The sequence below is a fragment of the Oryctolagus cuniculus genome, chromosome 3 (genome assembly GCF_051225735.1).
Source record: "Oryctolagus cuniculus isolate XC-2025 breed Fujian yellow rabbit chromosome 3, ASM5122573v1, whole genome shotgun sequence".
Taxonomy (NCBI): Eukaryota; Metazoa; Chordata; class Mammalia; order Lagomorpha; family Leporidae; genus Oryctolagus; species Oryctolagus cuniculus.
In genome coordinates, this window is record NC_142869.1 from 163,858,171 (window position 1) to 163,919,118 (window position 60,948).

The 60,948-nt window shown below is 50.8% G+C and overlaps 4 protein-coding genes across 4 annotated transcripts; 2 read left to right on the forward strand and 2 right to left on the reverse strand.

Moving 5' to 3' along the window:
- Positions 1–16,857: 16,857 nt before the first annotated feature.
- Positions 16,858–20,019, reverse strand: GCC1 (GRIP and coiled-coil domain containing 1). Its single transcript, NM_001171279.1, has 2 exons — positions 18,988–20,019; positions 16,858–18,153 (listed from the first exon to the last, which is right to left on the reverse strand). The coding sequence occupies exons 1-2, from the start codon at positions 20,017–20,019 to the stop codon at positions 16,858–16,860; spliced, it is 2,328 nt and encodes a 775-aa protein (NP_001164750.1).
- Positions 20,020–24,936: 4,917 nt separating this feature from the next.
- On the forward strand, positions 24,937–27,863 carry ARF5 (ARF GTPase 5). Its single transcript, XM_002712085.6, has 6 exons — positions 24,937–25,135; positions 25,665–25,745; positions 26,095–26,204; positions 26,680–26,751; positions 27,138–27,263; positions 27,358–27,863. The coding sequence occupies exons 1-6, from the start codon at positions 25,069–25,071 to the stop codon at positions 27,442–27,444; spliced, it is 543 nt and encodes a 180-aa protein (XP_002712131.1). The 5' UTR covers positions 24,937–25,068; the 3' UTR covers positions 27,445–27,863.
- A 3,110-nt stretch (positions 27,864–30,973) lies between these two features.
- Positions 30,974–38,242, forward strand: FSCN3 (fascin actin-bundling protein 3). The gene is made up of 6 exons (NM_001171280.1): positions 30,974–31,117; positions 32,070–32,766; positions 33,453–33,571; positions 36,019–36,178; positions 37,548–37,718; positions 38,037–38,242. Exons 1-6 carry the CDS (start codon positions 30,974–30,976, stop codon positions 38,240–38,242), a joined length of 1,497 nt encoding a protein of 498 aa, NP_001164751.1.
- A 6,681-nt stretch (positions 38,243–44,923) lies between these two features.
- Positions 44,924–49,504, reverse strand: PAX4 (paired box 4). The gene is made up of 10 exons (XM_008258399.4): positions 49,492–49,504; positions 49,002–49,132; positions 48,558–48,773; positions 48,162–48,237; positions 47,140–47,265; positions 46,835–46,917; positions 46,430–46,499; positions 45,883–45,938; positions 45,572–45,713; positions 44,924–45,063 (listed from the first exon to the last, which is right to left on the reverse strand). Exons 1-10 carry the CDS (start codon positions 49,502–49,504, stop codon positions 44,924–44,926), a joined length of 1,053 nt encoding a protein of 350 aa, XP_008256621.4.
- Between the last annotated feature and the right edge of the window lie 11,444 nt (positions 49,505–60,948).

Consider the following 60,948-nt stretch of genomic DNA (forward strand, 5'->3'; position numbering starts at 1 on the left):
TCTTTTTTTTTTATTTATTTATTTGATAGGCAGGGCGACAGAAAGGGAGACAGAAAGGAGGAGGGAGCTGCTTTGGAAGCACAGCAGCCGGAACTCACCAGTGCTCATATGGGATGCCAGCACTACAGGCGGCTTAATCCTCTGCACCACAACGCCAGCCCCAACCAAGTTTATCCTTGAGCCAACTTCCTGAACAACCTCACCTAATGCCCATTGTCTTCACAAATTCAACATATCCGAACGCAGAATATCCAAAATTCATCTCAGTATAGTCAAAATCTTCCCCCAAAATGTGCTTTTCCTTCTTTGGCCCTTATTTTAGGCGAAATAAAATTTACAGGGCTGAAACTCCTTTGTCTGTGGAGTTATCTGACACCTCCCCTGCTGGCTTCCTACTCCTCTTCTGGTTGTCCCTTATCTGTATCTATGTGACACATTTAACCTCAGTGAAACTTGAAAAGGTCCATCCCAGGGTTCTCACTATAGAAGAAAGGAAATACAAAAACCCTGTGTGGCCTGGCGCTGAGGCGTAGTGGGTTGGGCCCCTGCCTGTGGTGCCAGCATCCCATGTGGCAATGGTTCAGGTCCCAGATGCGCCACTTCCAATCCAGCTCCCTTATAATGTGCCTGGGAAGGTGGCAGAGGATGGCCCAGGTGCGTGGGCCCCTGCAATCATGTGGGAGGCCCAGAGAAGGCTCCTGGCTCCTGGCTTCAGATCAGCCCAGCTCTGGACATTGCACCCATTTAGGGAGTTAACCAGCAGATGGAAGAACTCTCTCTCTCCCCCTTCTCTGTCAGTAATTCCACTTCTCAAATAAACAAATGAAAAAAAAAAAATTTGGTCATGGGTGGAACTGGAGGTCCTACTGTAAACTCCCCATCCCTAAAACGTGTATGTGTATGCATACCTACGTGTACACACAAGCACATATATTGCATATATACACAAATATTTCCTAGTTCTGCCCGCAGCCTCTCAATATGTCACAGGCTCTGGGGCTCAAGCCGCCTAGGCAGAGCTGGCTTGGGGAACATCTGCCTCTCTGTGGACCGGACAGGCTGGCAGGGCAGAGCAGTACTTCCGCACCCAGTGACTGTGGGAGCCTCGTGTGCTGAGACTGCAGGGACTCAGTGGCTGTGTGAGAGGGTGCAGGGTGTAGCTAGGTCTCTGGACAAGCACTGGATACACACACTCAGAGCTCCTTAGTTGCCTGCGGTGGGTCACTGCAACAGGAACCATGCTCAGAGTAAGGACTGTGCAGATCATTTATGTGGTTCATACAGTGGCACAGATGAGTGTTGAACCCACTGGGGGCTAACATGTGGGCAGTGCTCACCTTGGAGGAGAGGAGACAAGAGTTGGATCACACCAAGAGAGGTACACATTCCACTGCTTCTGTTAAGAAGAGGCAATCTACCCTGCCCAACTGGGGTGTTACCCTGGATACTCGCTCCACCCTGAAGCACTAACCAGAGCTCCTTGGCCTCACCCCGCACACACCTCTTGGTATTCACTGAAAGTGCAGACATTCCTCTAAGCCACAGAAGCATACATCAAAGATAAAAGTTTTCAGAGTGAATAACCAATAAGTAACTCCACAAATGTCTAAAAATAAAGCAGAAATTCAAGAAACAAGAATAAGCAAGACATCCTGACCTCTCCAAAGGAACACAATAACATTACAAATATTAGAATGTGAAGAAAAGGGATCAATGAAATGCAAGAAATAGAATTCAAAAGATTAGTCATAGGATTACTTAAAAGCAATTAGAAGCAAAATCCACAAACTAAGGAAAAACACACACAACAAAAATGAAAAATTTTCCCATGAAATTGAGATTTTAAAGAGAAATCAGTGAAATAATAGTAATGAAGAATTCAATAGACCAATTAAAAAAAAAAGCGGTGGAAAGCCTTAATAACAGAATTGGTGAGGCACAAGGAAGAATATCCAAGCAAGAAGACGAATCTTTGAAAATCTTTGAGAACAACAAAAACAACAAAAGAAATTAGAAAACTCAAAAACAGTGTTAGATTTATGGGATACCATCAAATAACCCAACATATGGGTCTTAGGAGTTCCTGAAGGTGTGGAGAGAGAATGGACTAGAAGGCCTATTTAGTGAACAAATTTCAGAAAATTTCCCTAATTTGGAGGAAGAAAGGGATGTCCAAGTACAGGAAGCACATAGAACTCCTAATAGACAGGACCAGGAAAGAATTTCACCACAACACACTGTAGTCAAACTTTCAACAGTGAAATATAAAGAAAAGATTCTAAAATGTGCACAAGAGAAATGCCAGATTACTTTCTGAGGATCTCCAATTAGACTCCCAGCTGACTTCTTATCAGAAACACTACAGGCTAGGAGAGAATGACAAGACATAGTCCAAGTCTTAAGACAAAAAACCTGTCAACCCTGCAAAGCTCTCATTTATGAATGAAGGTGAAATAAACACCTTCCATAGCAAGCAGAAATTGAAAGAATTTGTCACCACTCATCCAGCCTTATAAAAGATGCTTAAGGATGTGCTACACACAGAAACACAGAAAGATAGTCATCATTATTGAAGAATGTGAAGGCAGAAAATCTCACAGTAAAGTACAAAAGAAATCTAAAGTAAACAACAGGAATAGTTATGGAAACATGGCAAGGCCAAGTCGTTGCTTATCAATAGTCATCTTGAATGTAAATGGCCTCAACTCTCCAGTTAAAAGATACAAAATGGCCAAATGGATTAAAAAAACAAAACCCATCTATTTGCTGCCTACAAGAAACACATCTCACCAACAAAGATACCTGGAGACTGAAAGTGAAAGGATGGAAAAATATATTCCATGCTAACAGAAACCAAATAAGGGCTGTTGTAGCCACCCTAATATCAGACAAAATAGACTTTAACACAAGAACCAATCAGGAGCCGGTGCCATGGCTCACTTGGTTAATCCTCTGCCTGTGGCGCTGGCATCCCATATGGGTGCTGGGTTCTAGTCCTGGTTGCTCCTCCTCTAGTCCAGTTCTCTGCTGTGGCCCAGGAGTCCAGTGGAGGATGGCCCAAGTGCTTGGGCCCCTGCACCCGCGTGGGAGACCAAGAGGAAGTACCTGGCACCTGGCTTTGGATCAGCGTAGCTCCAGCCATAGCAGTCATTTGGAGGGTGAACCAATGAAAGGAAGACCTTTCTCTCTGTCTCTCTCTCTCTCTTACTGTCTAACTCTACCTGTCAAATTAAAAAAATATCAAAAACTCAAGAATCTCTAGAACATATGCAAACACAAGGAGACTGAACAATATCCTCCTGAATGAACAGTGGGTCATGGAAGAAATCAAAAAAGAAATAAAAAAATTTCTGGAAATGAATGAAGATAATATATCATATCAAAACTTACTGGATACAGCAAAAGAAGTTATTAAGAGGGAAATTTATAGCAACTGAGGCCTACAAATTGGAAAGGTACCAAATAAATAAACTATCAATGCATCTCAAGGACCTAGAAAAACAACAAATCAAACCCCAAATTAATAGGAGGGAAGAAATAATTAGAGAAGAAATAAACAAAATTGAAGCCAAAAAAACAACACAAAAGATCAGTGAAATGAAGAGCTAGTTTTCTAAAAAAAAAATAAATAAACACTATTGATATACCATTGGCCCAACTAACCAAAAAAAGGAGGAAGAAGACCCAAATAATAAAATCAGAGATGAAAAAGAAAATGTAACAACAGATTCACAGGAAAAAAAAAAAGAACAATCAAAAATTAATACAAAGAGCTATATGCCAACAAATTGGGAAACCTAGAAGAAATGGGTAGATTCCTGGAACCATACAATCTACCAAAATTGAGTCATGAATCACAGAAAACCTAAACAGAACAATAACCATATGGAGACTGAGTCAATAATAAAGACTCTCCCAACAAAGAAAAGTCCAGGACTGGACGGCTTCACTGCTAAATTCTACCAGACATTTAAAGAAGAATTAATTCCAATTCTTCTCAACCTACTCAAAACAACCGAAGTGAGGAAATCCTCCCAAACTCCTTCTATGAAGCCTGCATCACCTTAATTCCTAAACCTGAGAAATTTACAACAGAGAAAGAGAACTACAGACCAATATCACTGATGAACATAGATATAAAAATCTTCAACAAGGGGCTGGTGCTGTGGCACAGTGGGTTAAAGCCCCAGCCTGCAGCACTGGAATCCCATACCGGCACTGGTTCTAGTCTCTGCTATGGCCTAGGAAAGCAGTAGAAGATAGTTCAAGTCCTTGGGCCCCTGCACCCACGTGGGAGACCTGGAAGAAGCTCCTGGCTCCTGGCTTTGGATCAGCTCAGCTTTGGCTGTTGCAGTCATTTGGGGAGTGAACCAGTGGAATGGAAGACCGACCGACCTCTCTCTCTCTCTCTCTCTGGCTCTACCTCTCTCTGTAACTGACTTTCAAATAAAATAAAATAATTCTTTAAAAAATCCTCAACAAAATATTAGCTAATCAAATCCAACAACACATCAGGAAGATCATTCACCTGGACCAAGAGGGATTTATCACTGGTATGCAGGAACAGTTCAACATTCACAAATCAATAAATGTGATCCATCACATTAATAAACTGAAGAACAAAATCCATATAGTTATCTCAATAGACAAAGAGAAAGCATTTGATAAAATACAACAAATATTCATGATGAAAACTTTAAGCAAGTTGGGTATAGAAGGGAACATTCCTCAACACAATCAAGGGAATTTATGACAAACCCTTGGCCAGCATCCTATTGAAGGGGGAAAAGCTGAAAGCATTCCCCCTAAGATCCAGAACCAGACAGGGATGCCCACTCTTACCACTGCTATTCAATATAGTCCTGGAAGTTCTATTCAGAGCCATTAGGCAAGAAAAAGAAATCAAATGGACACAAATTGGGAAGGAAGAAGTCAAATTATCCCTATTTGCAGATGAGATGATTCTATATATAGGGGATCCAAAAACTCCATTAAAAGACTATTGGAATTCAGGAAAGAGTTTGGTAAAGTGGCAGGATATAAAATCAACACACAAAATTAATAGCCTTTGTATACACATTCAATGCCGTGGCTGAGAAAGAACTTTTAAGGTCAACCCCGTTCACAATAGCTACAAAAAATTAAACAGCTTGAAATAAGTTTAACCAAGGATGTCCAAGATCTCTACAATGAATATTACAAAATATTAAAGTAGAAGAAGACATTAAAAATGAAAAAGTCTTCCATGTTCATGGATTGGAAGAATCAGTATCATCTAAATGTCCATACTACCAAAAGCAATTTACAGATTCAACGCAATCCCAATCAAAATACCAATGACGGGCCGGCGCCGCGGCTCACTAGGCTAATCCTCCGCCTAGCGGCGCCGGCACACCAGGTTCTAGTCCCGGTCGGGGCGCCGGATTCTGTCCCGGTTGCCCCTCTTCCAGGCCAGCCCTCTGCTGTGGCCCAGGAGTGCAGTGGAGGATGGCCCAAGTGCTTGGGCCCTGCACCCCATGGGAGACCAGGAAAAGCACCTGGCTCCTGGCTCCTGCCATCGGATCAGCGCGGTGCGCTGGCCGCAGCGCGCCGGCTGCGGCGGCCATTGGAGGGTGAACCAACGGCAAAAGGAAGACCTTTCTCTCTGTCTCTCTCTCTCACTGTCCACTCTGCCTGTAAAAAAAAAAAAAAAAAAATACCAATGACATTTTTCTCAAATACAGAAAAAATGATGATGAAATTCATCTGGAAACACAGGAGATCTTAAATAGCTAAAGCAAACTTATACAACCAGAACAAAGCCAGAGACATCACAATACCAGATTTCAAGACATACTACAAGGCAGCTATAATCAAAACAGCCTGGTACTGACACAAAAACAAACATGTACACCAATGTACAGAATAGAAATTCAAGAAGTCAACCCATGCATCTACAACCAACTTATTTTGACAAGGGAGCTAAAATCAATCCCTACAGTAAGGACAGTCTCCTCAACAAATGGTGCTGGGGAAACTGGATCTCTGCAGGCAGAAGTATGAAACTGGACCCCTACCTTACACCATACACAAAAATCCACTCAAAATGGATTGAAGATCTAAATCTACTACCCAATACCATCAAATGACTATAAAACATTGGGGAAAATCTGAAAAACATTGGCACAGGTGAAGACTTCTTGGAAAAGACACCAGTAACACAGGCAATCAAAACCAAAATTGACAAATGGGATTACATCAAGCTGAGAAACTTCTGCACTGCAAAAGATACACTCAGTTAAGTGAAGAGACAACCAACAGAATAGGAGAAAATATTTGCACCTGCTGGAGCATACCAGGAACATGGCAGCCTCACTTGCCACCCACTCTCACCCGCTCAACTCCATGCCTAACCCTAACCTCTGATGGAGCCTCAATCACCTCTGGGACCCTTGTCACAAGGGGAACCAGCACACATTGTCATCACCATCCTAATCTCTGCAGTTCAGGAAGATAAATCCAGTGCAAACTGGAACACTGGAATAGCTAATCTGCTACACATCCTCCTGCCCAGACTCACCACTGCCACTCCTCTGCGTAGCTGATACCGGTTGGTAAGAGTCCTGCAAAGCTTGATCCAAATCCACTTTCACTTTGGCTCCCTGATTCCTTGAAGATCCCTCCCTTGTATTCCTCCACTATGGCACTTTATCCTGTGCTTAACATTGGGAGGATGCATTTCTAATGTCTAGCATAGTGCTGGGAAGGGAATAGGGGCTCCCTGTATTTTTTGAATGGGTGGAGAAACAGTAACATGAAAACAGTAACATGCAAAAAGTTCAGGGTACTCAGCTTCCTGCTAATGCAGCCCACGGTATGCACTGGTGGTGGCTCTGGTACGTGGGTCCCTGCCACCCACTTGGGAGGCCTGGATTAGGCTTCCTACTCCTGGCTTTGGTATTAGCCTAGTTCCAGCTCTTACAGGCATTTGGGGAATAAATAAGCAGATGGGAATGCTCTCATTCTTCACTCTTGCTCTGTCTCTGCCTCTTAAATAAATATATTTTTTAAGTTCACGGAAAAATGGAATTGAAAATGTTTATTTTGGTGCCAAAAGATTTTTGAAATCTGTCGCTCCCCCTCTTCGTGGAGGAACGACACAGGACCCTGCGCTGTTCTTCTGTCTGCTCGGCCCTCCCCGGGTTTGCTGCTGGTTCTTCCCGGGTTGGTGATTAGGCTTCCTACTCCTGGCTTTGGTATTAGCCTAGTTCCAGCTCTTACAGGCATTTGGGGAATAAATAAGCAGATGGGAATGCTCTCATTCTTCACTCTTGCTCTGTCTCTGCCTCTTAAATAAATATATTTTTTAAGTTCATGGAAAAATGGAATTGAAAATGTTTATTTTGGTGCCAAAAGATTTTTGAAATCTGTCGCTCCCCCTCTTCATGGAGGAACGACACAGGACCCTGCGCTGTTCTTCTGTCTGCTCGGCCCTCCCCGGGTTTGCTGCTGGTTCTTCCCGGGTTGGTGATTAGGCTTCCTACTCCTGGCTTTGGTATTAGCCTAGTTCCAGCTCTTACAGGCATTTGGGGAATAAATAAGCAGATGGGAATGCTCTCATTCTTCACTCTTGCTCTGTCTCTGCCTCTTAAATAAATATATTTTTTAAGTTCACGGAAAAATGGAATTGAAAATGTTTATTTTGGTGCCAAAAGATTTTTGAAATCTGTCGCTCCCCCTCTTCGTGGAGGAACGACACAGGACCCTGCGCTGTTCTTCTGTCTGCTCGGCCCTCCCCGGGTTTGCTGCTGGTTCTTCCCGGGTTGGCTACCGTCCCTTCCACCTCCTAAGTTTCCTATCTGAGTCACGGCACCATTATGTCGCTCCCCCTCTTCGTGGAGGAACGACACAGGACCCTGCATTGTTCTTTCGTCTGCTCGGCCCTCCCAGGGTTTGCTGCTGGTTCTTCCCGGGTTGGCTACCGACCCTTCCACCTCCGTGGAAGGGCGGTTCCCCCTAGCCACTTTCCCCACTTCCGCGGGGGAGCGGCACACCGCCGGCCGGCTCTCTCAGGGGCTGCACAGGTGTTCCTTCAGATAGATGTTCCTGGTGCATGTTGTCTCTCTCCTCCTTTATAGTCCTCTCCACCAATCCCAACTCTGCTACCCACACACCGAGTACGCTGCTCTCCTCCAATCAGGAGCAGCTCCTGCAGCTTGTCAAGTTGGTGAGAGGCAGCTGGGTAGAAGCTGTTTCCTCCTCTCCCAGTGCCATATTGTGGGAGAGCAGATGCATAGAATAAGTCTTAATTCCAGTAACTTAGTCTAGTCCGAGTTGCTCCCAGTTGCTCCCCACAAAATCTATCATAGTTTATTTGGTAATGCATATTAACCATGAACTTTTTGAAGACTCACCTCATATGCATGGATTTTTAAAAATTTTTTGCTCCAAAATAACCATCTCTTTAATGCCATTTTTCCATGAACCTTTGCAGGGGTCCTCCTATGGATCTAACGTTCCAGGCTTCACCTAAGCTGGTAAAATTTTGGCCCATAAACACTAGCACTCATAGGTGAGAATTCCTGGGTAAGTTATCCTTAGGTGGCTGAGTCAGTAGCACCATCCTTCTGTTCTGTCTTTGAGAGACCCAGAGCTGTGGCAGGAGAGGAGAGGGAAGACTCACACACCAGTGGAGCTGCTGCCTGCAGCCACAACTCTCAGTGACTGCACTGCTCTGCTGGCCCAGGCCTCAGTGCACAAACTCACCATACATCTGCCTTCCATCCACCACTACTCATCACTGCAGACAGGAGCCTCTACATCACTCACTCTTAAGCCCACTTGGGATAGAGCCCCTTGGTGCTTTGTGTGTCTAGGTCTCCTCTTCTGTTAAGGGGAGGAACACAGCCAGTCTCCAATACCCTCTTCAGATCTAACATTCTGTGGTTCCATAAATACACACTTCATCAATGTCAAACCTATGATGAGTTTGCATGATACAGGCCATTGATCTTTGCTTTTTTTTTTTTTAAGATTTATTTATTTATTTGAAAAGTAGAGTTACAAAGAGGCAGAGGCAGAGAGAGAGGTCTTCCATCCACTGGTTCACTCCACAGATGGCCGCAACGGCTGGAGCTGCGCCAATCCAAAGCCAGGAGCCAGCAGCCGCTTCTGGGTCTCCCACGTGGGCACAGGGGCCCAAGGACCTGGACCATCTTCCACCGCTTTCCCAGGCCAGAGCAGAGAGCTGGATTGGAAGTGGAACAGCCAGGACTCAAACTGGTGACCATATAGAATGTTGGCACCACAAGTGGCAGCTTTACCCTCTATGCCACAGCACCGGTCCCCTCTGCTCTTTTTCTGTGTGTGATGCACTTCGTCACCTCAGCCATGATGAAGGTCAGATTATCATTCATGAACAGGCTCAAATCCTGAGCCTGTCATCACCCTGGATCAATCTGTCTCCTCGCCTTCATCGGATCCACTCACCATCCCACTCTCAGCATACAGTCCTCCTGATCCTGCAGTGTGGATGAGCATGTGTGTGAACCCCAACAGACTGTAAGCGACCTGAGAGCAGGAGTTGCCATTATACAGAAAGAGGAGCGAAGTGTAGCAGCAGTATCACCCATGGCAGGCCAGTGAACCCACTCTGGCTGGCGGATCAGGCTCTGATGCTCTGGGCCTCTTGGACAAGGGGGCCACTGTCACTTAAAAAGATGCCTGGGGTCACCTTTCTGGCTTGCACAGCATCCAGAGATGACCTGAGTCATCGTGATGGCTGGATGACCCCTGACATGCGTGCCTTGGGCCCCAGGTGTCTCCCAAGTATGGATCACTAATCACTGAAGACGCTGTTTCCGTCTGCAGCCACAGGACTCACAGCACCAGCCATCCACAAGTGCCGATCAAGGGGCCCGAGGGCCTCCCGGAAAGCTCACTGGTAAGATACAGAGGACAAGGACTGTGCCATTCTCATTCTTACTTCTAACAAGCAAGCATATCATGGCTGGTCCCTCCCCAGAAATCAGGTGCCAGCCTGAAGGACCACATCACAGGAAAAAAAAAAATCAACTTTTCTGTTTACGACGAAGCCTAGGCATCAGAGAGGGAATAATACTCCATTTGCCGAGAACTTTCCCGCAGCAGTTGAAGGACGTGAGGGGAATGGAAGATTCCTATAGCCCTTGCAAGATCAAATAATGGAGATACCTGCTCTCCCAACACTCCCAGGGAGAGGGAGCCCTTGAGCACAGGTTTACCCAACAGGAAGCTTACTGAGGGTCCTCATCAACAGTAAGACTTGAGGCCCTAAGTTTGACTCTGCAATAAAGCCTTAGGCACCTGCCACATCCTTTATCCTTCTCTTCTCAGTGAGCTTCCTGTTGGTTCTGAACAGGATGCCCTGACAGGGCCAGGTCTAGCTCTCCTATTCCTCTACCAACCAAGGGGAGCTATTTACCTTAAGTTAATTCTGGTTATATTGAAAGAGACCTAGAGAAACAAAGTTGACCCATTATTATGCCTCTAGAGAAAATCAGCCAGAAAGCAGCACAAAGCAGAAAGCAATACTAGCAAACACTAAATTTCTTCCTCTCAAGGAACAAGATTTCTATTCCCCAGTCTCTTGCCCATTTATCCAGCTACTTACTGAGCACCTACTATGCGCCAGGCTATGAAACATCCTGAGAGCAAAGATGAATGGGGTATGATCTTGATAGATTCAGCTAGGATCACACTAGAGGGCTGGCATAAGGCGGGGGGACTGTACACATGGCACAGTGTGCCTAGGACCCTAATTTGAAAAGCTTCAATCCCCCAGGTGCTAAAAAATACAGGGATTTTGGCCGGTGCTGCGGCTCAATAGGCTAATCCTCCACCTAGCGGCGTTTTAGTCTAGAACACCGGGTTCTAGTCCCGGTCGGGGCGCCAAAGTCTGTCCCGGTTGCCCCTCTTCCAGGTCAGCTCTCTGCTGTGGCCAGGGAGTGCAGTGGAGGATGGCCCAAGTGCTTGGGCCCTGCACCCCATGGGAGACCAGGAGAAGCACCTGGCTCCTGCCTTCGGATCAGCATGGTGCACTGGCTGCAGCGCGCCGGCCATGGCGGCCATTGGAGGGTGAACCAATGGCAAAAGGGAAGGCCTTCCTCTCTGTCTCTCTCTCTCACTATCCACTCTGCCTGTCAAAAAAATAAAAAATACAGGGATTCAGAAAAAAAAGAAAAAGACAGCTAAAACAGCATGGCCCCTAGACTCAACCCCCACCTCAGCAGAATGAAGCTTTGTGTTGGGCAGATGGCCCAGTGGAGCAAACATGGGGCCAGCACAGGATGCCCCAAAGGGCCTGCAACATGACCCAGACTGAAGTGCTCAGTTCTGAAGGCCTAGTAGCTGTTGAGCACATGCAAAGACATTAGATCCTACTCTAAATACTAACTCCTAAGATATTTTGTGAAATGTGTAATCTACATGAAAAATGGATATTCATATAATGAGAAGGCACAGGTCAGCATTTAACACAGCAGTTAAGACAAGCGTGTCCTATATCCAGACGTCAGGGTTTGAGTCTGGGTTCTGCCTGATTCCAGCTCCCTGCTAATGTGCACCCTCAGCAGGTGATGGCTAAAGTACCTGGGTCCCTGCCACCCATGTGGGAGACTCAGATTGAGTTCCAGGCTCCTGGCATCAGCCTGGCCCAACCTGGCCCAGCCCCACCCAAGCTGTTGCAGCCATTTGAGGAGTGAACCAACAGGCAAAAGACCTCCCTTTCTGTCCCTCTGTCTGCCTTACAAAGGAATTTTAAAAAACATTTAAGGGCCAGCACCATGGTGTATCTGGGAAAGTTACCACTTGAGACACTGGCAGTCCAAATTAGAGTGCTACATCGAGTTCCAGCTGCCCCACTTCAGATCCAGCTCCCTGCTAATTCATGTGGGAAAGCGGATGATCCAAGTGCTTGGACCCCTGCCACCCATGTGGGAGACCCAGATGGAGTTCCAGGCTCCTGGCTTCAGCCTGGCCCAGCCCTGGCCATTGTGGCCATTTTGGGAGCGAACCAGGGAAGATCTCTGTGTCTTTCCCTTTCCATTACTCTGCCTTTCAAATAAATAAAAAATCATTTTAAAAAATACTTACAGCTGGGGTCAGTGTTGTGTCATATAGCTGGTAAAGCTGCCGCCTGCAGTGCTGGCATCCCATATGGGCACCAGTTTGAGTCCTGGCTGTTCCTCTTCCAATCCAGCTACCTGCTGATAGCCTGGAAAGGTGGTTGAGGATGGGCCAAGTCCTTAGGTGCCTGCACCCAGGGAGACCTGCAAGAAGCTCCTGGCTCCTGGCTTCAGAGAGGCCTAGCTCCAGCCACTGCGGCCATTCAGGGAGTTAACCAGTGGACCGAAAACATCTCTCTCTCTCTCTGCCTCTGCCTCTCTGTATCTCTGCCTTTCAAATAAACAAATCTTTAAAAAAACATAAAGTTGGGACCTGCGCTATGGCAGTGGGTTAACGCCCTAGCCTGAAGTGCCGGAATCCCATATGGGCGCCAGTTCAAGACCTGGCTACTCCACTTCCAATCCAGCTCTCTGCTGTGGCCTGGGATAGCAGTAGAGGATGGCCCAGGTCCTTGGGCCCCTGCACTCACGTGGGAGAGCCAGAGGAAGCTCCTGGCTTCAGATCGGCACAGCTCCGGCCATTGCAGCCAATTGGGGAGTGAACCAGCGGATGGAAGACCTCTCTCTCTCTCTCTGCCTCTGCTCCTCTCTCTGTGTAACTCTTTCAAATAAATAGATCTTTAAAATATACATAAAGTTGTATTAGTATTCAAATTCATTCTTCCAGATATGCAATGGTACCTTTTGGTCCCCCATCAGTAGACCATAGAAATAGATGACTTCACACTACTCCAGAGATGACCTTCTTGATAAAATCAAGGAACAGGGCTGGGGCTGGCACTGTGGCATAGTAGGCTACACCTCTGCCTGCAGCTCCAGCACCCCATAGGGGCACCGGTTTAAGTCCTGGCTGCTCCACGTCCGATCCAGCTCCCTGCTAATGCTCCTGGGGTAGCAGTGGAAAATGGTCCAAATGCTTGGGCTCCTGCACTCATGTGGGAGACAATGAAGCTCCTGCCTCCTTGCTTTGGCCTGGTCCAGCTCTAGCTACTGTGGCCATTTGGGAAGTTAACCAGCAGGTGGAAGACCTCCTTCTGTGTCTCTCCCTCTCTTTCTCTGTAACTCTGCCTTTCAAATAAAATAAATCTTTTAAAAAAAATTTTAAAAAAACAGGGATTTCCTTCTTAGGAGGGTCACTGGCCTGTATTTTCCTGGGCTCCCCTCACCACAGGTTTATCAGAACTTTTTTTTTTTTTTTTTTTTTTGACAGGCAGAGTGGACAGAGAGAGAGACAGAGAGAAAGGTCTTCCTTTGCCATTGGTTCACCCTCCAATGGCCGCCGCGGTCAGCGCGCTGCGGCCGGCGCACCGCGCTGATCCGATGGCAGGAACCAGGAGCCAGGTGCTTTTCCTGGTCTCCCATGGGGTGCAGGGCCCAAGCACCTGGGCCATCCTCCACTGCACTCCCTGGCCACAGCAGAGGGCTGGCCTGGAAGAGGGGCAACCGGGACAGAATCCGGCGCCCCGACCGGGACTAGAACCCGGTGTGCCGGCGCCGCTAGGCGGAGGATTAGCCTAGTGAGCCGCGGCGCCGGCCAGGTTTATCAGAACTTTTGATTTTTACAGATCATTCAGGAGATCTGGGTCCTAGGAAAAAAAAAAAAGTTATTAATTATTCAAACTCACATAAAACTGACTTGTAACAAGAGCTCTTTTCTGATCTTTGGTGTGAAACAGCTCCCCTGCTAGTAAGCAGCTTCCGAGAAACTAGGAGGTAGTCAGTTGCCACTGAACAGAGGGCCACCTGGGACAAGGTCCCTTCTTCCCCAGCCATGAAACAGCCCCCTAAATTTCTCAGTGCATAGCACTCCTGCAGTACTCCACATTGCCCTCTGCTGGGAGACAGCACAGACAGCAGTAAGGGCCCAGATTCATGACATGAGTTTGAGTCCCAATCCTGCCATTCCAGGCTCTAGGCCTCAGCCAATCCACTTCATCTTGCCAAGCCTGTATTTCTCATCTGCAAAACAAGTAACGCTTCACAACATTGTTGGGAGAAGTAAAATACACAGAAAATGCCAGCAGTCTGCCTCGTAGCAGGCATTTGACCCACAGTCGTGATTTTCCTTTTGTTTACAGCAATGTTCCTGATTAAGGAACACTGGATTTAAATCCGGAAGGCTTCAGTTTGATTCCCAATTCTGCCTTTTAACATTCTGGCGGGGGGTGGGGGGGGTGGGGGTGGGGGTGGTGAATCTGTTTCTTCTCCCCAGAGATCCCCCTCTGATTTGTGTGGCAATAATAAGTTCAGTCTCATTAGCTGATTGACATACCTCATATATTTTTTTTCTTTGTTTAAGATTTATTTATTTATTTGAAAGGTAGAGCTAGAGAGAGAGAGAGAGAGAGAGAGAGAGAGAGAGAGATCCTCCATCTGCTGATTTACTCCCTAAATGGTCACAATGGCTGGGGCTGGGCCAGGCCAAAGCCAGGAGCCAGGAGCTTCTTCCATGTCTTCCATGTGGATGCAGGGGCCCAAGCACTTGGGCCATCATCCACTGCTTTCCCAGGCACATTAGTAAAGAGCAGGATTCAGAGTGGAACAGCCGGGACTCGAACCAGCACCCATGTAGGATGCTGGCATTGCAGGTGGCAGCTTTACCCAGTATACCACAACATTGGCCCCACTTCATATACTGTCCCAGAACCAGGGACGACTGACTGCTTCTGATCTCAATTCTGTCTTCCACTCCCCCTCTTTTTCCTCAGAGGATCTACTACAGGTAAACCAGTCAAGTGACTAGAAAGCTCCTTTCAGGGAACAGGATGAGGAGACAAAGAATTTTGCATTAGTACATCTGTATTGAAGTTCTGTTTCCAGGTTCTAAGTGTCACTAAGTATAGGAAGAGATCAAGTTTTTTAGTTTTACTTGGGAGCACTCATGGCCTTACCACATATCTGAATATTTAAAATTATTAATCCAGAAATTGACTTGCTTCTTTACCTGTTTGACATCTTCTCAAAGTTGAAAGCACAGAATTATCAAAGCTAGGAAGATAACTGTGAGACTGTGGATCTTTGTATTTTGTCCACAACCACCTAGAAACAACAACAGTCATAACATGCCTCACCTTTAGAGGGAGCTAGGTGGGGAAGTAAGGAAGCCTATTACTAATAGTTCAGCTTGATGTCCTCTGACACTTTTCCAGGATACCAGAATCCTGACTTTAATGCATTCATAAACAGATCACTTCTAGAGTCTGAAGCCCCCCACTCTATGAGGAAACTTTTTCCAATGTAGCTGGACACACACATACACATACACACCCAATTCCAGGTTAAGACATGTGTGAGGTACTCCTCCTTGTGTTGAAACTAATGGATTAATATAATGAAACGCTATTTCCAGTCTTTCATTCACCATTTACACTCACCCGCTATGTGTCCAGATACAGATACCATTAAGGAAACACGTAAGTGTAGTCACTCAGGTTTAATGATCCCATGGTTTGTTATTATGATTTGAACATATCACCTTTGTTCCATAAAGCCTGCTCATTGTGGACAATCCAGGTCACCTAGCCTTCCATTCAGAACATTCAACCCAAGCCTTCTACAACCCAAAACCCCACAAAACAGACCACCACGGCGAAAGAGACGTTGTTAGTCCAGTTATTGGCGAAGCATTAATCTTCAGGGTGCTAAGACCTTTTTAACCAGGGAGAGGAAATGGGAGAAAAGGAAATAATGGGAGGATTGAGTTTTCTGAGCACCTGCTTTCTAGACTGCCTAAATAACAAGTTGTCTTTCCTTAAAGAGCAGGATTAATCTATTTATAACCAGCACTACATGACTCTCATGCCAGAAAGGACCCCAGCCCAGCTTCAGCTGGACTTCGATCACTTCCTCCTAGGGTCTCCACAGTCTTCCAGAATCTTCTACTGCAAACCCTCCTCCTTTTCCCTCTCCCCACAGAGGCAGAAACAGCTGGGAGCAAATCCCAGGGTGAACTCCTGGCATCCAGGCAGGACCAGAGTGTACCATTTGGATGCCCTCCCCACTGAGAAGCTAGGATTTTATATCTTAAAGAAAGTTCAACACTGAGAAGACAGTGAAGTCATTCACTCACAACCTCAGGTCAAGCAAGAGATCTATTTTAACCCTCCCCTGGCCAAAAGCAGGTCACTTTACATAGACTGCCAAGGCAGTGCCTAGGCCCTTACTAAACCAAGCTTCCTAGTTCCAAGATGAAATCATTATTGACCCTTTGGACTAGCAATCTGTCACCATTTCCAAACTCCTGGTCCCTTTCCACACTGGCTTTAGGTCCCCAGAGAATTGGGGCAGCAGTGGACCACATTCAGAATGTGATGACGAGTAAACTGTCACTGTGCATGTTTAGAAATTAACTGATCTCCCTTTGGAGTCACATTCACTCCTAGCTCTGAACTAGGAGCATAGTATTTTTAAAAACATCTTATTTTAAAGATTCGCACCCTTCCCTGACTCTTGCACTCTTAGTCCTAACCTTACCTCCCTCTTCCCCTCAGATACACACCAACAGAAGCTCAACCTCTCCAGGATCTCTAGGGCCCCGGGGCAAAGCAGCATTAACGGCATTTGGCAGAAGACCCCGCCCCACACTGAAGAGTCCTCCCAGTTCAACACAGTAAAGACACGGATGAGAATGGGAGGGAAGCAGCAGTAGAAACCAGAGCCTGCCCCTTCCCACATAAGAGAGGCACAGAAATGTCAAGAGTTAGTGAAAACGGTATCATCTCTTGCCAGAGGGCCACCAGCTACCGCTGGCTGGGAGCCGCATTATTGCTTGTTTCTCCTCTGGACTGAAGTGCAAGATAGTCAGGATGGCCGTGAGCGTCTGCTGGCGGCCCAGGCTGTCGGGCAAGGTCAGGAAGCGGTAGATGATGTTCTTGAGGTACTCCAGGTTGGCGCCCTCCCTGCTCTGGTCCCTGGTATTCTTTTCAATGTGGCTCTGCAGGGCTCCCACCTCCTCGCGGTGTCGCTCCCCCTCTTCCAGCAGCCGGTCCTGCAGCTGATGCACCTCCACCTCCAGCCTGTGTTTCTGCTTCTTCAGCGACGTGATCTCCACCTCCTTGCGGGCCAACTGCTCGGCGTACAGGAAGAACGTGGGCTCGTTGCCCGCAGCAAGCTGCAGTGCTTGGGTCAGGCTATCTGGGGCAGATGGGTCGGCGGGGTCCCCAGGAGCCCCGGCCCCCACCGGGCTTCTGCGCCCTGGCAGCCCAGAAGACAAGGCCACGGCGCGCAGCTGCTCCAGCTCCAGGTCCTTCTCGGCCAGCACGGCCAGGGCCCGGTCCCGCTGCTTGTGCAGCTCCTCCTCCAGTTTCAGCGTGCGGTCCCTGAAGTCCAGCCGGCTGCGCTCCAGCTCGTGCCGGTGCAGCTGCTGCAGCCGGGCCAGCTCCTGCTTCCAGGCCTCTGCCTCCCCCTGGTGCTGCCGCTCCAGCTCCTCACACGACAGCCGCAGGGAGATGTACTTCTCCTTCAGCTCAGCAAGCTGCTCCTGGGCGGCCTCCAGCTCCTTCGCCACGTTGCCATCTTTGGCGTTCTTGCTCTTGAGGACAACCTGGGCCCTCATCTTATACCGTTCGAATTCTTCCTTCAGCTGCTTCAGCTCCTGCTGGTAGTAGAGCGCAGAAGCCTTCTCCCCATCAGTGGCATCTGAGCTGCCCACCGTGTCCAGGTCACAGAGCTTCTCCACATCCAGGGTCACCTGGCTCTTCCTGGCGGCCACCTGCAGCAGCCTCTTCAGCTTCTCCATCTTATCCCTGAGGACGTTGACGTCCAGGCTGGACTCCTCCCCGTGGCTGTCTAGAGGGGACCGGCTGGAGGCTGCCAGGGCCAGGGTCTTGTTCTCCAGGTCCAGCTGCAGAACGCGCTCCTTCAGCTTCTGGATGGCCAGCTGGTCCTTCTGCTTTGCCTTCTCGTACGTGCCCAGCAGCTCAGACACCTCAGATATCTGATTCTCCAGGGACGCCACCCTCTGCTCTTCCACCTGAGACTGCTGGCGGAGCTGATCTTCCGCAAGGGCTGTCTGCCAAAGACAAGACCAGAATACGGTCAGAAAAGTCACAAAGCCCCATGGCAAACTTTGTGTGCGTGTGTCCGGGGAGGAGGGCGACCGAGGGGAGCGTTTGGGGATTTTTCCGTTGATGCAGGATCCAACAGAAGTTCCTCTACCTGCTTGGGTTCTGCCCCCAAATACATATCATCTCAAACGATATGAAGCACCTCTGCACACCTGCTGTCACTCTGCTTTAGCGCTTCCACTTTCTCCTATCAGCTCACACCCAGCTTTGCTGTCTATCATATGTCACCTCACCCCGAACCCTATCATGAAATTACAGGACTTTGCTTTTCTCTTTCTCTATTCCTGGAAGTACAAAACTGAGTTGGATCTCCCTCCACCTGGACAGCAGACACTGTCATGACAGACAAACCTTGACAGAAAGCAATTACCATGGTTTATTTCTTCTGGGAAAATCCCTCTAGCTGCCTTCAGCTACCCTGCCCATGGGTACACAGCTACAGGCACACACTCGCTCTTTCACTGCACAGCGGCCGCTCGATGGCAGCTCGGAGAGCAGCTGGTACAGTGCCAACGCCCAGCAGCTCAGAGGGGCCTGGCTCCGACCCAGCCTAGGCTCGGAAACTCCACATCCTGTTGCAAGCACACTCCCAGGAGCTGGTCAACACCACCGCAGGAAAGGCTTTTCCAGGGCTCCCTGGTGCAACTTTTCAAGTAGCAGCAAAAATAACAGTGCAGCCACTTAGTTCTAAGTACCAAAGGAGGAGGGAAAAAGAAAACCCCTTTTATCTCGCACTTCAAGCGAAATGACGGATATGTGAAGGAGATGAGGATAATTACCTTTCTCATTTCCTGCTGCAGCTGAGCCTGGAAATGGCTCTTGAGGCGAGCGGCCTCTTCCTGAAGCTCTTGGAGCCGGGGGTCCGGTCGATTCTTCTCCTCTCGGATGGCCTGCAGTTCACCTTTCAGCTCCTCCACCTGCCGGCTCAGCTGCTTGGTCTGCAGTTCGAAGCCTTCCATCTGCTCGGCTGCATAGGCCCGCCCGGCCAGGGCTTCCCGCGTCTCTTCCAGCCGAAGCTCCAGGTCCTGACGCTGGGTCCTCTCCTCCTGCAGCAGCTTCTGGAGCTCCCGGAGCATCAGGGCATGGTCACTCTGCTCCTGGGCCCTATCATGCTGCTGCGTGATCAGCCGGGCTTTGGTTTCGGCTATCTGCTCCTGCAGCCCCTTCAATTCTCCCTCCAGGCGGCCCCTCTCCTCTTCCGCCTTCTTATTGGCATCCTCTAGGTCCTGTTTCATCTTCTTCTTGTCGGCCAGGTAAGAAGCCTCCATGCGGGACTTCTCCTGGGTGACTGTAGCCAAAGAGCTGGTCAAAGTAGCCAGCTGAGTCTTCAGCTGGTGCAACCTCTTGTCCACCTCCCCACCTGCAAACGGCCCATCCCCACTGCTGCTGCTAACGCCGCTCTCCGACCCACTGGCCTCTTCCGACTTCGCAGGCGGTGGTCCGCGGGCCGGTCTGTCATCTTCTACCCCAAACTCACCCTTGATGCTGCTCAGACTGGCCGCAGTGTCCAGGCTGGTGGCGGTGCCGGTGCTATCCTCGCTGTGAGTGGAGCACCGGTCATCCACAGAGTCAGAGAAGGTGAGGCCTGGAGGCTGGACACCTGCGAGGCCCACATCCGCCTCGTGGGATACCGACAGCACCTTGATGCTGGCCTCCAGCGCCTCCTTCTCCTTCAGCAAGCTTTTGTAGGCGCGGACCACGTCCTTGAGCCTGGCCTGGTACTGGAGGAGCTGCTTCTTCTGAGACTCGATGGTTTCCAGCAGGTCCTTCTTGCTCGGGCCGCCCCCAAAATTCATCCCAAACTTCTCCATGGGGGCTGTGACCGAGCTGCTCCACGTCAGCGTTCCAGCAGTCCAGGAGAGCGACGAGACGACGCGGGCGGAGCCAGCAGGCGACGAGGAAAAGGTTGTCCCGCCGCGGCCGCACAGCTGCTCCACAGAGGTGTCCAAGCCCGGATGCGGGGTGGCGGGGCCGCCGGACAGAGGCCAGGGGGGCGGGAGCGGGTCCGCTCCTGGAGGCGGGGCGACGCTGGCGCGACAGGAGCTCCCGGCCTGGGAGCGCCCGCGCTAGCCTCGAAGCTGCTCCGCCCTCTCCGCTCCTCCGGGCCTCATCGGCCCGGCCCCGGCCGGCCCCCTCGGCCCACGGTTGGCTACAGGTTTATGCCGCGGGTGGCTCCATCTCGACTTCTTAACTACCGCAACCGGCCGACCACAGAGCTTCCGGGTCCGCAGGAAGTGACGCCAGCGCGTCGCCCTAGGCTCCGCCCCTACCGGCCGCGAGGTGGGCGGGGCTCCTTTAACTGTGGGTGGGAGCCGGCCCCGGAGAAGTGCCGCCGGGAACCGCGGGGGCCGGGGCTTGCGGAGAGCGAAGGAAAGGAAGTTGAGGACCAGAGAGCGCAGTTGGTTTGCCCTTGGGCTGCGATCCGCGACCGACAGGGGGCGACGTTGCACTGCATTCTTAACAAACACTCCAGTGACCCATGCGTCCAGCAACAAGGACTTGGGGCTCAGGACCTGTGTCCCTAAAGGCCAACAATAAATGTTCCAGTTAGGGCTACGAACACTGCAGCCCTTCCTAACACGGCACGTGGCACCTAGCTGGCCTATGGAATGCACATGGCACCTTACCATAGTTCCGTTGAGTTTAGTCAACGAATATTGATAGAGGACACCCTGCCGCCATGAGGTTCATCCTGAATGCGAACTATACGCCGGGAACCTCACAAGAAAATTGTTATTTATGGGCGGGCATTGGGGCACAGAAGCTTAAGCGGCCGCTTGGGATACCCGCATCCACTATGTGAGTGCAGGTTGAGTCCCCGCTTCTTCGCTTACCACCCAGTTTCCTGCTAATGCCCTTCTGGAAGGCAGCAGAAAGTAGCCCAGGTCGCTGGGTCCCTGAGACCTGGATAAGAGTTCCTGGCTCCTGGCTTTGGTCTGACTGGTTCCTGGCTGTTGCAGGCATTTGGGGAGTGAAGCAGCAGATGGAAAAATCTTTCCCTTCTCTGTCTCTCCCTCTAGGTCACTTCGCCTTTCGAAGAAAGGAAGGCAGGAAGCAGGATTTTGCTATTTATTCTCCTGTGCAGATACATTAGCACTGTTTTACAGATGGGACATAAGGCACAGAGGTAAAGTAAGGGGCGGCGCTGTGGCATAGCAGGTGATGCTGCCCATTAGAATCCTGGCTGCTCCACTTGAGATCCAGCTCCCTGCTAATGTGCCCACACTCACGTGGGAGACCCAGGAAAAGTTCCTGGCTCCTGGCTTCTCATCAGCCCAGCTCCAGCCATTGTGGCCATGTGGGGAGTAAACCAGTGGATGGAAGACCTCTCTCTCCTTGTCTCTACCTCTCTCTCTCTCTCTCTTTTTTTATTTGGCAGAATTACAGACAGTGAGAGAGGGACAGAGAGAAAGGTCTTCCTTCCATTGGTTCACTTCCCAAATGGCTATGATGGACAGAGCTGTGCCCATCCGAAGCCAGGAGCCAGGGCTAGCCTCCACTGCTTCCCCAGGCCACAGCAGAGAGCTGGACTGGAAGAGGAGCAACTGGGACTAGAACCGGCACCCATATGGGATGCCGGCACCACAGGCGGAGGATTAACCTAGTGAGCCACAGCGCTGGCCCCGTAACTCTTTCAAATAAAATAAATTTAAAAAAAAATAAAAAAGGAACTCAGAATCAAGTGAGAAAACAGACATGCAAAGAAGTCCTGCTATCATACCAGGACGAGTGGGTATATTCAAAATGCAAGGGAAGAGACGGGAGCCCTGTCTAGGGAATGCACAGAGGGCTCTCAGGGAAACCTCTGGAATTTGAAAGACAAGCAGGGACAAAGGAAACCAGCACTTGGGGCAGGTGGGAAAGTTCCATCAAGCTCTGGGGCATCAGTGTCTGACTCACCTTGAAGAGCCATCTTCAAGGCAGTAGCTGAGGACATGTGGAGGTGACAACAGTAGGTGACAACCCAACCAAAGGCATTTAGATTTTATCATAGGTAGTATTAAATGAGAGGACTTTAAGCTGAAGAGCAAGGCATTATCAAACATTATCAAGACTCCTATGATAGGGCCAGCTGGTGGGACGTTGGGCTAAGCAGCCATCTTCAGTGCCGGCATCCCATATGAGTGCTGATTATAGTCCTGGCTGCTCCACTTCCAATCCAGCTGCCTGCTAATGTGCTGGGAAAAGCAGAGCGGAAGATGGCCCAAGTACCTAGGCCCCTGCCACCAGATAGAGGTTTGTTTTTGTTTTTTGTTTTGTCTTTTGTTTTGTTTTGTTTTGTTTTTTGACAGTCAGAGTGGACAGTGAGAGAGACAGAGAGAAAGGTCTTCCTTTGCCTTTGGTTCACCCTCCAATGGCTGCCGCGGCCGGCGCGCTGCAGCTGGCGCACCGCACTGATCCGATGGCAGGAGCCAGGTACTTCTCCTGGTCTCCCATGGGGTGCAGGGCACAAGCACCTGGGCCATCCTCCACTGCACTCCCTGGCCACAGCAGAGAGCTGGCCTGGAAGAGGGGCAACCAGGACAGAATCCGGCGCCCCGACCGGGACTAGAACCCGGTGTGCCGGCGCCGCAAGGCAGAGGATTAGCCTGTTGAGCCACGGCGCCGGCTCAGATGGAGTACTCCTAGCTTTGTCCTGGCCCAGCCCCAGCCATTGCAGCCATCTGAGGAGTGAACCAACAGATGGGAGATCTCTCTCTCTCTCTATCCCTCCTCCCTCCCTCCCTTCCTCTCCCTCCTTCCCTCCCACTTCCCCCCTCTACTCTGCCTTTCAAGTAAATAAAAATAAATCTTTCTTTGAAAACATTAATCTCCTCCCATGACAGTGTGAAGAGGCTTTCATGGGGAAGAGGTGGTAATGACACAGGGCAGTGACAAAAGAGATGCAGAGAAAGAAGATTAAAGAGCTAAAGACCTGGAACTGATCGGACTTGGCGACCACCAGTTGTGTTATTACATTGGGCCTCTTTTAAATGTACTTTTCAACCTTGGAAAAGCCTTCTTAGGAATGTAAGTCATAAAAAACAGTCATGGGGCCAGTGCTGTGGCATAGTGGGCTAAGGCTCTACCTGCAGGGTCCCATATGCGTGCTGGTTCTAGTCCCAGCTGCTCCTCTTCTGATCTAGCTCTCTGCTATGGCCTGGGAAAGCAGTGGGGAAAAAAAAAAAATGGTCATGCACTCACTGATACCTGGTTCCCAAAGTCTGTTCTCATTACAGGTTCAAGGTCAAGCCAGGACAGCCCAGGGAGATCTAATCAGACCCAGCCTGCGCTGCACAAAGCCATCAGTTATATTATCTCCTGTTTGTTAGGACAACTATTAATTTTTTTTATTTTTTTTTATTTTTTTTATTTTTTTTATTTTTGACAGGCAGAGTGGACAGTGAGAGAGAGAGACAGAGAGAAAGGTCTTCCTTTGCCTTTGGTTCACCCTCCAATGGCCGCTGCTGCAGCCGGCGCACCGCGCTGATCCGATGGCAGGAGCCAGGATCCAGGTGCTTTTCCTGGTCTCCCATGGGGTGCAGGGCCCAAGCACCTGGGCCATCCTCCACTGCACTCCCTGGCCATAGCAGAGAGCTGGCCTGGAAGAGGGGCAACCGGGACAGAATCCGGCGCCCTGACCGGGACTAGAACCCGGTGTGCCGGCACCGCAAGGTGGAGGATTAGCCTATTGAGCCACGGCGCCGGCCAGGACAACTATTAATTAGGACAAATGCAAGTCTCCTTCTATAGAGAAAATGATAAGGATCATTGAAGCCAAATCCTGAAAACTAGAAGAACTGGGATTTGAACTACGCCCTGAAACAGTGCCGGAACATAGTAGACACCCAACAGCTGTTGAATGAGTGACTACATGGATGAAGGTTTCCTGGTTCCTAGCTCAGCTCCACTCTAGTCCATAAACCACTGATCACAAAAGTCCACTGGGAATGCAGAGGAGCCAAAACGCCTGCCCTTGCTCCGCTGAGCAACCTATCAGCCCAGTTCAACCCCAAAGCACCTGTCTGGCACTGACCCAGCCCCCACCACGGAAGAAGTTAATTAACTCCTAGCTTACTGTTGTCCTCAGATGCTAAAAACGAGAGGGAAAATTACATAGGAAGCTCTTAGGGTCTAGGGAGGCAAGGTCTTCACACAGCCCCCGGGGTGGGTGTGCATCCATAATCCAGGTCCGCAGATAGAGGCTGCCTGGTCCCAGAGGGCGAGGCGGTGTTCCGGGGGAGGGCTGTGGCGAAGGTGGAGTCCTCCAGTGGTCCCGGAGAGCCTGGCCAAGACCGGGACGCATCCACGGGTCCTACGGTCTGCGGAGGTGTGAAGCAGGTTTAAGGCCGGCGCTTGGGCAACTTCCTCGTCCACTCCCGTGCGCTCCTCCCACGGCTTCCAAACCACCTACTACGCGCAAAATCCCTCAGCGGGCGCCCGGAGTGGAGGGGGGGGGGGGGAATGCATAGAAAAGGCCGAAGCCCCCAGAGAGCGACACCGGTGCCCAGAGCGAGCTGGATGCAGCGATTCGAGGGTGGGCCGGAGGCCCGCGGTGGAGCGACCAAACCTTTCCCTATCGGCGCTCGGGCTGACAGCGCCACAGGCCTGACAGCGCGCTGGAAACACGCGAGCCCCAGGCCCGCGCGCCCCGGCCAGGCTGCGGAGCCCCGCTCGGGTTCGGTTCCTCCCGGAGTCGCGGGCTGGGGGCGGGGCCCGGCGGGGCGGGCCTGCGGTGACGTCGCGCGGGCCGGGACGCGCGGAGGCGGCGGCGGCGGCGGCGCCTCCTCCTGCTGCTGTTGAGCCCCATCCCCCCGCGGCCGGCCGGTTCCAGCCCGCACCCCGCGTCCGTGCCCGCGCCCCCGCCCCCGGGCCCCGCCATGGGCCTCACCGTGTCCGCGCTCTTTTCGCGGATCTTCGGGAAGAAGCAGATGCGGATCCTCATGGGTGAGGCAGATCGACCCAGCGGCCCGGACCAGGGCGCCGGCCGCGGCGCAGCCCTCCTGCCCCCGCGTCCCTGCAGCCCGGCCCACCTGGGTCTCTGACCCGGAGTCCTCCCCCACTGCCACCGCCTAACGCACTGGGGGCCCCTGCGCTCGAGCGGGTCCTGGCCTGCAGCGCCAGCCCCGAGGCCCGAGACCCCGAGCTGCCGGCCTGGGTGGGTGCTGCTCCCTCCGCCCCAGCCCGGCTGGGAAGAAGGGAGGATTCCGCCCTTGGAGACGACTTTTAAAAGGAGCGCGGCCTTCCTCGCATGTCCCTGGCCGCCCAGGCCTCTCACGCCCCCGGCCCACTTTGGGGGCAGGAGTTGGCGCACGCACCCCGACTGCCCTCCAGGCCCGAAGGTGGGGAGCGGCGCGCACCTGCAGGCGCTCGCGCCCTCCGCCCGTCACCGCCCGCTGGCCCGGGCTCTCGGCTCCCCGGTCTCTAGGGGGCCCCCTCGCTCCCGCCTCCATCCCTGTACTCTTCCCCGTTGCAGTTGGCTTGGATGCAGCCGGCAAGACCACAATCCTGTACAAACTCAAGTTGGGGGAGATTGTCACCACCATCCCCACCATAGGTGAGCGTGGGGGCGACGCGGGAGAGGCCGTGCCGGGCCTTCTCAGGGTCTGCTCATCTGGTGTCCTGCCTCGGGCCCTTATCTGGAGCTCACCCTGAAACCAAGCCGGCTACCTGAGAAGTGGGTCAGGGTGTCTCTGCGTGTGGGATGGTGTCGGGGCGGGGTGGTGACCCAGGCCCGCCCCCCACCCCCCGCCGCTTGACTGCTGGGTCCCTTGGGGTCCCGTTCCCTCGGGCCTTGTTCACTGATCGCCTTTTGGTTTTGTGTCCCTGCTGAGATCCAAGTAGTTCTAGTGAGTTTCTTCCTTTCAGAACTTTTTCTCGTATTTTTTTCCCCCAATGATCTGCAGGCTTCAATGTGGAAACAGTAGAATACAAGAATATCTGTTTCACAGTCTGGGACGTGGGAGGCCAGGACAAGATTCGGCCCCTGTGGCGGCACTACTTCCAGAACACTCAGGTGGAGTGGGCTGGGGGCGGGTGCGGGGTGGGTGGGCGAGTGGGAGTTGGAGAGACGGAGAAAGTCCGGGCTACGCCAGCGAGCTAGGAAGAGCCCCTTCCCCAGTTTGACCCGCTTGGACTGGCTAGCCGCAGCGCATCCATCCCAGTCTGCCTCATTCATTTTCTGAAACTTAGCCACCTGACACTTGTGCAGAGAGGCAGGGTTCCCCGGGGCCACGCTACGCGATCCCAGGGCCACACTGAGCGATCCCACTCCCATCGCGGGTCGGTGCCTGGGACAGAAGCTGGATCCTTTGCAGTGCTGCCACTAGTTTATGTCAGGATTTGTGCGGGGCGGAAGTTACTAGTTGCTGAGAAGGGTTGACAGAGGTGGGTTGGGAGAAAGGGCCAGACCAAGGAGGAAGGGCCAGACCAGACTCCAGGTGGGACTGAGTGCGTTCCCTCCCTCTCCTGCTCTCTGCCCCGCCCCTCAGGGCCTCATCTTCGTGGTGGACAGTAATGACCGGGAGCGGGTACAGGAATCGGCGGATGAGCTTCAGAAGATGGTGAGGATCCGGGGTCCCTGAGCCCCCCAGCTTGGGGACACAGATGCCTGTGTTAGTGTGGAAGTCAGGAGTGCCCGGTGGAGCTGTCCGGGGTAGTGGGGGGTGGGGGAGGGAGGGCCAGGAACCCGACTTTCTTTTTATGCGCTCCGATATGTTGTGTGTCTTACCAGGTTCGGGATAAGGCTGACTTACCTGAGTCCCATGCCTTTACACCCAGCCCTGAGGAGAGGGTGGGGAAAGAGGGCTTCTAAGCGTCCCCTTATGCTCTTGCTCTTTCCATTTGGAATCATACGATAGTATGTTTTTCCCGCAAAGAGGGCAGGAGGGAAGAGAGAGCTTGGGGCCCCCACGGGCCCACGGGTTCCTCCTCTGTCCTCTGCTCTCAGCTACAAGAAGATGAGCTGCGGGACGCCGTGCTGCTGGTGTTTGCCAATAAGCAGGACATGCCCAATGCCATGCCCGTGAGCGAGCTCACCGACAAGCTGGGGCTCCAGCACTTGCGAAGCCGCACGGTGAGAGCCCAACCCCCTTGCTCCACATCCTGCCCGTCCCTGGGGCGTCACAGGCACCCTGCCGCTGACCTCTCTCCTTTCTTCCCCCTTACAGTGGTACGTGCAGGCCACCTGTGCCACCCAGGGCACGGGCCTGTATGATGGGCTGGACTGGCTGTCTCATGAGCTGTCGAAGCGCTAACCAGCCAGGGGCAGGCCCCTGCTTCCCGGAAGCTCCCGCGTGCATCCCGGGGGTGACCAGACGCCCGGACTCCTCAGGCAGTGCCCTTCCCTCCTTCTTTCCTCCCCCACAGACACAGGCCCCTTGTTCCTGCTCCTGCCTGCATGTTCTCTCTGTCGTGGAGCCTGGAGCCTCGCTCTCCGGGCACAGAGGGGTCCCCTCTCCTGCCTGCTCGGGCCTGGGGAAGAGCTTCCTGGCCAAGGCCCCCTCTTCCAAAGGAGGAGCAGGGATCTGGGTTTACTTTTGTTTTTTGTTTGTTTGTTTTGTTTTGTTTCTGTTTCGGGTGTACCCTTGGGGCCAGGTTGGGGGGAAGGTGAGGGCTCCGGGTGGTGCTATGGTGTGGCACTGGATATTGAGTAATAAATTTGCTGTGGTTTGTACGTGGTGTCGTCTGTAGTCTAGGAGCAGGAGCTGGGTTACTGGGTGCAAAGAGACCTCAAAGGAGTTTCAAAGCCACAACAACCCCCGTATACCCACACACCCTTGTCTGACCTAACTTCTCTCCCCTTATTCTTGGACAGGAATACTGTAGGGTATTGAGTGGAGGAAATCTCATTGCCTCTCCAATACCCAGAAGCCTTTGCTGAGGGCACGAAGATCTGCCTTCATGGTTGCTTAAAACACATACCTCTACTTCCTGTCCTTCTGCTAGCTACTTAGAATGGTAGTTCTTTCTTTCTTTCTTTCTTTCTTTATTTATTTATTTGACAGGTAGAGCTATAGACAGTGAGAGAGAGAAAGGTTTTCCTTCCGTTGGTTCACTCCCCAAATGGCTGCTACGGCCGGCGCTGTGCTGATCCCAAGCTGGGAGCCAGGTGCTTCTTCCCAGTCTCCCATGTGGGTACAGGGGCCCAAGCACTTGGGCCATCCTCCACTGCCCTCCCAGGCCGCAGCAGAGAGCTGGACTGGAAGAGGAGCAACCAGGACTAGAACTCAGCGCCCATATGGGATGCTGGAGCCGCAGGCGGAGGATTAACCAAGTGAGCCACAGCACTGGCCACAGAACGGTAGTTCTTAATGACTGCTTTTTTGCACATTAAACTTGAGGGGAAGAAAATGTGCATTAAATACACAGGTCCTGAAGCACACCTCAGAAAAGGGGATTTGTCAGGACTGGTATGAGACCCAACAACAACATGAATCTCTTTTTCTTTCTTTCTTTTCTTTTCTCTTTCTTTTCTTTTTTCTTTTTAATTTGAGAGGCAGATTTACAAACAGACAGGGAGAAACTTAGAGAGAAGTCTTCCCATCTGATGGTTCACTCCCCAAATGGACACAATGGCTGGAGCTGGACCAGTCTGAAGCCAGGAGCTTCTTTCAGGTCTCCCACGCAGGTGCAGGGGCCCAAGGACTTGGAGCATCTTCTACTGCCTTCCCAGGCCATCAACAGAGACTTGGATTAGAAGTGCAGCAGCCAGGACATGAACGAGCACCCATTTAGGATGTTGGCACTGCAGGGGGAGGCTTAGCCTACTATGCCACAATACCAGCCCAGAAAACATGAATCTTAAAAATTACTCAAGAGGGGGCTGGTGTACAGCAGGTTAAACCACCAGCTGCAGTGCTGGGATCCCATATGAGCAACCAGTTCAAGTCCCAGCTTCTCCACTTCCAATCCAGCTCTCTGCTAATGCACCTGGGAAAAGCAGTAGAAGACAGCCCAACTGCTTGGGCTCCTGCCTCCCACATGGGAGAAGCAGAGGGAGTTCCACATTCCTGGCTTTGGCTCACTCTGGCCCAGCCTTGGCTGTTGTGGCCATTTGGGGTGTGGACCAGTGAATGGAAGATAACTGTGTGTGTGTGTGCACACGCGCGTGCACGCATGTGTGTGTGTGTGTATCTCCATCTCTCACTGTGACTCTGCCTTTCAAATAAATCTTTTTAAAGAAATTACCCAAGGAGGAGTGTTCTGTGTGTCCACAATTTCAGCTTGTTGCTACATAGACCCTGGGAGGCAATAGTGATGGCTCAAATAGTTGAGTCCCTGAATTGAGGAAACCTGAATTGAGTTCATTGTTCCTGGCTTCAGCCTGGCCCTGTCCTAGTTGTGAGCATTTGGAGGATGAACCATGCATCACATATGGGAGTGCTGGTTTGAGTCCTGTTACTCTGCTTCCAGTCCAGCTTCCTGCCAATGTGCCTGGGAACACAACAGATGACGGCCAAGTACTTGGGTCCATGCCATCCGCATGGGAGACCTAGATGGAGTTCTAGGTTCATGGCTTCAGCCTGGTCCAGCAAAAACTGTTGTGGACATCTGGAGAATGAAGCAGCAGGTGGAAGATAAGTCTCTCTCACTGACTCTCCTTCTCTGTCACTCTGCCTTTCAAATAAATAAATAAAGCTTTTTAGAAAGGTTCATGCCAAGTGTATTTTTTAAATGTAAAAAAAAATGTAATTACCCAGATGATTCTGGCACTACTAGTCTGTTAGCCTTCTTTTACAAAATACTGGTGGCACCTGGGGATTGCAGGGCCCCTGCTGCACGCCTCTGGGACTTTCTACCTGGGGAGACTCCCAGCTATGGTGAAAGGGAAAGCGATCACAAGGAACCAGCGTTGTGGGCTGTTCTCCAAATGGGGTTGGCTCTATCCGTTTCCCATTGACTCTCAGCAAACTTAAACCCATCATCTCCACCACCATTTCTTTTTTGCCTTCCTCTCTTCTGCCTTCCTGGTATCCGTTTCCCCAAGTTCTGGACTGGGTTCCCTTTGTGAGCTTTGCAGGGGGAAGAGTTCCAGAAGCAATTACACATGGGCTACGTGGGCGAGGAAAGGCAGGCAGCTCCGGCTGTCCAGCGGGTGCCTGTCCTGCCCAGCAGCAGTGCCTCTGGGCCTGGGGAGGAGGGTCTTCTCGCCACCAAGGCCCTCACCCTGATCCTGAGCCAGCCCTCTCATCAGCCTGAACACTTCAATCCTCCAGCTAGGGTTTCCCCACTCTCCACAAAGCGACTTCTGAGACATTTTAACCTCATCCCCTCAAGGGCCATAATGGCTGATAGATATTTCCTGGATATCTTGAATTTTAAAAAATACTTGAGCTACAAAGGAGCCAACAGAACCCACTTCTTAGGGAGGAAAGAGGTTGATTTCTATCCTGCTATCAACAGGAGAAAGAGGTAAGGAAAAGGAGGGACCCGCCTAGTGTCACAGGTTACAGTTCTCATTCATGGTCTTAGCTCAGCCTACCTCAGTGCCCAGAGTGGCATAGGGAGACGAATACTGGAGGCTCTGGACCCTGTTTCCCTGGGTCATGGACTGATGTTGCTGGACCAGCACCTTTTCTTGGGACAAGAGGCAGCCCTCACAGTCACAATGCCCCCGGGTCACAGAGGTGCCAGGCCCCAGGCCAGCCCCTGGTTGGGAAGTTCCCCCTGGGGACGTCTTCTGGTGGGTACTCTAGGCCTTATTGCAGGCCCTATGGCCTGTGAAACCTCAACACTGGGGGGAAGGGTGGGCTGGACAGCGTCATCACCCGTGGGGCTGGCCCCATGGATAAGGTGGAGTGGATACACAGACACCCCAAGGCCGAGGACCTAAGGGTTGGGCTCATCAACTGGGCAGGAACTTACCTCACCTATGAGGCTTACAAGAACTCAGTTACTGCTACTGCGAAGACTTTGGGCAGGCGACAGGTAACAAGATGAACTTGGAACCGGAACCAATTTTTGGCATGGCCAAGCTCTCCCGTGTGTGTGTGTGTGTGTGTGAGTGTGAGTGTGAGTGTGTGTGTGGCAGTGGAGCTACACTCACAACCTGATCATTTTCCTTGCCTCTGCCACTGTCAGCCCAAGACCTTTCTCTTCCAGGCTTTGGCTCACAAGTCTCCATTGCTTGAACTGCCCTCTATAAACCTATCTATTCCACAGAGGAAGCCTCAACCTTGGCCTTGCTGCCTTGTCCTGCTCTGGCTGCTCCCTACCCTGCACCCCAGCACAGGGCGGCTTTGTCATCACAGAGAGATGGAGAGCCGAGGCTAGAAGGCAGAACTGTGGGCACCTGGGGAAAGTTGGACCAGGGGAGTCAGTGCAAGGCCTATGTTGAGCTTTGAGAATGGGTTCCTTCTAGAGGCCCTAGGCCCCTCTGGGATGGTTTCAGAGTAAGGCAGGAGAGAGTCCTCTTGTTCCTAACAAGGTTGACCACAGCTAAACCAGTTACATCCCGACTATCTGATGCTCCCATCTTCATGCCTGGAGCCTGGGGCCCTGCCTCTTAGAGCTTAGGTCTGCTCCAGCCAAGTTGGCTTGGTGGCCCTTGGAGATGGATTGATTGGCTGAGCCTGCAATCCAAGGCAGCAATGGGAGGAAAAGCGACTCAAGCCAGAACATTTCTTAGAAAATGAGGTATCAAAGGGCAGGGGTGGGGGGTGGGGGCTGGCCTGTTAGCTGGAAGAGGTGAGCACCCAAAACCTCTCCCTATGTCTCCAGTGGTGGAGAGGCCCAGAGACCTTTTGACCCCTCTCTTGGTTGGGAGACCCCAGGGCTGATGTGGAAGGGAAGGCAATTGGCCCGGGTGAGGGTGGCAGGGTTCCTCGGTGCAGTCACGGGGCAACACTGATTTTCCTCTTCTCCCCCACAATGGCCCCAGACCTGGGAGCTCCTGGTGAGCAATGAGCACGAGACACAGGCCGTGGTACGCCTGAAGAGCTTGCAGGGCCTCTACCTGCTGTGTGAGACAGACGGCACTGTGTGCCATGGCCGGCCGAGGAGCAGCCACCATGGCTGCTTCCTACTGCGCTTCCACCGGAACGGCAAGTGGACCCTCCAGTGCATCATCTCTGGCCGCTACCTGGAGTCCAACGGCGAGGACGTGTTCTGCAACTCCCGGGTCCTCTCGGCATACCACATGTGGACACCCCGGCCAGCTCTGCATGTCCACGTGATCCTCTACAACCCCACCAGCAACACCTATGCCCGGGCTGACCCTACAGTGGGCCGCATCTGGGTGGATGCAACAATCCCTTGCCTGGAGGAATGTGGGTTCCTCTTGCATTTCCAAGAGGGATGCTACCACTTGGAGACATCGACACACCACTTCTTGTCCCACGTAGACCGCCTAGTCACCCAGCCCTCGTCGCAGACAGCTTTTCACATGCAAGTGCGCCCTGGAGGCCTTGTAGCCCTGTGTGATGGAGAAGGAGGCACGTTATACCCACAGGGCACGCATCTGCTTCTAGGACTGGGCTCCAATCCCCTGAGGGGCGAGGAGTGGTTCATCCTACAGCGCTGCCCAGCCTGGGTCAGCCTCAGATCAAAGACTCGAAGGTTCATCTCAGTCATCTATGGCAAGTTCTGGGCCCAGCACAGCCACAGAGGGAGGGAGGGCCAGTTGTAGAGAAGAGAAAAGTGTGTCTGGGATCATCAAGGATTTCTAAACCTACTACTAAAGAGAATCCTAGGGTTCACAGGGGAGAAAGATAGAAAAGTGGGGATATGGAGGGCCAGCATCATGGTGTAGTATGTAGTAGTCACTGCCTGTGATGCCAGCATCCTATATGGGCACCGATTCCATTCCCAGTTCCTCTATTCCCAATCCAACTCCCTGCTGGTGGCTTTGGAAGGGCAGCAAAAGATGGCCCAAGTCCTTGGACCCATGCACCCATGTCGGAGACCCAGAAGAAGCTCTTGGCTTCTGGCTTTGGCCTGGACCAGCCCCAGCCATTGTGGCCAAGTGGGGAGTGAATCAGCAGATGGAAGATTCTCTCTCTCTCTCTCTCTCTCTCTGTGTGTGTGTGTGTGTATAACTCTGACTTTCAAATAAATAATTTAATTTAGAAAAAAAAAAAAGCAGTAGGGATACAGGCTTTAGGGGAAAGCAGCCTGGGTCTTCCCCAGATTACTATGGTCCAATACATTTGAAGAAGGTTGAGGAAGGAAAGGAAAGGAGTCCCAGGGAAGAAGCATGGAGGATGGGCTGGAACTGAGGGCGAGGACAGACTCGGGCTCGCTCTGACGTGTGCTTGCTCTCCAGATGCTGAGGTGTGTGCTGCCTCTGAGCGCTTGACCTCAATGTCCTTGTTCCAGTTTGAATGTGACAGCGAGAGCCCCACCTTGCAGCTTCGTTCAGCCAATGGCTACTACCTAGCCCAGGTGAGACCTTGGCCTTCTGTGCAAGAGAAACCTTAAGCTCTGAGCTCTCCCTCTCCAGACATACTTTCTCCTTCTTCAAGGGTAGGAGATTAGATAATGAGGTGAGCTGTGGAGGTCCTTGTCCAAAACCCTCCATTGTCACCCAGTGGCCTCATACTTTAAAAAAAAAAAAAAAAAAAAACTATTGAAGCCTGTAATTTAGATACATTATGTTTTTTATAATACACATATATTATACATTAATTATGTACAGTTGGCCCTCTGTATTTGTGGACTCCATATTGGTGGGTTCAACCATTGTGCATTCAAAATGTTAGCTAGCCTGTGATGGTTCTGCCCGTACTGAACAGGTACAGGCTTTTATTCTTATAATTATTCCCTAAACAATGCAGTATAGAGCCGGCGCCGTGGCTCAATAGGCTAATCCTCCACCTTGCGGCGCCGGCACACTGGGTTCTAGTCCCGGTTGGGGCGCCGGATTCTGTCCCGGTTGCCCCTCTTCCAGGCCAGCTCTCTGCTATGGCCAGGGAGTGCAGTGGAGGATGGCCCAGGTGCTTGGGCCCTGCACCCCATGGGAGACCAGGAAAAACACCTGGATCCTGGATCCTGCCATCGGATCAGCGCGGTGCGCCGGCTGCAGCGGCGGCCATTGGAAGGTGAACCAACGGCAAAAAGGAAGACCTTTCTCTCTCTGTCTCTCTCTCTCACTGTCCACTCTGCCTGTCAAAAATTAAAAAAAAAAAAAACAATGCAGTATAACAACCATTTCCATAGCATTCACATCGTATATGGTGCTATAAATAATCTGCAGAGGATAAAGTACAGTGGAGAACATGCGGATTATGTGCAAACACTACTCCATTTTATCCAAGGGACTTGAGCATCCATGGATTTTGATATCCATGGGGTAGTGGAGTGTGGGGTTCTGGAACCAATGTTTTATGGATATCAGGGGATGACTGTATGTTGTAAAGATACTATGTATATACTATGTATGGCAATTGTATGCATATAGTGCACCCTTTTACGTGTGAAATTGAGTGCATTTTGACAAATGCATACACTCATGCAACCATGCCACAAGCAGACCAACTTACAAAATGTTTCCGTCTCCACAGAAATTCCTTCTTGCCCATTTATAATCAGTTTTCCTCCATCTCTGATTCCCTGCTATCACTAATCTGTGTTCTGTCTGATGGATTACATCAGTCCACTCTAGAATTTCAGATACATGGAATCACAGGGTATGGACAGTATTAATGCTTCTTTTGCTTAGTATAATGCTTTTAAGATGCATCCTTGACATTGTATGTATCAGTGTTTATTCCTTTTCATTGATGAGTAGTGTTCTAAAATACTTACTATTATGTATACCAGTGTTCATATAATACTTAAGTATTATAATGCCCTTTTTAAACATAAACAATATTTATCCATTGACTTACTGATCAACATCTGGGTTTTTTGTGCTATTGCTATGAATAAAGTTTTATTATGAATAAAGTTGTTATGAACATTCATGTACAAGTCTTTTTGTTAGTCTATATTTTCCTTTACCTTTGGTGAATACCAAGGGGTAGAATTCCTAGGTCATATGTTAGATGTGAGTTTAACGTTATAATAAAATGTCAGTTTTCTAAAGTGACTATATAATTTTATGCTCTTGCCAGTGATATATGAGGGTTCTAATTGCTCCTTGTCTTCCCCTACACTTGTCATGGTATGTATTTTTAATGTTAGTCACTCTAATGGATATATATGATTGTATCTTACTGTAACTTTAATTTGCATTTATCTTGTCTTTTGTCATTTTTAGTAGCTTTTCATGAGCTTTTTTGGCTCTTCATATATTTTCTCTTGTAAGATGTCTGTCCAAATCTTTTCCCCATTTGTCACTGAGTTGTTTGTCTTATGATTGATTAGTTCCTTGTATGTTCTAAGTTCAAGTCCTTTACCAAATACATGCCTGGTAAACATTCTTTCCCAGTGTGTATGTGTGTGTGTGTGTGTGTGTGTGATTGTGTTGCATTTTCACCTGCTTAATGGTGTCTTTTGAGAAGCAAATTTTTAGTTTCAGAAGTCCAATTTGTCCATTTTTTTAAATGGTTACTACTTTTTTTTATCCCAAGAAATCATTGCCTACAACAAAGTTGTGAAGAATTTCTGTTTTCTTCTAGATGGTTTATGATTTAGCTTATACTTGTATGTTTATGATCCATTTCAAAATTATCTTGTGGTCAGGGCTAAGGTTCATTTCTCTCCATAATAAGCTGGACTCAGGGGAAGTAGGAAGCTGAGGCCTAAGAACATTCTCCAAAAATGATCAGAAAGCATAAAGCACATTCTTGAAGAATGAACAAGATGGGGAGGTGGGATGTGGAGAGAAGCTCTAATAATGAAAATGACGGGGAGAAAGATGAGGAAGTCAATCTTCATTCCTCTTCCAGAGGCGCCACAGGACAGTGATGGCTGATGGGCACCCAATGGAGTCGGACACTTTCTTCCGTGTGCACTGGAACTGCGGCAAGATCATCCTGCAGTCCTCCAACGGGCGCTTCCTGGGCATTGCAGCCAATGGCCTTCTGATGGCCAATGCCACTATCCCAGGTGAGCCAAGTCAGGGACGCTTTCAGAGGGGGCTGAAATAAGGGTTTAAGAAAAAAAGAAAGAAAGAAAAACGGGGCCAGGGTTGTGGTGTAGCAGGTTAAGCTGCTTGCTGCCTGCAGCACTGGCATACCGTATGGGTGCCAGTTCGAATCCTGGCTGCCCCACTTTCAATCCAGCTCCCTGCCAATGCACTGGGAAATCAGGAGAGGATGGGACAACTGCTTGAGCCCCTGCACCCAGATGGGAGACCCAGAAGAAGCTCCTGGCTCCTGGCTTCGACCTGGCTCAGCCCTGGCCATTGTGGCCATTAGAGGAGTGAACTGGCGATGACGGATCTCTTTTTCTCTCTGTCTCTCCCTCTCTCTGTAACTCTGCCTTTCAAATAAAATAAAATAAATATTAAAAAAAGAGAGAGAGAGTCAGAAGATTTGGGTTTGTGTACTTGCTCTCTCCTTGAGCAAACTACCTCTTTAAGCCTCAGTTTCACTGTCGGGAGAACTAGAGATATCTGCCCCACTACTTCATGGAGTTGTTACATGGATTAAGGAGATTAACACATCACAAAAGATTTAATATTACTGAAATGTCATGTGCCCCCCACTGTGTTAAGTGCTCTCACAAATGTCTCACAAGCAGTTAGTATAAGACCTGGAGTATAGCAAATGTTCATTAAATGTTAAAATGTTAGGGGTCCGGTGCTATGGCTCACTTGGTGCCGGGTTCTAGTCCTGGTTGCTCCTCTTCCAGTCCAGCTCTCTGCTGTGGCCCAGGAAGGCAGTGGAGGATGGCCCAGGTGCTTGGGCCCTGCACCCACATGGGAGAACAGGAGGAAGCACCTGGCTCCTGGCTTTGGATTGGCGTAGCACCAGCCATAGTGGCCATTTGGGGGTGAACCAAAGAAGAAAAACCTTTCTCTCTGTCTCTCTCTCTCTCACTGTCTAACTCTATCTGTCAAATAAATCAATTTTAAAAAAGTTAAAATGTTAGGGTGGGCCTAGGGTTTAATGGTTAAGATCCCACAACCCATACCAGAATGCAACACCTGACTCTGCTCCTGACTCCAGCTTCCTGGTAATGCAGACCTGGGGAGGCAGGGGTGATGGCTCCAGTAACTGGGTTACTGCCACCCATGTTTTGGGAGACCTGGATTGAATTCCTGGCACTCTGTAGGTATTTGAACAGTGAACTAGCAGATGGGATCCATCTCTCTCTCTCTCTCTCTCTCTCTCTCTGCCTCTAAAAAAATTAGTACACAACTCTTTGCGTATTAAGAAAAGTTAGAATCTTGACAACACCCTTCTGCAATGAGTGTTCTTCCTCCTGCTTGCTTCTGGAGAATACCTCAATAATCCCTTCCAATTCCTTTCAGGCCCAAACGAGGAACTGGCCATTCGATTTACCAACCGGCCTTTCCTGGTGTTGCGAGGTCGGTACGGGTACGTGGGCTCCTCGCCGGAGCACGACCTCTTGCAGTGCAATCTGGACCAGCCCGACTGCATTCACCTCCTCCCCTGCCGCCACGGCATCTACCACTTCCAGGGTGAGTGGCTCCCCTTCCCCTCACAGTGCAGCCCTGTCTTAGCCCCAGCTCACACTTCAGGGCCTGCTCATCTTACATCATAAAAGGGAAAACAAGATTGGTGCTTGTTCTCACATCTCAAGACCCCAGAGTGGGTGGACAGGACAGAAACTACTGGAATCCCTTCTGGCCCCACTGTGTCTCCACAGAGGGCTGTACCGGCACAGGCAGGGGTGGGGGCCCCGGGAGGGTGGCATGGCTCCAGGAGGCCCCTGGGAGTCAGGACTGCTGGAGGACAGCCCACCAAGCAGCCCACCAACCCGAGCTCCTCTCTCCCAGCACAAGGTGGTTCCTTCTGGTCAATCACATCCTTTGGCACCTTTCGCCCCTGGGGAAAGTTTGCCCTCAACTTCTGTATAGAGCTTCAGGGAAGCAACTTGCTCACCGTGCTGGCACCCAACGGCTTCTACATGCGAGCTGATCGAAGCGGCACCCTACTGGCAGACAGCGAAGATATTACCAAAGAGTGTATCTGGGAATTTTAGGTAAGGGAGTGCGGGGAAAGCCCCGGGGGTGGGGGCAGAGGGTGGGAGAGGAGCTGAGGGTGAGAGAAAGGAGGTGGGTGGGGAGGCCTGTTGTGGGAAGACCAAAATGCAAAATGCACTCCTGCACGGATTTTTGTTTTACTGCCTCACCAACAACTGTTTCCTGACTTGGTCACTGCAAGTCCATGGAGGTCTTTGTGGACGCCCCAACTTGAACTTGGCTTCAGAAAGAAGTCAGATCTAGGTTTCTCCCTGTGTTGCCACACTGACTTATGTGCTTGCGAGCAAGCATGGTGGAGATAGGGTGAGGTGTGCTTGGGTATCTCTGTCTCCACTGATGCAGAATTTTACCTTGTTTGTAAGTAACATGGCTTGCTTTGAGGGTATGTAGCTGGGGGTGGAAGATATGTGCTTTCTATTCTACACACTTTGAATCCCTACCTTCCCTGGGCTACAGTTGGCTCTCAGATTCTCACCTCCAACCCTGACCCTTCTCCTGAACTCTGACTGCTTTTCCCTTTCACTTTCTGATGGGCAGTCACCATGACTTGGTCCTCCAGGCCGTCCATATCAGCAGAGCTGCAAGCAGCCTCCTCATCCTGCCATCCCCAGGGCTGCTCCCAGAGAAGGGCGATTCTCCTCATCCTGCTGTCCCCAGGGCCACCTCAGGCACCACTGCCGCTAGCTCAGGCTCAAGACCTCGGTGCCACCTCTCCAAGCTCCCTTTAGCTCCCTTCATCAAAGTCTGCAATTTCCTGGGTGCTTCCTGAACAATGCCTCTTTAGTGCTCGATCCTTCACAATAACCGTGGCTTCCACTTGGTTCCTGGCATTTCACCAAGAGCCAGCCTGTCTCCCAGCACTTGCCAGCAGCACCTCCTGCAGCCAAATCCAGCCCGTGCAGTCTCCTCTTTACATCATCTTGGTTTTGCTGACCCGCTGCTTCCCTCCATCATTCCCTAATCATAGCTCTTCAGGGCACCCCACTGCTCTGAGTCCTGTCCCTTCACGAGTGACCTCACTTTCCCAGCTGGAGAAGTCACAAGGATGTTGGAGAAAATACTTCAATTTGGATATCTGACTGATGTAGATTCACAAGCTAGTCAACTTCGGGCCTTATCAGCTATATGACCTTAGGGAAATTGCTTTAATATTTCAAGGCCTCAGGTTTCCCAACCATAAAGTGGGAATGATAGCTACCCAATAGGTATTGCAAAGGTTAAAGGATGATCTCAATCTAAATATAGGCCCTCATTAGAGGTTGGCTGTTTATCCATTTTTCTACCAGCTTTTTTTTTTTTTTGATAGGCAGAGTGGACAGTGAGAGAGACAGAGAGAAAGGTCTTCCTTTTCCTTTGGTTCACTCCCCTAAATGGCCGCTACGGCCGGCACACTGTGGCCGGCGCACCACGCTGATCTGAAGCCAGGAGCCAGGTGCTTCCTCCTGTTCTCCCATGCGTGTGCAGGACCCAAGCACTTGGGCCATCCTCCACTGCCTTCCCGGGCCACAGCAGAGAGCTGGACTGGAAGAGGAGCAACCGGGACAGAATCCAGCGCCCCGACTAGGACTAGAACCTGGGGTGCTGGTGCCGCAGGTGAAAGATTAGCCAAGTGAGCCGTGGTGCCGGCCTCTACCAGTTTTCTTACGATAGCCAAAGTGAGAACTAGAAAATGAAAGGCCTCCATTTTCTTACCCCAGGAAGAGTTTGGGTAGAGCTAAATTTCTCAGCTCCCTTTCGAGCCCGACATGCTAGTAGCAGTGTGTTGCAGTGGTGAAGAGCTCACCTCGAAACTCAGGTTGTTAAATTTGTTGTTTGACCTTGACCAACCGAAGCCAAAGCCTGTTTCTTGTGAGTCAATGGGAATCCAGTATTGATCTCGCAGGGTGGTAGTGGAGAGTACTGAGCCCATCAGTGTGGGATCCTTGGTTAACATTCTAGCCCCCAGCACATTCTCACCTGTCAGGGGTCCTCCCCGACCCAACACCAGCTCTTAGTAAACTTTCCTGTCCACCACATTCTGCCTTGGGACTCTAATGGACATTTTTTTGCACCAATGATTCAATTTTTTTTTAAATTATTTTTATAAATTAACTCCACATATGCCCAGCATTGATCATCTTATTCCATCACTTCCCATAGGATTTTCCCTGGTGTTCTAAAAGCCAGAGATCAGCCCACAATCTCAGTTGATTGCTGAAGGTTTCTTCTGTTCCTTCTTCTTCCCACAGGTCAATGGGGTACCACCTTCCAAAATACAAATCCTCCAAGAAAGACTACTGCCCTAAATGGAACGGGAACCCCGGAGTCAAGATCCAAGAGAAGAATATCTGTTACACAACTTTTCCTACCCAGTTTAGCAAAACACCTGTTTCAAGCAAAAATACAACATAATGGGCCACCCAAAGAGCCTGTGTGCATCTGACTCCGGACAGAAAGGGGGTCTGCATGAGGGTGGGGACGGAGGCTGCAGGCCCTCTACATGCAACCAGGAGAAAGGAGACAGCTGAGATCCAGTTTTCAGCTCATCTTCCCCTCTGCCACCCAGAGGCAGTGAACTTTTCCCAGTGACCCCATGGGAGCCATCCTCACCCTGAAGGATTCAGAGTCAGGATGTGATTTTAGGTGTCCTTTTGGTCACTTGCAGGATTTGTAACCCTATGGGTACAGGGTAATAGTTATAATACCTTCTTCCTGTGTGGTCCACCCTCTCATCTCCTCTGTCATTTCCTTTGATCCAGCGAGGTAGGCAGGACAGCACTTCTGCCATGATTTCTCACCTCTTATGGAGAGCTGGAGTGATTTGTTCAAGGTCACTTGGCAATGATCAGTTGCTCATGATCAATTCCCACAGAGCTAGCCAATGCCTCAAATCTTCTGACTCCAGTGGTCAATATTCCTTGCATCAAAGCATGAAGTGCAGGGCATCATTGTGCAGAGGGTTAAGCTGCTGCGTGAAACACCGGCATCCATAGTAAAGCACCTGTTTGAGACCGGGTTGCTCTGCTTCCAGTTCAGCTCCTTGCTAATGTGCCTGGAAAGCTGTGGGAGATGTCTCAGGTACTTGGGCCTCAGCCACCCATGTGGGAGACCCAGGTGGAGTTCCTGGATCCTGGCTTCAGCCTGGCGCATCTCTGGCTGGTGCAGCCATTTGGGGGAGTGAGCCAGCAAATGGAAGGTCTCTTTCTCTGCTTCTCCCTCTCCCTCTGTCATCTGCCTTTCTGATAAATAAAATAAATCTTTTTTTAAAGGAGTAACTTCCAAAATGTCTATCATTCTTGCACCGTCTTCATGATTCCAGCCTTTACCAACTATCTGCCCTATTAATGTTTTTATTGACTTAGACGCTTATAGACATTTACTTTAAAAGGTATATTTTTATCACTATCATAAAATGGAAAAAACCAAAACCACTTGCCATAAATAGAAAGTGACTATAAAAATAAATTCACTGGAACACAATGATGTTATCAAATCCTAGAATTCCCTTCCTGCCCAAAGCTCAAAGCCTGAAACTCCCTTTCTCTTTCGTAAGAAAGATTAACAACTGTTAGAGAGACACTAAAGACTAGAACCAAAATGAAACTTTTTCCTTGAAGCAATCGGAATTGAAAGTAATCTGGAAAGAGAATAATTTTCTCATTTCTGACTCTCCATTATTTAAACCAGCCCCCACACACCTCCTAACATAATCTCGAGGCTGGCACTGTGGCGTAGCATGTAAAGCCACTGCCTGCAGTGCCAGCATCCCACATGGGCACCAGTTCAAGTCCCGGCTGCTCCACTTCTGATCCAGCTCTCTGCTATGGCATGGGAAAGCAGTGGAAGATGGCCCAGGTCCTTGGGCACCTGCAACCGCATGGGAGACCTGAAAGAAGCTCCTGGCCGCTGGCTTCAGATTGGCGCAGCTCCAGCCATGTGGCCAATGGGGAGTGAACTAGTGGATGGAAGACCTCTCTCTTTCTCTCTCTCTGCGTCTCCTTCTCTCTCTGTGTAACTCTGATTTTCAAATAAATAAATATATTTTAAATCTAATATGGCAGCCATGATCTGTGTGTCACTGACTACAGGGCATTTGATATGTGGCTAGTGCGAGTGAGGAGCTAAATTGCTCATTTTATTTAATTACATTTAAATAGCCACGTGTTATTGGTGGGTACTTACTGGACAGCACATGCCTGGATCATCTGATAATAAGGGACCTCCTGAAGTACAATTTCTGTGTAAATACCTGTCCCACATGAGAGGTAAAAACAAACACTTCCCCACTCCTCCATCCCCAGTCCTCTTTGCACCATAAGTATCCCTCCCCTGCCCATCAAAAGGGAAAGGATTTGGAGGAATGAGTCCTGCCTATTTTCAAAATACTCCATACTTCACCTCATTTTCCTCATTTTCTTCTCTTTCCCCACATTCCAAGATGTCCCAGGAGGGCCTTAAACTTTCTCTTCAGGGGGACAGAGTTGAGAAGATGTGGAACTTAATGCCAAGAAGAATCAAGCAAACAAGCCCTTTGGTGCGTCTCTAAATGGAAAAGTGAAATACAATAAACGGCATTTCCACTCTCTCTGTTACTATGACAAAAAACACATAGAAGAAGAGGCCAGCATTGTGGTGCAGCAGGTTAAGCCACCACCTATGACAATCTGGCATTGGAGGACCAGTTGCAGTCCTGGCTGCTTTTCTTCCAATTCAGCTTCTTGCTAATGCATCTGGGAAGGCAACAGAAGAGGGCTCAAGTACTTGTGTTCCTGCCACCTATATGGGAGACAAGGATGGATTTCCTGGCTCCTGACTTCAGCCAAGCCCAGTCTAGGCTGTTGCAGGCATTGCGGGGTGGGGGAGTGAATCAACAGATGGAAGATCTCTCTGTCTCTCTCTCTCTTTCTCTATGAGTCTCCCTACCACGACTCTGACTTTCAAATAAATAAATAAATCTTTAAAAAGCATACATACAAGGGGCCTTCAAAAGTTTGGGCAAGCATGGTGCAGTGATTTAAACTACCACCTGGGAAGCTTGCAATGCATGTCAGAGTGCCTGGGATTGAGTCCTGCCTCTGCCTCTGCCTCTGCCTCTGCTTCTGCTTCTGTCACCCACATGGGAGACCCGGATGGAGTTCCTGTCTCCTGGCTTGAGCCTGGCCCAGTCCAGGTTGTTGCAGGCATTTTGGAAGTGATTCAACAGATGGAAGCTCTCTCTCTCTCTCTCCCCTTCAAATAAAAAAAAATATTTTTTAAAAATAAGTTTTGTGAAAAATGGAGCTAAAAGATGTGAGTTCTTCATGAACTTTTTGAAGCCCCCTGATAAGCAATTAAGGAAATAATGTTTATTTTGTCACATTATGGAATTATAGTAAATTTCCCTAGATGTAGATATCATGCTGTGATTTTGTTCCTTAGTTTTTGGAGATGCCTGCTGGAGGACTGAGGAGTGAGGTGTCATAATGAAATATCAGTGTGTGAGCATGTGCATGTGTGTGCATGTAGATGCATATTTGTGGGTATACAAGAACCCAAGCACAAGGTAGAAATAGGTAACTAGATAGATAAGGTAGGTGGATGATAGATTAGACAGATGATAGATAGATATAGGTAGGTAGATGATAGATGATAGACATAGATGATCGATAGAGATAGATGATAGATAGATAGATAGATAGATAGATGACAGATAGATGATAGGTAGATGAAAATTACATACATACATACATGCATGCATATATGTGGCCATGGTTTGGATATGATTTGAGTATGTCCCTTGGAGGGTTCACATGTTGGAAGTTTGGTCAATAGCATGGCAATGTTAAGAGGTAGTGAGATTTTTAAGAGGTAGGACCTATCAGGAATTCTTTCAAAAAAGAGATTTATTTAATTCACTTGAAAGGCAGAGTACCAGAAAGAAAAGGAGAGACAGAGACAGAAAGCATTCTTCAATCCACTGATTTACACCCCAACGGCCACAACCACTGTAGGTGGGCCAGGTCAGGACCAGGCCAAAGCCAGGAGCCCAGAACCCCACCTGGGTCTCCCATGTGGATGGCAGAAACTCAAGTACTTGGGCCATCTTCTGCTGCCTTCCAAAATACACTAACAGGAAGCTGGATCTGAAGTAATGCAGCGTAGACTCAAACCAGTACTCCAATATGGGATGCTAGTGGCACAGACAGTGACTCAATCCACTGCAGAACAATGCCAGCCCCTAGTGGAAGTTCTGTCCTTGCCCCTACACTCTCCAGCTTTCTGCTGTGTTGTGTGCTCTTTCCATCTTTCACCCATGTCTGCCATCGTGATACCATCTAACATGAGACTAACTTATCAATGGGGCTACCCATTCTTGGACTTTTAGCCTACAGTGAGTTAAGTACACCTCTTTTCTCTATATGTATCTAGGTTCAGCTATTTTGTTATAGTAATGGAAACTGGACTAATATATATATATATATATATAAATGTATATGGAGAATAGCTAGATAAATGCATTCTAGATAAATGCTTCAGTTAGATACATAGATCAGAAATATGCACAGATTAGATGACAGACATGATTGATGATAGATAGATATAGATGATAGGGCTAAACTGCTTATAACTTAAATATGTGGGTAGTCACAATGGAAAAATGATTGACGACAGGAATTACTGCTAAAACAAACATGTTTTTATTACTGCCAAGTGGAGGCCTCCTAAGGCCAAGGTGAGAAGCGAGTGGGTGTCACTTCTCCAGCCCCTCCAATCAGGTGATGCACAGGGGAGGCATTGAGGCAGGGCCAGCCAAGGTCCATAGATGAGGAAGGGGCCACAGGCATGAGGAAGGAGCAGCAATCTGCATGGGCAGGGCAGCAAGGACAATGGGCAGGATGAGGTTCACCCCACCCCACTCTGGGCTTGGCCTCACTCCAGGCCTTACAGCGGTGGGCAGCTGGCCCACAGCAGAGCCTGAGGGGACCAAGGCTGGAGACCAAGACATGGAAAGAAGGGCAAGGAAGGCAAAGCAGTACTGAATCCAGGGAACTCAGCTGTGGGGACAAAGAGGGCAGAGCTTGGGCTTATCTCTCCCATCCCACCCCTCAAAGTCACTGAAGGGTAGGGGCTGTGACGTCAGTGCTCCACCCTGAATATATACACTCAAACCCTCTTTACCTGCTATGGCTATCCATACACTACACTATAGCCTCATAGAGTACCAGTCTCCCCAGCTTGTGAGCCAAACACAGAGGAAAGCTACATCAAAGATCCTTTGATGACCCCAAGGGGAGATCCATGTCTTCCTGTAAGGAGTCAGTGGGCCCTCTCCACACCCTGCAGGAATGAGGACTTCTGTGAATTCTTACCCCAGCAGGGCTTGAGACAGGCTTGCGGTGGAGTGTCACTCTGACACCTGTCGGGTGCTGTCCCACAACACAGCTGACAGCAGGAGGGACCCAGTGGTTCTGGGGCAGGCAAGGGTGCTATGGGCACATTTCCAGGTGACTGCTCGAAAACCAAGAGGAGACCCTCAGCTTCCAGTTATGCCTCCCATTTAAAAGACCTGGCACCCCAGGTCACCTGCCACTCTGGCTGTATCCCACCAAACTCCAGAGAGATCTACTATCCACCCATATAGAGAATGGAGATGGACAAACTTCCCAATCCTCCCAAGTACCTGTGCAGAGATGCTTCCTGGGGAAACCCTCGGGATAGTCAGCCCCTGGGAAGCACCTGCAAGGTGAGAATTGACCCAGTTAGAGGTTTGGGACTGGGGCAATGGGAGCATGGCAAGAGACAGGGAGGTTAGATGTAGAGGGAATCTAGGAGAAGAAGCAACTTGGTGGGAGGTAGGGAAAGATGGAGATTACAACCCTAAACTCTACCCTCTGTCCCCAGGCAGGATCTTAGAATTTGAGAAAGAAGGATTATTGGTTCTGGGCATAGTGTAGTCCTCAAGAGCAAGACAATCTGTGTGCCCAGCATGTAGCACAAGGCCTGGCAGAGAGAGATGCTGTGTAAATGTTTGTGGGTGGATGGGTGGATGGATGGATGGGTGGGTGGGTGGATGGGTGGATGGGAGGACAGATAGATGGATGGGAGGGTGGGTGGGTAGATGAATGAGTGGATGTGTGGGTGAGTGAACATATATGTGAGCAGATGGGTTGGTTGATGATGGACAGAGGAGTGGCTGGATAGATGGACGGGGGATGCAGAGGAATCACCTGGAAGCTGCATTTCCCACTTGAGCTTCTCTTGCCGTCGCCACTTGGCTCTTCTGTTGGAAAACCAGACCTAAGGGAGGATGGGGATCATGTTCCTGGCTGTGCTTTCTGATGCCTGGCGCTTGCTGCTCTCACCCCGTGTTCCTGGCCTGGACTCAAAAGGAAGACCCTTCCTTACATCCTCCTTCCCTGATCTGGCTCTCTGTCTCCTTCCTCAACTCAAAGATCTGAGGTGGAGAAGAGAGCAGAGCAATCAGCAGAAGGTAATAAGGAAGGAATTACGCTCACAAAAGTCTGCTTCCACCTTCTCTTCCCCCCATCCCCCGTATCAGCACCTGAAGCCCTGGCTGGGACAGACCCTTCCTCTTGCTGGTTTGTGCCCCTTGTGTCACAGAACCCACTCACCCTCACTGTGTCCTCAGGCAGAGAGGTAGCAGCAGCCAGCTTTCCACGGGCCACTGAATCAGGATACTGGCCACGCTGAAACTCTATAGAGATGGAGGCTTACACGGTTAGGCACAGGGAGAGGAGCAGGGGATGGGTCTCCCGCTCAGGTCTGACTTGCCACCTGCTACAACCCTAATGACCTTCCTCCCCAAGGCAGAGTCACTCAAAGGCTGTACCCGCCTCCCCAAGTCTCAGTGCCTCAGGGCCGCTGCACCCAGGTCACACCAAGGACCCCCTGCTCCACTGTCCACCCCATCCAGCACCTTTCTCCAGTGCCTCAGCTTGGCCTGGGGAGAAGATGGTCCGATTCCGGTGACCAGTCCCTGGGTGGGGACCCGGGGGAACCTCAGAGCCTCGGTGGGGAATGGGAGGAGCTGGAGCCAAAACAGCTGCAAAAGAGGACAAGGTCCTGTGGCAGAGATTCCTCTGGATGGGTTGGGGGGCTCTGAGTCCCTTGGACATTGGCCAGAGCACCGCACAGGTATAAAGGCACAGCAGGGCCGGCACCGCGGCTCACTAGGCTAATCCTCCGCCTAGCGGTGCCGGCACACCGGGTTCTAGTTGGGGTCGGGGCGCCGGATTCTGTCCCGTTTGCCCCTCTTCCAGGCCAGCTCTCTGCTGTGGCCCGGGAAGGCAGTGGAGGATGGCCCAAGTGCTTGGGCCCTGCACCCCATGGGAGACCAGGAGATCAGCGGGGTGTGCCGGCCGCAGCGCACCAGCCATGGCGGCCATTAGAGGGTGAACCAACGACAAAAGGAAGACCTTTCTCTCTGTCTCTCTCTCTCACTATCCACTCTGCCTGTCAAAAAAATAAAATAAAATAAAAAATAAAGGCACAGCTGAGCTTGTGGGGCAGTCACAGTTCCTTGGAGGTCACTGCAGGGGCACTGGGTGGGACATGTGTTTAATATCATGATGGGGTACACACTTAGTGCTTGCAGGGGAAACTGGAGTAGGGTTGGCCCGCACGTGCTTGACCCCACAGAATATGAGGGTGCCCAGGGAAATGAGGCAGAGGGATGGTGTAGAATACCCAGTGCTAAAATCCTAGGGGCTAGAGGACCAGGTTCTGTTCCAGGACCTGCCAACAAGTAGCTGGTGGCCCTTGGGTTGATTCCCTTCCCTAAACTTCAGTTTCTTCCACCCGGAGAGAATAAGCCTCCCTGGTACGCCATCCTTTTTAGGGTGTAAGGGAAGGTGATCCAAAAAAAAAAGATAGGGCTTTGAGAATTTTGAATGCTGAGGATTTGGCTTTGCCAGCCCTACAGACAGCCCCAAGACCCACCTGGTGACCTGAGCTGTGCCCAGGGAAGTCTCTGATCCTCTTGCAGTGCACGTAGGACTCGGTTGATGGAGGAGACCTGGGGGGTGTTGGGGTGTCAAGTGGAAAGGTGCACAGACCCAGGGTTGCATCCTGAGGATGTTTCCTCCCAAATCCTTTCTTCCCTCTGCCTCCACCCGCACGTGGGCTCCCAAGGCCAGCCGCACATTTCTCCCTGCACCTGTTTCATTTCATCTCTCTCACCACCCCCACTTTGCCGAAGAGAACCTGAGGGGTGAGAAAAGCCCAGAAGCCTGCCACCCCCCAGCCTGGGATGCCCACACTGCCAGGTGAGAGGACCCCCATTCTCCCCAGACAGCCTGCTGGCTAGCACAGGTGCAGGGAGGGAGGGGCACTTACACTGGGAGTCTTGTCCTGCGTGCAAAGCCCTTCAGCACAGAGCTGGCGTTGGATCTCCCAGGCAAAGAGAGCTGGACGCTCACCCTTCAGCTGCGCAATTCGAGCCACCACGGGGGGTGTGGCCAGACGGGGCTTGCTTCCCCCAATGCCTTTGGGTTCCAAGAGCCCTGTGCGGTAGTAACGCCCTAGGATCTTGCTCACACAGCCATTAGATACCTGAGTCAGGTGAGAAGCAGGGACAGGTAAGGCATGGACAGAAGACTACGAGGCAAAGTGAGACTTCGCCATGGCGTTAAGAGCCCAGCCTACCTTTGGGGCCTAAAACTCCCCTTCCCAACCTACAAGAGAGTCTTCCAAGAAGTAGCCCCATGCGTGTGCAGCAGCAACCACAGACTCTGGCCATCAGAGGGGCCCCCACTCCCAGCTCCTGGTCCCTGTTACTACCTTAAGGCTCCGTGAGATGTCACAGGGCCGCATCCCGCTGTCTGCTAGACGCACCATCTGCTGCCGGGTGTCCAGAGGCAAGGGCCGGCCATTCACAAAGAGCCCCCCGAGCTGATTCACGCTGCTGATCCCTGTGCACGAGAAGGAGGCATCCACACACCCCCTCTCCCCACTCCCCCACCCTCCTGTACGGAGGCTGCTCGCCCAACCCAGCTTCTCCCTCCCTCTCCCAGGAGCCCCCAGAGCGCTCAAAACATGCCCCTTTCTCTGGGAGCTGCTTTGCGGGTGAGTCTTCACTCCCGGGCCATGCGTGCTGCCTCTCCTGATCTCAAGGAAGCAGTGTGGAGGGGGCACGGAGTGACTGGAAAGAGCTTCCCCAGAACATTGGCCGAGGACAGACAGAACCACGGTGGTGGAAGCAAAGCCCTGAGATACTCCACTCTCAGGAGCCATCCCTGCCTGTTCTTCCCACCCCCTCCCAGCTCCTTACCGTCGTGCGGCATGGCTCCCCCTCTTCCCAGGACAGGAAGCCAACTGAGAAGCTAGGGAAGGGAGTTCGTTCCTGAAGCTCCTTTTCTGATGTGGGGAGCTGAGTGTGCAACCAGAGGGGGTTACGTGAGTGAGGTCTCTTGCTTGGAATGGCCTTTGTTGGCAATGTTTTATGATGGAGGGGCAGGTTTCTAGAATGTGCCGATATATTGCTAAAACTGGAGAAATAGACTTATCTTTATTAAAGCCCTTATGTGTTGAACATCACAGGGCCAGCTGAGCACCAGTTCATTCTGCGTGTCCCTGATAAAGGGCTGGGTGGGCGGCGGTGGGTGGGGGGTGGTGGGTTGCCATTTCCCACACATCCATTAAAAAAGGTCAGAAGGTAAGAAGGGCTGGTCCTCTCAAATGCTTATGCAGCTCTCTTGTTGCTGATGGCTCCTAAGTCTTCCCAGCCCTGCCTAACACACTCGAGCCCCAGACCACGGAGCCTGCTAGTTCATGGTGCTGCCTTTACTTCCAGACAGTCCTGGGTGAGGTTCTCCAAACCACCAGCTTGGGTGTTTCCTTGAGAGCACTTTAGGGCAAGGGCTCACATCTGCTTCTCATATTTTCTAGGAAGCTCTGGGGAACCGCAGGGCTCAGCTCTACCCCCAATGAGGTAGAGATGAATGACACCCAACTGCTAGCTTCTCTAAAAGGTGCACCTCTTGGCAGCTTCTAACCTGCAGGGCTCTTGGTTCCTGTTAACTCTGAAGCGTCCCTCTGAGACCACCTTATTGGGCTCATTCACTCATTTGCCCAGCGTTGACTGAAGGCCAAGGGTGAGGAGCAGGGGGCCAGGGGACAGTCTCTGATCAGAAAGGGACACATGCACGAGCCACCATGTAACTCCCAATTTCACCAACAATTAAAGGGAGTGGAAACTACCTCCTTCCATGCCTGGAACACTGGCAAGACTGGAGATCACCCCGGGAAGTTGCTTATGCAGAGAACTTTCGTGCAATAACCATGCCATCTTTGCTCAGGTATCTTGTCTGCCCACTCATTTACTGAAAAGAGTATTAGACTTGAGCACATTGTTGGTTTTTAGGGATGGAAAGAGTGAAAAGAAAAGGGGTAGGGTGTTTGCTAGCCAAGAGATTTTGTTACAACTGGGGAGAGGAGACCAGCACAGGAAAAAAAACAATAAATTACAAAAAGTACGGACTCCAGAGCCTACTGTTTAGTTTCAGCAGCTAAACTGGCCTTTATGTACTGGGCAGATAGAACTATAAACTCCCACCTTTACAGAAAATCGGGAGGGAAGGCAGAGGTTTGTCCAAAGAGAAAACTGACCAACCCATTGGGGCTCCCATAAGTTATGAGCCACCCAGAGAGTAAAACTCAAGGTTTAGAAGCCAGTTCCTCTCCAGAAGCCAAAATTTCAGCTTGTAATCCTGGGCAGGGGAGCGCACGCTCTCTCTCTCTCCCTCTCTGTTTCCACCCCGTTTCGTATTTGTGTCAATGCCACCAGAGAAATGGAGAGAGGCAAGTCAAGCTGGGAGGTAAAGGAGAGGTTAGGGCAGGGGCAGGAGCTCAGATTGTCAGCCAAACCCTGAGACTCTGTCTCCTCTAAGGAGCTGTGTGGTGGGAACACAGATTCAATATTCAAACTGAAAGAATCTCCACACCTCAAATCACCCTGTCCCAAGTCACAAGCCAAAACCTCATTCCCAAATAGATACACCACACAATCCCGACATAATATTAACTTGTCTGGAAAAGCTACAGGTGCCCACAAGGTGGAGAGGCAGCACGGTGAGCTGGAGAGGGGGAAAGCTGTAAAGACAGAAGAGAGGAGCTGGGCTTGGGCGCACAAAGAAGTGGGCATGGCATGGGAGGCAGCGCAGACAATAAGCCTGCAGGGGAGCTACCTGTGTGGAGGAGAGGAGGTGGGAGCTCCAGGGGGTCGTCTCAGTCTCCTGTGCTGGGCTCCTGAGACCCCCTACAGGCTCTTGGGGGTGGTGGTCTGGTCCTGGGAGCAGCCTTCACTCTGCTTCTACTTCAGTTCTGCCAAGGGGTCCAGAGCTTCAGAGTGCCTGTGCTCAGGAGCAGAGGGCAGCCTTCTGGGAGCAGCCAGTGATGTCACAGGCCACGAGCAGAGCAGAGAGGAGGAGGGAAGTGTGCATGGGGCTGACTGACACCAGTTCTGAGGCAGGGCAAACCACAGGAGTCCTCAGAGCCCACCTTGTGCCTACCTGTGCACCACCCTGTAGCAGGTACAGGACCACTGTCATACCAGCCCCCTGGACCCACAGTACAACCACCCAGGGGGTGAACTCCTGGAAGGCATGAGGAACATGGAAGATGGGGAGCTTCAGACCATGGCCCCAAGGCTTTAAGAGCCCCCAAAACACAGAGGAGCCTTCCAGAACCCTCGGCACAGCTTCCCAGCCAGGACACACACATGCCTGAACTTTTGGGTCAACTCTGGGTATATTACCATGAAAGATAAGCAAGTGGGATGCCTGGTGCCTAAACACAGACTGCATTGGCTCCTAAAAGTCTCTGAAGACAAGGAAGGTGAGTGGAGAAGACGGTGTCGCATGGCACTGGTTCTCTCCAGAGAGGATCCTTGCCAGTTCCCCAACTGGCTCTTTGCCTGAGCCAGTTTGCATGATTTCCTGCCAGGAAGGCAGCTCCTGGACTGCAGAACCCTGCTGATGGTCAGGGTGGAGGACAGAGATGTGTGCCATGTTGTGCCGGATGTGCTGTTGCCTTCTTCCATCCTGGATGCCACTGAGTTCTGTTGTGCTAGGGATTTGGGGCACTAATGACATTTCTATTCTCACCAAGGCACCACAGATTATTTTGGATCATTGGTGGGATGAGGTGCACTCCTGCAGTCAGGGATGCTGGGAGCGAAACAGATTCCAGCCCATGGAAGCTCTGTTGCCATCACGGTCACGGGCAGATCCCTGCGTGGTATGAAGGAACCAACATGGAAAGCCCTTTAGGTCCATTCCATGCCTTGGGCTCTGTGAATCCATCAGGCTGGAAGAAAGCGGGCTACAGAGCAAGAAGACCCAACTCCGAGTCCGAGGAGAAAAGAATGATGTCTTTGGCAAATGTTTTAGGTCTGGGGGTGGGATGGGAGTGGGTGTTGTGTATTCAGCTTGATCCTAGGTTTGGGAACTCTTGTTCTCAAAAGGCAAATATATCACAGAAGTAGGCTCTCCACCTCACTCTCACACATACTCTCCTCTGACAGCCTCCTCCAGCATCCTCAGGCTGGTCCACGGCCCTGGGGCATAGGGGAGATTCAGCAGGTGGTTTCAGCACCATGGGCAGGAAACCACGTGCCCCAGTGTGCAACAGCCCACCCATCTGGGGTGCCTGGGGACCACTTGGCCATGGCTGGGTGCAAGGAGGTGCCCAGGAAGGCTCAGCAGCCCAGCTCTCCCTCTCCCTTTCCTGCCTCATCCCTCCCTGGGATCTGTCCCTGTGCCTAGGGCTTCAAGGCACTTGTCCTGACCGGCTGGCCCCACAGACAGCTGCATGAGGACAGAGATAGGGGTGCTGGGGGTGGAGAAAGGACAAGCCCTGGCAGATGGTGGTGGCAGCGACTGCCCCCGTAAACTACCCTCTCCCTCCTCCTTTACAACCGCTCTCGGGTCTGAACAAACAGAGGCTTTCGACCCAGAGGTGATGGCGGGAGGGAGAAGGGGGAAAGGGCCCTGGCAGAAGGGCGCAGCAAGCCCAAGGGCTCTGCCACTCCCGCCCTCCGCCCAGCGCCAGACTGTTTGAGGAGCAAATATCTGCCATCCCTGTCTGGCTCTCTCCACCGCCCCCACCGGGTTTGGGGCTAATTGTCCCTCATTAGCCGGGCCCAGGCCCCAGGCTGCCGCCAGCCCCCGCCATCTGCTCCCAATTATACATTAACTCAGAGGTCTTGCCACCCGCCAGCCGGGCTGTGCGCCCCTCTCCCGGGCCAGCCATGGCCATTCCAGCCTTGTCCTCGCCCCGAAGTAGCGCCCTGACAGCCGGCTGCTTCTGCCCTTGGGAGCCTCTGATATAAAGCCCCATGGCTGTGGAAAAAGTCCACTCCTCAGGAAAGGTGACTGGAGCGCCCCGGTCCTCCTCAAGGGGCCACAAGGCGCGCTAAGTCCGTGCGTAAAGCTGGAGAGGGCTGGGCGCGGCCGGCGCAGAGACCCGCTGGCTCAGGTCTGACACCTCGCCTTAGGCTCTCCGCTCCTGCTGGGCGAGGAGGCCCCAGTTCCAAGCTGTTCCCTACCCTCCCTGTGGCGCCTGATGGAAGACTGAGGGTCCTGGCTCCCGGCTTTCCCCTCTCCAGACAGCCCCACCTCCGGCCAGCGCTCAGCTTCCCAGGGCGCACGCGCCTCGGGTCCCAAAACCGCTCCCGGCCACAGGAGCCTCCGGCTTTTAAGTCACTGTGGTTCCCTTGCTGCAGGAACTTGGGGGGCTCTTCCGTTTCCCGGGCTAGCCCTGAACCTGGGACCCTCACACAGAAGTTGCACCCCGCCCCGCAGCTGTAGGTAGTCGCTCCCAGCGCTTCCAAAGCTTCGGACATCCAAAGCCTCTCCAACTGCGAACCCTGCAGGTTTTTCAGCTCTACTTCCAGAACCAGCACCCAGCTTCCTCCCTCCGAACGCCCTTTGCAAAGCGAACATCCCCCCACCCCCACACCACCACCCGCAGCTTTGAACTGGGGGCGTAGAAAAGGCCCCCGTTTTGCCCTCTTTTTCCCAGTGAGCAGCAAATCGCCGCCTCGTGTTTCCCTTAGGACTAGGGAGCGTGAGTGCTGTGATGAGTCTGTGCTCCCATAAGCTAAACTCCCCGCAGAGCTGGGGCGCGCACGGGCGAGAGCCCAGGGCCTCGGGGAAGCTGGGCGAGGAAGCCCAGAGGTTATGAAAGGCCCTGCCCACCGCTGCCCAAACAGCACCCGCCACAGTGGCCGCAGGTCCAACCATCCTTGGAGGGGCGTCCTTGGATGTGCGCGCTCCCGGACTCCACCGGCGAGGGGAAGGAGCCGCGCCAGCCTGGGATGCGCTATTACCTGGAAACCTGAATTTCAGTCTGGTTCCTGGAAGCTAGCACGTCTGAGCTTTCCTAATCCTACTGCCCCTGTTAGCGCCGAGTGGTGGGAGGTCTGTGTAGACGGTATTTGGTCCGTCTGGTTTTAAATAAATTTTATTATAATAAATTTTCTTTTTTAGGATAGTTTTAGAGTTACAGAAACATTTTGAAGATAGTACAGAGTTCTGATCCACCCCACATCCAGATTCTTCTGTTGTTCACGCCTATCTTACTTATATACATTTATTATCATCAGTAAGCCAATACTGATATGGCATTATAATTTAAAGTCCATGCTTTATCTAGATTTCCTCAGTTTCCCCCTAGTGATTCTTCATCTGTTCCAGGATGCAGGATGCCATCCAGGAGACGAGTCTGCACTTCATCTCCATCAAATCTCCTGTCTCCTTTTGCCTGTGACAGTTGCTCAGATTTTTCTTGGTTTTGATGACGTAGACAGTTTTAGGAGTCAGATATTTTCATCAAACACCCTTCCATTAGAATCCAATGCTTTTCTTTTTTAAAAAAATATTTTATTTATTTGAAAGGCAGAGTGACAGAAAGCAGAAACAGTGAGAGCTTCCATCTGCTGGTTCCCTCCCCAGATGGTCGCAACAGCTAAGGTTTGGCCAGGCCAAAGACAGGAGCCAGGAGCTTCCTCCAAGTCTCCCAGGAACCAAGCACTTGGGCCGTCTTCCACTGCTTTCCCAGGCCATAGCAGAGAGCTGGGTTAGAAGTGAAGCAGCTACTTCTGGGTTTCTCAGGACGATATTGGGCTTCTAGATCTGGGAGAAGACTAAAGCCACGAAGGGCCGGTTTCATCCATCACAGGAAGAACACCTGCTGTCGGCGTGAGTTATCACGGCTGATGCTGACTCGATCATGCAGCTGAGGTTGTGTTGCTTAGGCTCCTCTACTAAGTACTTCCCATAAGGTAGTAGGAGGCCAGTAGGCACAGCACACATGTAGGGAGTGGGGAGTCACACCCCACTTAGAGTACCCACAGAATGCACTTGGATTTCTTCTGGGGAGATTTGATTCTTCTCCCCCACTCATTTCTTTATTTGAGTATTGGTATTGATATGGACTTATTTTGCTTGTGGGGAGCTGCAATGCACGGCTGTAGTTTGTTGCCCCAGTTGTTCCAGCTTTGGCTATTGGGAATTCTTTCAGTGGACTCCTGTGTCCCTGGGGCATGCCCCCATTATTGCAGGGTTTGGTTGTTGCAGGGTTGTTGTTTTAGTACTTCCTTCCTTCCTTTATTATTTTTTTATTTATTTATCTGAAAGTCAGAATTACACAGAGAGAAGGAGAGGCAGAGAGAGAGAGGTTTTCCATGCACTGGTTCATTCCCCAGATGGCCACAACAGCCGGAGCTGAGCCTATCCAAAGCCAGGAGCCAGAACATCTTCCAGGTCTCCCTGGAAGGGACTGGGTACAGGGGCCCAAGGACTTGGGCCATCTTCCACTGCTTTCCCGGGCCATAGCAGAGAGCTGGATCGGAAGAGGAGCAGCCAGAATGTGAACCAGCGCCCATATGGGATGCCGGCACTGCAGGCAGCGGCTTTACCCGCTGCGCCACAGCGCCGGCTCCCTTCCTTCCTTTCTGACAGTGCAGCTCCAGGTTTATCTGGCCTCTGCTCTGGTCCCAGAAGCAGATGTTCCTCCACGGAACCCTGCTCCCTTTTACTGGACAATGGTATAAGAAAGGGAAATCTTTGGGGCTGGTGCTGTGGCTCACTTGGTTAATCCTCTACCTGTGGCGCCGGCATCCCATATGGGCACTGGTTCTAGTCCCTGCTACTCCTATTCCAGTCCAGCTCTCTGCTGTGGCCCGGGAGGGCAGTGGAGGATGGCCCAAGAGCTCGGGCACCTGCACCCACATGGGAGACCAAGAAGAAGCACCTGGCTCCCGGCTTTGGATCGGCACAGCGCCAGCCATAGCGGCCATTTGGGGAGTGAACCAACGGAAGGAAGACCTTTCTCTCTGTCTCTCTCTCTCTCTCACTGTCTATAACTCTACTTGTCAAATAAATAAATAAATAAAATAAAAAAAGGGAGATCTAGGCATTAGGTGTGCTTGTTCCCACTGGGGTGTCAGTGCTTCAAGTTCTCTAAGCTGGTAGAGCAAAGAAATATATGTGTGTATCCTAACCTGGGTATCTATACGCACATCTAGAAGTATTTCTCTATGTGACCATTTGTGATTTCATACTGATGTCGCCACTCAAATCCATTATTACATGGGTCATTCCAGTTTCTTCCTTGCTTGTATTTATTTTTTATTTAGTCATTGCTTTTTTTTTTTTAAACAAAATCCTCCTCCAGCAGTGAGAAACCTGGCTCTCATAACCTGCCATCTAGCCATTTTTTTTTATTTCCAGTAGTCACTATTGTAGTATCAGCATTGTTAACACGGCTCTCATACGAGACAACTTAATTAACTAGAGTAAAACACTTACATTGAATTTCTTTTACTTTTATTCTTAGAGATTTCACTCATCTTGAAAACTGGTTAGGCCGGCCCCGCTGCTCACTTGGCTAATCCTCCACCTGCAGCGCTAGTCCCAGTTGGGGCGCCAAATTCTGTCCCGGTTGCTGCTCTTCCAGTCCAGCTCTCTGCTGTGGCCTGAGAGTGCAGTGGAGGATGGCCCAAGTGCTTGGGCCCTGTACCCGCATGGGAGACCAGGAGGAAGCACCTGGCTCCTGGCTTTGGATCGGCGCAGCACACCGGCTAGAGCGGCCATTTTGGGGGTGAACCAATGGAAAAATAAGACCTTTTTCTCTCTCTCTCTCTCACTGTCTAACTCTGCCTGTCAAAAAAAAAAAAAAAAAAAGACAAAAAGAAAACTGCTTAAACCACCACATTTCCTGCCATGCCCTGCAGTGACGTTGTTTCATAGATTTGTAACACAGATTATTTTGTCCCATGCTGCAGTCCATCTTAAGAGCTCCTGACCTCCTATATGATATTTTAAAAATTTCTATGACTTAAGATTCCCTCTTTGGGCTGTAAAATTATTTTTTTGAAGATTTATTTGAAAGGCAGTGCAAGAGAGAGAGAGAGAGAGAGAGAATCTTCCATCCACTGGTTCCTTCTCCAAATGGCTATAGCTGCCAGGGTTGGGCCAGGGCAAAGCCAGGAACCAGGGTGTTGGTGGACCAACTCATTGGGCCAACTTCTGCTGCTTTTCCAGGCACACAGTAGAATGCTGGTGTTGCAGTCTATGACTGTGCTTCTTTAAGCTTACATTTTTAAAAAACTCTTTGTGTTTGATTTTTTTTTCACATCTATAAAATGGGAATGACAAGATTAGCTACCTCATAGGACTGTTTTATTATGTAAGTTAACATACATAAGAACTTCCTATACAAGTGTTTGCTATGATTATTACTAGCATTACTAACGTTATTTAACAACTGCTGTTGTATTATCCATCAGCTCCACTCAGTACTTGCAGTCCAGGAGGTTCCCAGGCGACCTCTCTCCCCCCAGTCTCCACTCCTGTCATTTTGGTCTCTGCCTCTTCATTTGGATGCTGGAGCTCTGGGCTCACTGGTCTCTACCATGTTAAGTTCCTTCTCCAGGACCCAGTGTTGTGGCGTAGTGGGTTAAGCAGCCGCCAGCAATGCTGGCATCCCATATCTGAGCACGCATTCCACCCCAGCGCTCCACTTCCCAGTCGGCTCCCTGCTGATGCTCCTGGGAAAGCAGCAAGTATTTCGGATGGAGTTCCAGACTCCTGGCTCCTGGCTTTGGCCCAGCTCAATCCTGGCTGTTGTGGACATTTGGGGAATGAGCCAGCAGATGAAAGATCTCTCACCCTCTCTTTTTCTCTCCTTCTCTCTTTCCAACTCAGCCTTTCAAAGAAAGAAAACAAATCTTTTAAAAGAAAATTCCTTCTCTGATCTAGGGGTACCTTTCCTGGGACATTGCTGAGGGTAATCTTCCTGCTCCCTTTGAAATACACTAATGCTTTGTATTTTGAAAGGAAAGCAGAAGAGAATCGTACGTCTTTGCGTCCATGCTTTCTGAAGTTGTGGCGTCTGCTCTTGGCGTGGGTTAGAGTGAGAGAAGTCTGTGTTCGTTTTTCCGCAGCCATCGCTGAAAATGAATGTGCAACAGGCCCTGCATAGGAGGGCTCAGTACTCCAGCTTGGGTAACTTTCCACTGTGTAGAAACTCAGTCCCTCACTAGGCTAATCCTCCGCCTTGCAGCGCCAGCACACTGGGTTCTAGTCCCGGTTGGGGCGCCGGATTCTGTCCCAGTTGCTCCTCTTCCAGGCCAGCTCTCTGCTGTGGCCCGGGAGTGCAGTGGAGGATGGCCCAAGTGCTTGGGCCCTGCACCCCATGGGAGACCAGGAGAAGCACCTGGCTCCTGCCATCGGATCAGCGTGGTGCGCCGGCCGCAGCGCACTGGCCGCGGCAGCTATTGGAGGGTGAATCAACGGTAAAGGAAGACCTTCCTCTCTGTCTCTCTCTCTCACTGTCCACTCTGCCTGTCAAAAAGGAAGAAAGGAAGAAAGGAAGAAAGGAAGAAAGGAAGAAAGGAAGAAAGGAAGAAAGGAAGAAAGGAAGAAAGGAAGAAAGGAAGAAAGGAAGAAAGGAAGAAAGGAAGAAAGGAAGAAAGAAAGAAAGAAAGAAAGAAAGAAAGAAAGAAAGAAAGAAAGAAAGAAACTCAGTCCCTGAGGATAGAGGTCCTGTCCGTGTCTCAGGAACCCTGAGCAACACTGCTCAGCTCCACAGTACTGCTCTACCCAGAGAACAAGCTATGTAAAGGGGGTGATTATGAATAGTCTCATTACTGTCCTCAACTTGGCCCCATTGAATACATCACTGAGACACTGAATGATCCGTTGTCCTGGGTTTCATTATCAGCCCAGCTGCTTACTCTTCCCCACTAATCCTCAGCTCACCGGACTCTGTTTAATAGTCCTTAGCTTCACTTCTGGATTCTAGATCAAAACCCTCTGATAGTTTGGATGTCAGTTTGAGTCTCCTTCAAAGAGTATTGGAGGCTTGAGATCAAGTCTTTTGCTCGTGCATTAAGGATGGGACTTAACCTTATGGTGTCTGGAGGGGGAGGCTTGGAAGGTAAGGTTGGAGTGGACTGGATGGCGAGAGTGGAGCTCCATGATCACATCAAGATGTCTATAAGGAGACGCCACAGACACAGGATGAGTTTGTTCCCTGTCTCTCTCTGCTCCTGCCTTACCGTGTGATCATTCCTCTACACGTGCTCCACCTCTGCCAGTCTCCCCCTCATCAGACGCCAGACCAGGGAAGCTGCCTGATCTTGCACGGTGAACCTCCCAAATGGAGCTGAAGCAAACTCTGGAATCCATTACTTTGGCCTTCCCTAGACTGCCCTAGAGTTGGTTCTCTCTCAGTTATAGGAGTTGGCTGAATCAGAGGTAAGAATTTTTTTTTTTTTTTTTGGACAGGCAGAGTGGACAGTGAGAGAGACAGAGAGAAAGGTCTTCCTTTACTGTTGGTTCACCCTCCAATGGCCGCCGCCGGCGTGCTGCTTCCGGCGCACAGCGCTGATCCGATGGCAGGAGCCAGGTGCTTCTCCTGGTCTCCCATGGGGTGCAGGGCCCAAGCACTTGGGCCATCCTCCACTGCACTCCCTGGCCATAGCAGAGAGCTGGCCTGGAAAAGGAGCAACTGGGAAAGAATCCGGTGCCCCAACCGGGACTAGAACCCGGTGTGCCGGCGCCACAAGGTGGAGGATTAGCCTAGTGAGCCACGGCGCCGGCCAGAGGTAAGAATTTCTGATGTGAACGGAGAGCAGCAGGAAGCCTGCCAGCCAAGTTTAACAACAAGAGTGCACCTGACAGAGCAGGCGGCCATCTCGGTAAAAACCTGAGAGCCCAGTCTCCTTGATTTTATTTTATTTTATTTTATTTTTATGGTCTGGGAGGCTTAATATTTTTTTAAAATTTTCAATAGTTCATTTATTAATATAAAATGAACAAATGTCACGTATTTCAGATGTACAGTTCCTTTTTTTTTTTTTTTTTTTTTGACAGGCAGAGTGGACAGTGAGAGAGAGAGACAGAGAGAAAGGTCTTCCTTTACCGTTAGTTCACCCTCCAATGGCCGCTGCGGCTGGCGCACCGCGCTGATCCGATGGCAGGAGCCCGGTGCTTCTCCTGGTCTCCAATGGGGTGCAGGGCCCAAGCACTTGGGCCATCCTCCACTGCACTCCCTGGCCACAGCAGAGAGCTGGCCTGGAAGAGGGGCAACCGGGACAGAATCCGGCACCCTGACTGGGACTAGAACCCGGTGTGCCGGCCCCGCAGGTGGAGGATTAGCCTAGTGAGCTGCGACGCCGGCCTCAGATGTACAGTTCTAAGAAGATAATCATATTTCCCTC

Coding starts and splice junctions, on each gene's coding strand:
- ARF5 (XM_002712085.6), top strand. CDS start 25,069: ATGGGCCTCACCGTGTCCGCGCTCTTTTCGCGGATCTTCGGGAAGAAG. Junction 25,746..26,094: donor CACCACCATCCCCACCATAG/GTGAGCGTGGGG, acceptor AATGATCTGCAG/GCTTCAATGTGGAAACAGTA. Junction 26,752..27,137: donor CGGATGAGCTTCAGAAGATG/GTGAGGATCCGG, acceptor CTCTGCTCTCAG/CTACAAGAAGATGAGCTGCG.
- GCC1 (NM_001171279.1), bottom strand. CDS start 20,019: ATGGAGAAGTTTGGGATGAATTTTGGGGGCGGCCCGAGCAAGAAGGAC. Junction 18,154..18,987: donor TGCAGCAGGAAATGAGAAAG/GTAATTATCCTC, acceptor TGTCTTTGGCAG/ACAGCCCTTGCGGAAGATCA.
- PAX4 (XM_008258399.4), bottom strand. Junction 48,238..48,557: donor CGCAGGACAAGACTCCCAGT/GTAAGTGCCCCT, acceptor AACACCCCCCAG/GTCTCCTCCATCAACCGAGT. Junction 46,918..47,139: donor AGCTGAGGCACTGGAGAAAG/GTGCTGGATGGG, acceptor CCATCTCTATAG/AGTTTCAGCGTGGCCAGTAT.
- FSCN3 (NM_001171280.1), top strand. CDS start 30,974: ATGGATAAGGTGGAGTGGATACACAGACACCCCAAGGCCGAGGACCTA. Junction 31,118..32,069: donor AGACTTTGGGCAGGCGACAG/GTAACAAGATGA, acceptor CAATGGCCCCAG/ACCTGGGAGCTCCTGGTGAG. Junction 36,179..37,547: donor GGCCAATGCCACTATCCCAG/GTGAGCCAAGTC, acceptor AATTCCTTTCAG/GCCCAAACGAGGAACTGGCC.